This window comes from Abramis brama (genome assembly GCF_963993115.1).
Source record: "Abramis brama genome assembly, chromosome: 3".
Classification (NCBI taxonomy): domain Eukaryota; kingdom Metazoa; phylum Chordata; class Actinopteri; order Cypriniformes; family Leuciscidae; genus Abramis; species Abramis brama.
In genome coordinates this window covers 35073334-35143726 of record NC_139965.1, presented here as the reverse complement: position 1 = coordinate 35143726, position 70393 = coordinate 35073334, and the positions used below count along the sequence as shown (strand labels likewise).

At 40.2% G+C, this 70393-nt stretch overlaps 3 long non-coding RNA genes across 5 annotated transcripts; 1 reads left to right on the top strand and 2 right to left on the bottom strand.

The window, feature by feature from the left end:
- Positions 1-26190: 26190 nt before the first annotated feature.
- On the top strand, positions 26191-29124 carry LOC311079349. 3 transcript variants are annotated; one of them, XR_014605391.1, is made up of 6 exons: positions 26191-26505; positions 26831-26887; positions 27331-27403; positions 27562-27660; positions 27767-27927; positions 28878-29124. It is a non-coding gene; the product is annotated as an uncharacterized lncRNA (long non-coding RNA). The 3 variants fall into 3 exon arrangements; XR_014605390.1 differs by lacking the exon at positions 26831-26887; XR_014605392.1 differs by having other exon boundaries at positions 26831-27403.
- A 3747-nt stretch (positions 29125-32871) lies between these two features.
- On the bottom strand, positions 32872-34823 carry LOC311078784. The gene is made up of 3 exons (XR_014605270.1): positions 34347-34823; positions 34193-34255; positions 32872-33504 (listed from the first exon to the last, which is right to left on the bottom strand). It is a non-coding gene; the product is annotated as an uncharacterized lncRNA (long non-coding RNA).
- Positions 34824-48594: 13771 nt separating this feature from the next.
- Positions 48595-51264, bottom strand: LOC311078818. Its single transcript, XR_014605287.1, has 4 exons — positions 51214-51264; positions 51104-51146; positions 49400-49504; positions 48595-48799 (listed from the first exon to the last, which is right to left on the bottom strand). It is a non-coding gene; the product is annotated as an uncharacterized lncRNA (long non-coding RNA).
- Between the last annotated feature and the right edge of the window lie 19129 nt (positions 51265-70393).

Genomic DNA, 70393 nt, shown 5'->3' with positions numbered 1-70393 from the left:
ATTGTTAATACATGCAGACAGTCATGCAGTTGGAAAAACTTTCACCCAACTCCATGAAGCTTTTCAAACTGAGTCTACACTAATATATATATTTTTAGAAATGTCTGTAGGTCCAAAATACTCTTCAGAAGATTGATTGATTTTTGTCTGTAGTCCATCAACTTACAGCTGTATTGACATGCGCTGCCGTTGTTGACTGATTATCTCTCGAGCAGTGGCAGAGTAGAGCAGAGGCCTAATAGGAAAATAATCACAAATAATCTGTCATCTCTACAGGCCTGAGGAGGAGAAATATATAAATCAGTACAATCATCTCTTAATGGCAATGTTATGACTGAATTGCATATTTTGCATTTACACTTCATTTTTGTGTTATTAATTTTATTTCACATGTATTAATTTACTGTCAGTATCCTCCTAAAACCATCTGAGCCACCTACGTGCTAATCTGTGATCTGGTTTCCTGTCTTTGTATTCTCCTTGGTCAGGCGATGCACCTGACTGCCACCTAAAAGGTCAGGCATCCATGCCGTGTGCAGGGCAAAGCCACTCTCATCCCTCTGCTCCTCCCAATAACCCGCCCTTCCATCCCCTGGGTGACTTTCAGCTGTGTGCATGAAAGCCCCCCTATGTTGTGACTCTAGCCTGTGATCATATACTCTGAACCTCACAGAGAAACAAGAGAGTAATGCATACGTCATCTATATACATTTTACATATGTTGTACATCCAATCAGAAATGGTTTCCATCATGTACCATTGTTTTGCAGCAAAAGTATTTTTTTAATGAATTTACATGTTGGTCCCCACAATGTATACAGTATGGTTTACCAGGAACCTCCCCTCAAACAAACACGCACACATACACACACACTGTATGGTTCAAAAGTTTGAGGTCGGTAGGATTTTTGAAATGTAATTTATTCCTGTAACGGCAAAGCTGAATTTTCAGTGTCTTCAGTGTCACATGATTCTTCAGAAACCATCATGTTGATACATTTTATTTACATCTTACTGCCCCCATATATATATATATATATATATATATATATATATATATATATATATATATTAGTGTTGGGCGATATGCTCCATTTTCATATTGTCCTATCGTCAGCCTGTGAGATCGGTGATACACGATATTATCGTGAGGGGGGCGGGGCTTACTTATTTGATTATTAACTTGCTTATTTACTTGTTAATTTGTTTTATTAGTTCGTTTTATATATGAGAATTGTTTTCTATTTTGCTAGCAAAGGTGGAGTGTTTATTACAGTTTTTCTCAAATGCTAAAACACAAAAGCCAATCCTCTAAACCAAATGACCAGTTGTCTAAACACATTTACTAAATCTAGCCATCATTTTCCAATATCATAAACACATTTCACATGAAGACACAATTCACAATCCTCCGTTCTCATAAATCTTAACACATTTTTCCTTGCTAAAACACAAGTTGCAAAAGAACTCTGCTCATATTCTCAAATGAAAGCTCATGTGATGCAAAATGCTTGCCACAGTCAGCAATATTTGAACACAATGAACACACCTGGCGTCATTCATTACACACAACGACTCAAAATTGAAGACACTTGTTGCTAATGCTGTGACCACATGTATAAAAGCAAGTTCAGAGTGCACAGTTTGCTGAAGATTCCAAACAAACACAATGGATGAAGGCAGAGTCAGGGGAAGAGGAATTCGAGTCAGAGGAGGGAGAAGAGCTGGCCATGGAAGAAGAGGAGCAGGCCAACGAGGAAGAGGAGTTCAAATCAGAGGAGGAAGAGGAGCAGGCCAACGAGGAAGAGGAGGAGGCCAACAAGGGAGAGGAGGAGGCCAACAAGGGAGAGGAGAAGGTCCAGGAGGGAGAGCAAGACAACCTCGCACCATCATTACGGACGAGATGCGAGCAACAGTCATTGACCATGTCATTGTCCATGGCATGACAATGGCTGAAGCAGGACTAAGAGTCCGTCCAAACCTGAGTAGGTTCACCGTGGCCACCATTATCAGGGCATTCAGACAACACAACAGGTATTGTACTCTATTGCTTGCTTTGTCACAATACAATTTTACAAGCCTGTGAAAGTAGTCTATTGGTTTCAAATCAGTTGTTACTGTATTGTAAAACATGTCAATTGACAACACATGTTTCTTTCTTTAGAGTTGAAAGAATGCCACATAGAGGTGGGAGGGTTGCCATATTTACAGCGGCACAAGAAACCCTCATTGTGGATATGGTTCGTGAGAACAACCTCATCAGACTCCGGGAGATCAGAGACAAAGTCATTGCCGATAATGTCAACTTTGAGAGACAGAGTTCTCCGGCGCCAAAAGATGCGGATGAAACAGGTCTATAGGGTTCCCTTTGAGCACAACTCTGCGCGACACAAAGACCTACGTTACGAGTATGTGCAAGTAAGTATACATCCATGTTCACAGTACAGTTAGTGGACATACTGTGTTGCTCAGTGGCCTACATTACTTCTGGACAATACTGTGCTACCTGATTGACTGTTGTTCTGAACACCTGTGCACTTTCACATTTTCACAGAGGATATTACAGTTGGACGCAATGGCCAGACCTGATGAGTACCTCTTCCTGGATGAGGCTGGCTTCAACCTGCAGAAACGAAGGCAAAGAGGCCGTAACATCATTGGCCAAAGAGCCATCACTGAGGTTCCTGGCCAACGGGGGGTAATATTACTCTTTGTGCGGCCATGGGTTCGGAGGGGCTTGTCCACCGGCATGCTGTCCTTGGGTCTTACAACACCCAACGTCTCCTCACCTTCCTAGAGGAGCTAAAAGACATCCTCCTGGACCGCCAACAACACCATCCTGGGACCGCACATCACATTTATGTGATCATTTGGGACAATGTACGCTTCCACAGAACAAACCAAATCAGAGAGTGGTTCACCACCAACAGTAACCACTTTTTAAACGTCTGTCTGCCACCCTACTCCCCTTTCCTGAACCCTATAGAGGAGTTATTCTCATCGTGGAGATGGAAGGTTTATGACAGACAACCATACACTAGAGAGAACCTCCTAAGGGCAATGGAGCTGGCCTGTGTTGACATCCCAGTGGAGGCCTTCCAAGGATGGATTCGCCATTCCAGGGCGTTTTTCCCGCGGTGCCTGGCAAGAGACAATATAGCCTGCGACGTGGATGAGGTGATGTGGCCCGATGCAGCTCAGCGACATGATGCCGCACAGTGATTGTGGTGTGTGTGGTGTGAATAAAGTAAATTAAAAAAACTTCACACCCTGATCATGTTTTCAAGAGTACTGTTGTGTGCAATAGATTCTGTTTTTGCATTGAGTTGTGTTACAGTAGTGTACATGCAGAATTTACTATAGATTTATACTCTTCATATGAAACTCACAAATCTAAATGCCTAATCCTCTGCAGAGATCTAAGAAGATCATTACTGTAAAGTTTCTAAAAATATGCATTGGCAGTTATGAAACAAAGAACCTTCTCACAAATTGAGCATTGTGTTTTCAATTGTTTTGCTGTAGTGTGTAATGATGTGTATAGTGTTTACATTTTTGAAAGCTTCGAGCTGCTCTTTTGGTGTGAAAGTTTGAGTTTTGAAGTGAGAAGGTGTGGCTGTGTTTATGTAGCTTTAGAAAAGGGTGTTGTGTTTAGACATTGGGGAACATGGAGGAAACGTTTGTGAAATGTGTTTTAGAATTTGAGAAAAACTGTAATAGGCTAAATCAGGTTATTTCCCGGTATAGTGAGGTAAAAAAGATTCTATAATCATTCTTGTATCTGACTCAGAGTATTTCAACATGTCAGCGGGAAATTTACGGACACACATTATCCTCTCATGCCGTTACAGATGCAGCATTTTGACTGTACTTCTGCACGAGATGGGCGTTTTAATAATTTCTTAGGCCAAGAAAGAGTCAGAGTTTGTGATATATGTCCTCCTACCAGTTCTCTCTCTTGTCTGTATGCACTTCACATATCACACTTCAATAAGGCCAAAGAATGCGGGTTGTGTTTTAAATGCCGGGAGAAATCAAAGGCAAAAATCTAAAAGTCGATCGGTTTATAGCCTACTTAAACTTATGACTTGACTCCGATAAAGGAAAACGGGTTAATGTGTTTACATGACATGCATTGTCAGTTTATTCAGCATAATCAAGTTAATAACAGTTTATTCAGCATAATCAAGTTAATAACGTGCATGTAAACATGCTCATTCCCTGAAAGTGAAAGCAGAAACGGACTGAGCTTTCGCTGCATTAACGGCGCGTTCTCTTACGAGAGGTTCTCTCGTATTGCGTAAGTTGCTTACGCTACGGGTAAAGTCATCTTTTCTCGAGATCTGAAGCCAAAAATTATCCTTAATTTTGTATTTATTGTCAACGCAGTGCGGCAGCCAGCAGACCATAGCAGGCTGTATCAGCGTGCTCATTGGCTGACCTGCGGCAACTGCAGCAGCCTACCGGTGAGCCCTGCGTGACGTCACGCCCAATGAGGGCGATTTGCGCCCTCCACGCGTCACAGCCCGCCAGAATGGGTGCGACTTAGCGTATATAAGGAAGGGCTCAACAGGCTGAACTCTGATTTTCATTTCTTCAGCGAAGCTCTACGCATCGCTGGACTCTGAGAGAAGCCGCCACCATTGAAACGAGCGACCAGCAAGCTTAGGACAGCGTCTGAGGAAGCCGGTCGTCTTCGCCGCCTTCAGCCATCCGTGCCTGCTACGCTATCCGGCGTCATATATCCTTTTTCTGCTGTGTGTGTTCGCCGCTGCGACACACACTCTTCTTCTAAAAGAGAAATTTCCTATGAGACGTTGTTTCAAATGCCTCGCACCTCTCACGTCCCGCTCTCTCTCTCCCTCTGTTCGAGCCACACAAACTGTGCCGTTCGCAAGGGATGTCAGAAGCTGACAGTCACGGGGCTAGCTTCCTTTACGTTACAAGAAAGCTACCCCGCCCTCGCGCCCCGTTCGCGCGCGTCACTCACCGGCGAAGGAGAAAAGAGAGTGTTTTAGTCCCGCCGAGGCCGGACCAACCTCCATTTCTCACACTTTTCTCAGTCCCCTCTTAAGTTCAGGCGATTGGAAATATCAATGTTGCAGTAAACAAGCCTGTTATAATACATGCACGCCTGCAAACAAACGCCGACGCAAAGCATGATGACGCTCTCTCTTCCCGCTCTCTCTCCCTTTGCTTGTGCCGCGCAAACTGCGCCGTTCACAAGGGATGTCAGAAGCGGACGGTCACGGGGCTAGCTTTCTTTACGTTACAAGAAAGCTACCTCGCGCGTCGCTGAAAATATCAATATTGCAGTAAACGAGCCTGTTATATTACATGCACGCCTGCAAACAAATGCCGACGCAAAACATGATTCGCGTGCATCACTCACCGGCGAAAGGAGGAAAGAGAGTGTTAGTCCCGCCGAGGCCGGACCAACCTCCATTTCTCACACATTTCTCAGTCCCCTCTCAAGTTCAGGTGACTGGAAATATCAATATTGCAGTAAACGAGCCTGTTGTAATACATGCACGCCTGCAAACAAACGCCGACACAGAACATGACGCTCTCTTATATGCTCGCGCTAACTAAAAGCTTATGTGTTTTCCCCCTGTGGCTCAGTGGCGAAATCTTAGGCTTTCGCGCCAGAGACCCGTGTTCGAATCCTGGCTCTTGCGGCAGATAAAAATTCTGCTGTTTGCTTCTCCGAGCTCGCGGCCAGCTTCTTACATACAGGAAGCGAATCCACCTCTCGCACCCTCCCGCTCTCAGGATGGTGCTCGAGTATTTATGAGCGTCTGTGTGCCCACGTCTCAGTGTTCACCCCTACACACAAGCACGGTAACCCTCCCACAGAGCCCACTCTCATAAAGCTGGCAAATGCTGCTCGAGTGTTAAATGTAGGAAATGTGCCCACGAACCTGTGCCCACACCTACTCACTGCCCGCTCTGGTACACGGCCAAAGTTACCTCTTACCAGTCACGTTATGAATGTAAGTCCTGTGCCCGCTCACGAGCGCTCACACTTATTGACAAACACTTTACCCCCGGCGCTGCTCGCGCGTCCCGGTTTTCCCACAAAATGCTCCCCGTCCAAAGCAACCGGGACATCATGTGTAAAACGACCAGCCATCGCTGTCAGCGAGCTGCCGTATTCAAGCACCGAGAGCGCGCGCTCCGCGCCCATGCCTCTGATTCAGGTTCTCGACCCCACGAAGTGCGGCGATCGAAACCCGGAGGCCATTCTGCCCTTAGCTGTACATGCAGAAGCATGGGAAGCTATTCCAGGTGTGTCAGTATGGGTGTTGAGCACAGTAAAACAGGGCTATTCGCTGCAGTTCGCTCGTCGTCTCCCGCGCTTTCAAGCACGGACCGAGACGAGAGTGAATATGGAAGTAGCACACCTACTCCGCGCAGAAATAGCAAAACTGCTGTGCAAAGGGGCCATTGAACCGGTACCTCCTTCTCTGAGCGAGTCAGGCTTTTACAGCCGTTACTTCCTCGTGCCCAAGAAGGACGGAGCTCTCAGACCTATCTTAGGCCTGAGATATTTGAACAAAGCTCTCATGAGAAGACCGTTCAAAATGCTCACAACCAAATTGGCCCGAGGGACTGGTTTATTTCTCTCGATCTGAAAGACGCGTACTTTCAGATTCAGATAATACCCCGTCACAGGCCATTCTTGAGATTCGCCTTTGACGGTCAGGTATATCAATACACCGTCCTGCCGTTCGGCCTGTCTTTAGCACCCCGTACATTCACGAAGTGCATGGACACGGCTCTCGCTCCCCTGAGATGTCAGGGCATGCGGATTTTGAACTATTTGGACGATTGGCTGATTCTAGCACAGTCGGAGGAAGAACTACACGGTCAACTGGACCAAGAGCTCATTACTGCCCAGTCAGTCAGCCTCTTTTCTGGGTTTAGAACTGGACTCTGTGGCAATGACGGCCCGGCTGTCGACACAGCGCGTGCGCCGTGTTCAATGCCTGGCCGCGTCTTTCCAGATGGGCAGCGCCGCACCTCTAAAAACATTTCAGAGGATGCTGGGCTGTATGGCATCAGCTGCAGCAGTGCTTCAGCTGGGTCTACTGCGTATGCGCCCGCTGCAACGCTGGTTGAACGCTCGAGTGCCTCACCGAGCCTGGGCGTCCGGCGGCATACGAATCAGAGTGACTCAGAGCTGCGTTTCAGCACTGAGACCCTGGTTAGCGGCCGACTGGTACCAGCGGTAAGTGACAATGGGAGCCGTCTCGCACCGAAAAGTTATCTCGACAGACGCCTCCAACTTAGGTTGGGGTGCTCTTTTCGAGGGCAGACCGGTCTTTGGCCTGTGGTCAGACCAGGAGAAATGCCTCCATATAAACTGTTTGGAGATGATAGCGGTCGAGAACGCGCTCAAACACTTCCTCCCACACATACGGGGCCACCATGTTCTAGTCCGTTCGGACAACATGTCCGTGGTGTCCTACGTGAACCACCAGGGTGGTGTCAGATCCAGGAATCTCTGCAAACTGACAGAACGCTTTCTCGTGTGGGCTCATCACTCATTGCGCTCGCTGAGAGCCGCGCACGTACCGGGCCACAAGAATGTCGGCCCAGACAGACTGTCCAGAGACAACATTCCCCCGGGAGAATGGTCTCTGCACCCCCAGACAGTCCAGTCACTATGGCGCCTTTTCGGCAAAGCGGAAGTCGACCTTTTTGCGTCAAAAGACAACGCTCATTGCCCGAGATTCCTCTCGAAGAGCGAGGACGCGCTGGCCCAAACCTGGCCCAGCTGCCCGCTGTACGCTTTCCCTCCGATCTCACTGTTACCACAGGTAATCAGAAGATCAGGGAAACGCACCACTCAGTGCTCCTCATAGCCCCGCGATGGGAGAACCAAGCCTGGTTCCCAGAGCTGGTGAGGCTGTCGCACGTAGCCCCATGGCCGATCCCGGTGAGGAAAGACCTTCTCTCCCAAGCCGGTGGATCAATTTGGCATCCCCATCCAGAGCGCTGGTCTCTGCATGCATGGATAATCAACGGATACCTGTTGCTTTGCCAGAGGGGGTCGTGAACACGATCACGCAGTCTAGAGCTCCTTCTACGAGAAGACTCTACGCGTCTAAATGGTCAGTGTTCTCCAAATGAATCCACGCACGTGTGGGGTTTCGTGGGTGCTTTCCTTCCTTCAAGAGCTGTTGGACAAGGGCAGGTCCCCTTCTACGCTCAAAGTGTACGTTGCGGCTATTGCAGCGTTCGCAGAGTCGACGCGCAGCCGTGCGATAGGAAGGAACAAGCTCATCATCCGCTTCCTTAGAGGAGCCAGGAGGATGAACCCCCTGTGGCCCCCCTCGGTTCCTATTTGGAATCTTTCTTTGGTCCTAGAGGCCCTGAAAGCGTTTCCCTTTGAACCGTTAGAATCCGTGGATCTGAAATACCTCTCGCTCAAGACCGTTTTTCTGATAGCTCTGTCTTCAGTAAAATGTGTGGGAGATCTACACGTGCTACACGTATCTGTTACACATATTTGTTAGCCCCGCATGTCTCGAGTTCGGACCGAATTACTCTAAAGTCATCCTCAAACCGAGACACGGTTACGTCCCCAAGGCGATTGGCACTCCCTTTAGGGCGCAGATCATCTCCCTATCGGCTCTGCCAGCATCCGATAGCGAGGACAGTGATAACCTCCTATGCCCCGTCAGGGCGCTGAGAGTTTACATCACGCGCTCCGCCACCTTCAGGCGTTCTGAGCAGCTCTTTGTTTCGTTTGGCGGGCGCACCAAGGGTCTCGCCGCCTCGAAACATAGCCTATCCAGATGGATAGTGGACGCTATCGCAGCAGCTTATGTGTCCAAACACCTGCAGTGCCCTATGGGCATCAGAGCCCATTCCACGAGAGGCATGGCTTCATCGTGGGCTTGGTCTAGCGGGATTTCTATCCACGACATTTGTATGGCGGCAGGCTGGGCCTCCCCCTCTACATTCATGAGGTTTTATAACCTGGAAGTTCCCGCCTTGCAGGCTAGACTTTTATCAGTCTAAGTGATGTGTATGTTCTGCCCAGTTGTCATGTGCAGTCTACTTACACGTTCTACTAGCTCTTCTGGTTGAGCTGCACTAGGGATGAGATTCTCTATACATAGACCGGCGGAGCCGCTCTGTATTTCCCAGTCATATGCTTGTGCACTTGCGCTGGCCGCGTTGCTGGCCGCCTATTCTCCATACAGCTGCACGAGAGGGTGATACTCTCTATACATAGACCGGCGGAGCCGCTCTATCTTTTTTCCCTATGATGTGCTGATGTACTTGTGCTGGCCCGCGCTGCTGGCCTCCTTTCTCCACGTTTATACGTAGACCGGCAGAGCCGCTCTGTATTCCTATGAAGTGCTTATGACATGTGCTGGCCCGCGTTGCTGGCCGCCTGTTCTCGCATGTTGTGTTCCCCGGGCTTCCCCGGGACTCATGCAGTGGATGCTCGACGTGCACGGCGTTGAAAAGGGGTTCCCGTAGCGTAAGCAACTTGCGCAATACGAACCTCTCAAAAGAGAACATACTCGGTTACCTAACGTAACCTCGGTTCTCTCTAGAAGAGGGAACGAGTATTGCGTAACCTGCCGTGCTCGCGCCACGAGCTTATTCGCTTCAGTCAATGAAAACCAGAGTTCAGCCTGTTGAGCCCTTCCTTATATACGCTAAGCCGCACCCATTCTGGCGGGCTGTGACGCGTGGAGGGCGCAACGTCACACAGGGCTCACCAGTAGGCTGCTGCAGTTGCCGCAGGTCAGCCAATGAGCACGCTGATACAGCCTGCTATGGTCTGCTGGCTGCCGCACTGCGTTGACAATAAATACAAAATTAAGGATAATTTTTGGCTTCAGATCTCGAGAAAAAATGACTTTACCCGTAGCGTAAGCAACTTCTAGAGAGAACCGAGGTTATGTTAGGTAACCGAGTACGTTCTCTCAGAGACAACGGTGGATATAACGGTATAGCAACTATCTTAATTTACTGGCTTAATATTTCTCTTGTGGACTTACATTATTGACAGTGAAACAATTAGAAGAATATTACTTGTTAAACAAGTGTTTGAAGTTGGTTTTGATTTTCACAGATGGCAGAGTTGTGCTGCGTTCGTGAACTAAAGACTGTTATTAGGCCTATACAATTTTAGTGATATTATTATTATCATTAATATTTTGTAATTGTATTGTTTTTAGTGTTATTAGTGTCATTAAATGTTTTGTTAATGTGCTATGGAAACAAAATACTGACGAACAACGATGCCGTCTTCATCTTGGCTCTGAATGATGCGTCTGTTAAAACAAACACTCTTGACAATTTGTGAATGGATCTCATATGTGCGCGTCGGTGATGTCGCAAGTGTGGTTATGTGGTGATGTCGTTATGAATTTAGGCAAGGCAAATTAATTGTAGTTCCTAATTAATTTAATAACAATACTAGCTTCATAATAATAATAATGATTTAATACATTAATGGGAAAACGAGCTAATTATCGTATTGATATCGTCAAAGGCATCTGCCAGCAGCGATATCTCTGACTATCGTCGATACACGATCGGCACAACCCTAATATATATATTTAAAAGGACAAGCCCAAAATGGCTAAACAACAAGCTTTTAATTGTCTTAACCACAAATTATTGGTCAGGAAATTAGCTAAATTTAAGCATATGTATGTGTATATATATACACACATACACATACACATACACATATACACACACATACATTCACTCTGACCAAAGCTGGTGGACTTGTTCTCAAGCCACTTCTTGATTGTCTTTGCAATTTGGGCAGGAGCATTGTCTTGTTGAAAAATAACGTCAGTGATAATCTTTAGATCACTACTTTTTCAACTTTTTATTTGTGGGAAGCAAGCCGTTCTGCAATATTCTCCTGTACTCCAAAGCATTAAATTACTTTTCACAGTGTAGTAGCTCACCAATAGCAGCAGCTATTCAGAAAAAGGTTCCCCACACAATGACACCTCTTCCTCCATGCTTCACTGTGGTAGAGATGCATTTATAATTATATATTTCAGATTTTCGAAGACACCACTCTGGAGCATCACCATGCAACTCCTGCATTTGCTTAAATTTAGCTAATTTCCTGACCAAGGAGTGTGTATGATCTATAAAATGTGCACATACACATGCTCTCACATGCATAGCTTATCAACTTATACATGACAACATGCAGTGTGTGTACAAGTAAGTGCTGAAACTACATATGGGTGAAATATGTCGCTTTAGACTGGAAATGCATGTAATCCTACAGAACAAGCAGGTGACAGTCACCACGGGGCCACAACATCTCTTTGATGTAAGAGTTCAATAAGAGATAATTGCACCAACCTCGATGAGCTCACTGTTTCTGGTTTCCAGCGCTGCTCAGTCTCTGCTCATCGGCAGCCTGCATGCAGTGACAACAGCTTATCTGCTGGTGCTTTGAGTGGTGGTAGGGTAGAGGTTACAGTGAGGTTCAGTCTCTCAGCATTCTGCCCATCCTGTCACTTGAGACATGTCAGACAGGGCCAGATGTCAAGCTTAGATATCCTGCTCTGGGTTTGATGAATGGGAACGTAGGTGTGGCAGAGACAACAGACGGCTCTAAAAGAGCGTGAGGGTGAACTGAGCGAGTGAGGAGAAGAAGGACAGGTTGTGCTCGTTTCACTGAGAAAGCGTGGAGAGCTCGTTGAAAGCACTCCCACACACTTGCTTCCCTGCAGAGACTTGCTGCAATGAGAGGAAAGAAACAATCTGGAGTGAAGAAAGCTTTACCTGGCTGAGAGAGATAGAGAGACAGTGTATGTGTGTGTGTATATGCGTCTATACTTGTCTGCTTTCCATCAGTTACAGTGGGTGGATGGATTTATCCAATCTAATCATCGTGTAGGCTGCGAAAGATGTGCGTTGTTGTGTGGGTGCACAGTATGGATGCATGTTTGAAGAGTGCTTTCAATGTATACGCGACACACTCTGGCTCAGCACTTCCTCTGTATACCAAGGCTGTAACCACTATAGATAGTAGTAGTTCTATAGTAGTTCTTCTGCTGTTGTAGCCCATTCGCCTCAAGGTTGTGCGTGTTGTGGCTTCACAAATGCTTTGCTGCATACCTCGGTTGTAACGAGTGGTTATTTCAGTCAAAGTTGCTCTTCTATCAGCTTGAATCAGTCGGCCCATTCTCCTCTGACCTCTAGCATCAACAAGGCATTTTCGCCCACAGGACTGCCGCATACGGGATGTTTTTCCCTTTTCACACCATTTAAACCCATACTTTGTAAACCCTAGAAATGGTTGTGCGTGAAAATCCCAGTAACTGAGCAGATTGTGAAATACTCAGACCGGCCCGTCTGGCACCAACAACCATGCCACGCTCAAAATTGCTTAAATCACCTTTCTTTCCCATTCTGACATTCAGTTTGGAGTTTAGGAGATTGTCTTGACCAGGACCACACCCCTAAATGCATTGAAGCAACTGCCATGTGATTGGTTGATTAGATAATTGCATTAATGAGAAATTGAACAGGTGTTCCTAATAATCCTTTAGGTGAGTGATATATATATTACCACATGACATCCAAATGACCATTACAAAGTTTTTTTTTTGTTTGTTTGTTTTTTCTATTTGAGAGAATAACAAACCTGCTTGCTGCCTACATGGGTTCTTGGTAAATTGGTATATGATGATGTAACTTCCTGTGTTTGAGTAGTTTTCAACATTAAAGTCCCAAAATGGTAGTTACTTGATGGTCGCACCACATGATATTTCATAAAATGGACATCATCGGACAGTTTGTTTGTATATTTTGATGGAAATATAAATACAAATGCTTTAAATCTTTTTTTTACAGGATTACAAAACACTTTGGAAATCATGCCAAATAGTGCAGAAAATTTATTTTAATACATTTAGAGTAATTTCAAAGACGTTTTCAAAACGGTTATGGCCGGACAGTCGCATGTTTTTGACAAATTAAAGTGAGTACATACATGGGAGGGGTACTACAAATATACAGTAACTTTTTATGCATTTAAACCCGTTTTTACCTGAAAAAATGCAATCGGACAGAAAATGTAGGCGTCACGTGACCCATATACGAAAAGACTGAATGTGTGCAAATTTGTCATTAAACAGGAGAGGAGACTTGGAGGTAAAGGTAACAGTTCTTTATTAAAGGGTTGGTGGTGATCTAAAAGATCTTTAGACAGGTGAGTGATGAGCATACACAGTTCAAATGCTAGTCACATCTAACTGACGCGTCTTTCTAATTGCAGGTTGAAGACAAGCACGATGATGATAACTAGTCAGAGTAAACGCGTCTCTGGAAGAGGACGATGAAGGTAGGCATAGGAAGGTGAGTAGTCAGATAAGTTACTCTTGTGTAGAGACTGACAAGACCAGACAATGAGTGTGCGTGTGTGCTGGATGCTTAAATATGGTGCTTGATGAGGGTGTGACAGGTGTGGTGGATTAATATTCGGGTGACTGGGAATGAGTGGGTGGAGCTGAAGGACCTGGTGCTGATGGTGTGTTGTCATTTGGGAAAAGATGATTTCTCTTTATTTTTAGAAAACTGCTAGATGGAATAGGTAATACAGGTTTTTGTTATCAGTGGGTTATGGGACTGATGTATATATCAGTACCTGAGAGCAGGGAGGTTGTTTGCACAATATGCGGAAAAATACATAACACAAATAAATGACAGCAAATGTGATGCCCACAATATTTCTGAAATGCATTTAATTATCATTTATTTTAAATTGTATATACTCATTTATTTTAATCTGTTTACTCTAAATATTATATTCTCTGGGAGCTTTGTTTACTGCCTACTTAGGATGGATCAAGTTGCATTTCTGCATTTGTTAATTACTTTGAATAAATAGTGCTGTAAATTAATAAATGTGAATGTGTATAATTTACTAAATGAGAACAGTTAATTTCATATAAAAAATAGTGGAGATTCATTGCACTTAGAATTGGCATGAAACGGAAGTTGAGATATTTTTTTCTTTTTCATATTGTGACGGGACGGGACTTGATTTTGTCCATCGGGAATTGATTTGCTTGTTGGATCATTGTTGTTAATTGCTGCAATTTCATGTGAGTGACAGGTTGCTGAGAGTAGGTATTATTGTGCCAATGCACTTGTCATCAGAGAAGAGATGTCATTGTGAGGGGGAGGAGAAGTTAATGTTTCTAGTTCTGAGCATGATTTGTGTCAGACTGTAAGGAGAGTAAATGTTGAAATTAAAGTGTTATTTTATGTGTTTTTGTACAGGATAAATATAGGGGGAGATCTGTTAACTCTTTCCCCACCAGCGTTTTGTAAAAAAGTGGCCAGCCACCTCCAGCGTTTTTGATAATTTTCACAAAAATATCCTGGCCCCCAGAATATTTTGTTGTATGAATATCTGAACATGCCATATATCAAAATAAAAAAAAACAGACCCTCTGCTTTAAAAAAAATTAAATGCTTCATGAATTCTTTTTTTATCAACACTTGAATATGGGTAAGTTTGACATTATTGCCTGTGCCGCTGGCAACAAAACGGATCGGCTCGGAATCGGAAGGACGTGAGACTGACTAGCTGGTTACCAGTCCGGGCCAAACGTGGAAAATCACCTTACATATCACCACCCAAGACTTGTCACTGGACTCATCGTGCATATGACAGACAGTAGCCCCTCTCCCAGATGTCACAATTAAGTTGTCTTTCAATAGCTTTGAGATAGCCCCTCGCACAAGCACTCGTGCCCTGTCAGGCAGCTTATCTGCTCTGGTAGAGGTGTGTTTTCTTTCCACACTTTTGTCAAGCAGGAAAACAGCTATTTACAGGCCTGCCAACAACGATTTCCACAGCCATCCTGTGTGGTTAATCCAGTACATATCAACAGTCTGGCCACATCTTCCATCCATCTGTCCATCGTTCCATCCTCAGTCCATCTATCCGACCGACCGGCCAGCCAGTCAGCCATCCCATTTATTTTGTTTGCTTTTGGAGGAAATGGATGTGAGCAATCATTTTGTTGAGAGCTGAGACTGAAATAGCAATTCTGTCACCATAGTTGCCCAGATGGTTTATGTTGCCTTCAGTGTTGTACATGTAACATCATTGATTTATCTCATCTCATTGTAGCCACGTTTTTCTAATGTGATATGCAAGGGAAACGATCTCAGATGAAAAGTTCAAATAGTCTTTAACTACAGTTGCAGTGAATGTTGGAATGAAAAATCTGACATTTAAAAAAAACAAAAAAAACAAGAAAGATAGAAAAAGTATTTGTGGTGTTGGATAAAAAGAGTGAAAAGGTAAGAAAAGGATAAAAAATATCTTTTCCCAAGCCTTTGTAGAAATGATAAGTGCGGTATCATATTGGAGAAGTCAGTTCCATTCACTCACTATAGTGTGCCCATTGAGTACATGCAGCTGAATTAGACTTTCAAATCACACAGACTTTGTTATTTTCTTCAAGTCTTGCTGCGCACAAGGCTCTTCATCTCCCGACAATCAGCGTGCGAGGTCGATGGGGCAAGAGAAAGGAATCATAGAAGCAGAAGTGTGAATGTTTAAAATGCAGCTGTTCTTGTTCTTGGCTGCCATTAATGTTGGCTGCCAAAATGGCTGGAAGCCTCTAATGATGTGTGGAATAAGAGGACACGGTCTGTATCGTCACCAGCAGTCATGACGTCTTTAACTTTTCACCTGCCTGACAGCATTCTTGAAAATGCCAACTGTTCCTTTACTCCTTTACTTGGTTGGTTCGCATGAGCTCTGAAAGCTGAGACAGGCAGCTGATTAAAGGGAGTTCCTGATTAAAGCACATCTGACTTTCATCTCAATGACTCTGCTAAGAGTATGCGGCGAATGAGCCTTAAACACAATAAAAATGTAATTAGTCTTTCTTGCATTAATTAAATGTCAATCATAATGAATCCATTACATGTTATTGGGCTTTCTGAGAGTTGCACCAGATTGCTTGATTACTGCAAGAGCACACCTGTACCAAAAAATTGCCCCACAACAATTCTTGTAATGTGTATTATGCTGTTCAATACAAGCATCAGATTATTGTAGTGGTACACATAGCATGCTAATTCAAAACTAATTAAAGTGATATGCAATCTGTTAGTTTATCAGGAGGAAGATTGGAATGTAAAATACCCTCAAGCTAAACACCCAAATTTCTCAGGAGAAAGAAAGGCAGCTCGATTTCTGTGTACAAGCGGGTAGCAATTGGACTGTGGTCTTTCCATCTTTGCTGGAGATGGGAACTGCTTTTTTCTCATTTTCTCAGGTGGCATTGCTGCCTCAGTGCAAGTCACCTTTGTTTAAATCAATACTGCAGAAAGAGTGACTGAGAGAAGTAGGGAGTGTGGGGAGGCAAAGAGTTGTCACCGTTAAGAGAGACATTTAGTAATTTTTAAAAGTGCAAGAGACAAACAATATACATAAACTGTTTTAAAATTAATGTACTGTAAATAATCAGACATAAACTGGTAGACTTTGTAGCTTTATGGCCATTTTTATTTTATTTTTTATAACCAGCATCAGGTATGTTACAGAATAGTTGTTGGTTTGAACAAGAAAATGGGATCTGTACTTGTCTTGTGTGTGAACAGGCCTTTAGATCGGTCTCCATTCAGGTGTGGAGCTTGAGCAGAAATCAGTTCCCATTCTTCAACAAAGTCACCCATAATGTTTTCACGTAGCACTAGTCAGCAGCTGAGGGGCTGGGTTTCTGAAATCATTCGTCATTGTTCAGTGTTATATGTTTCATTCTACCTTGGTTTTCTTGCAAGGTCACCAAAAAGAGTTAATTTCACACTATGATGCTGTAGCGCTGCTAAGGGAGGGGTGGCAACAGTCAGCTCAGCCAATCAGGCTAAAGGTCTGATTGGGTGAGAGAGCCACCATTGAAACTCTAGGCTACAGAGAGGAGCATTGTGTGATGAATGTAAACATATGGGAGTTCCAATGGTCCCACCTCTGTTCCTTCTGACTTAACGTTGACAAAAGCTCTTAAGGGATGTTAGTGTAAATGCCGACTCTATTCTAACAAGCAGGAGTATATAGTGGAAAAAGTTGACATTGACCTTGCCAAAGTTTGTTCTTTTTAAATTATATTGCAGTTGTTTTTCTAGTTTCTAACCCTGTCACACTTACTTGTGTGCTTACAGTTTGGAGCCATATATTTTAAACCTGAGTAGCAATCACAACTAGTAAATTTCCACGTACTGTGTGCTGGACCTCTCATATAAGAAATGACGTGTTTGAGTGCCCCAAGTCAAGTGTAGATCATCATTATAGAGCCGAGTATACTGTACAAATCAATGACAACTGAGGTTTTCTATCCATACAAGTGCCCCATTTGTGTGAAGTCATTAAATAATCTGAGTCTTCTCAAATTTTACATGAAACTAAAATAACCATTTTCGACAAGGGATGTTTTCGCTGCCAAGGATGAATCAAGTAAGCCAATTGCAAACAACTCATACAACATGACTTGACACCAATTTCTAGCCTTTCCCTTCAAGTGCAGCCAGATCTATTCATATGATATTATGATAGAAGGCACTGAAATGACATTGAGCTAAATGACACCAGTGGCCAGCAAAGGAGGCAAAAGTGACATGCAATCTAGTATTGCTCCAGCAATGCATCAAGACAAATTTCAAAGAAAGTCTGTCAAAATGTGGCTTGTCTCCAATCGAGATGGCAATGATCTTGTATCACACTGAATGGGTTTATTTTGCGATAATTACTGGCTTATTATTTTTTTGAACTATTTACCAACTAATGTTTTATTGTCTTTCTATCAAAGATTTTATTCTATATCTATATTTAAGATTTATATATTAAAATGAATCCTCTCCTCTATTTGTGTTACAGTAGGTAGTCATGGTAACCATTTTCAGTCATAGGATAGCACCAATTAGCTGCTTGGGTTGATATGAGAACAGTGGCTGTTGGGTGATACTGAACGCCATGGTACTGTGCACATTTTGCCATGGGCAATGGTTAAATGTTATTTATATAAAATATTCATATTTTCAATATTTCATTTGACAGTTTATAATTAAATAATCCAGAGATTATTATTATAAAATGATCTTTTCACCATAACAAGTCTAGCTGCTTGTGTCATCACATGGTTAGAGGCTTTCTGGACTAGAGTTGTCCAAAAACCACATGCCCTCTTATAATCACTTGGTGCCTCTAGCAATGTCAAAGCCTGGTCTGTGAATGAAAGAAAGAAAATGTGGAGTAAAATCTTTCGAGAGGACAATATAAAATGACTCCTGTTGTGCTGTGTTCATTAGCTTTAATTCATTAATGTGCAAATTAACCCCAGACACACAAAGAGCAGCGGCGGCAACGTAGAGGGGTGTTAAGAGAGGGATCTAATATGGTCATCTAAAGGTTAGGAATGAATAATTCATTAAACGATTTATTTCCGGTTGTCACATATTACTGTGGCCCCTATGTCCCCTCGACTGGATTTCAACAGCGCTGCTAAGATGGCACGTTGGGAGAGAGTACAAAAATTAGAAAAGAGGGAATAGTTCAGGATCCAGAGACACAGCTGTGTGCTGATGGTTATGCTCTGTACTTTTGCATCTCCGCTAGTGCATCAGGAACAGATGGGTCTCGGTTAATTGAATTATTTATTAACCAAATCTCTGAGCATATGCTGGACATTGAGCATCCTGTCTTGTCTGGGCCGCCCAGCAGTCATCAAATTTCCGGCCTCCTCTGAAGAGCCTCCTCCCAACCACGTTCCACATCCTGAGGAGAAGAGAAAGAGGGTCAGTAAGAACAGGAAACACTAGTGGGAGAATTAGGACGTGCTAATGATTTACCTATTTGCCTTTGGCCATTTCGTAGCACCGGCAGTTTATTTTCCTCTTTCTTCCTCCACTCTAAGCATCGCTCCAGGCCTCCCTGTAGAAAACGATGCCGCTTAGCTATGAGCAGTTCTGGGAGCAATAACAGTAAGACTGGTGAGAAGTTTTTGCCCTCAAACTCTCCAGGGATAAGCAACACTCTGTGAAGATGCCCTCCCCTTTCCAAAAATGAAAAAAGGAGTAGGAAATCACCCTCCACAATGTGCTTATCCTGACAAATGGGCCGATGATGATCCCCGATTAGCTTCAGTAGAGGTCACAATGCTCTTTTCCTATCTGCTACAGAACACTGGCATTTAAAGACCTGGAACGTAATAAATGTGTAGCGATAAAAGGTTTAATACTAGGGTCAAAAACATACGGTGTCGAAATGCGCTCAATAAAGAAGGCCTCAAAAACAAACCGTGCAAAATCTAATTTAAAGGCGATGGTACGTTCTTATTTTAGAGTTAAACATACGTGTTATTTGAGCACGTTCAGAGCAGACAGACAGTTGCTCATTTTCACCACCACTGTCATCACGGCAGGCCCCCAAATCCTCTCCTCTCCTGTCTTGTCAAATAAAATGAAATGGCTTTGATCTTCTATCCTAACTCAGCTCTGTATAATTTCAACAGCTGCTAAGAAACCTGCTCTCTACCTGAGTGTTTGTCAGCCCAAGCAATTTGTCTTTGGATGGATTGCATTGGGTGATAGCTTTATGGAGTCACGGCCAAAGCTTGCAGCGCTGCCTGCAAAGAACAAATCTCTGATACTCACAATCATGCGAGACACGGGGAAGAATGAAAGGAAAAGAAAGGGGAAAGGAAGGGAGAGAGAAGTCAATCAAATGCAGCTATTGTGGGAACCATTGTAAGGGTATCAATTACTTTGTGTCAGTCTCTAAAGACCTTCCCCTGGTAATGCTGAACACAAATACAGAACGAGATGTGAGGTAAATTATAGAGACAGGGAGGTCTACAGATATACTGACACAAATACAGCAAAGAGACACTAGACTGACAGCCTGAAGGGTGAGCCCAGCATCAGACATCTGTGCGCACGTTTCACTACTGAGTGTGTGCGTTGTTAGTAGCGTCATGCTTGTTCTGAGAGGAACGTCGTCTTTGGAGGCTTCTGTTGTATTTAAAGTACACATCCTCTTGTGTTTCGAAGCTCGAGTGGATAGAATAAAATTTGCAAAACAGTTGGGGAACACTTGTACCTGCAACTCACACAGCTTGTAATTGCTCTGTGACTTCAGCTCAGCGGTGAGAGGAAAGGAACCAATTAAAAGCCAAATACGGCCTTTGAGGTGTCCACTAAAAATAGCCACTCAAGCAGTGTCTGCTGTGAGTTGTGACAGAAAATATGGCAGGAGGAATTTGGGGAATAGTATCCTACAGTTCTAAATAAGTGCACCACTGTGTTGCTTTCGCGGTGCGAAATGAAATGTTGCAAGCAGTGATTATAAGAAAGGTGTCTGCTGTTGTTTTCTCAAAGGATGAGATGTTTAAAGACCCAGGCTCTCTAGCAGCTGCATGCAACCGATGTCTTTGGAAAATTAGGCAAGCTGAGGCTTGTTATTGTGTTGTGGCTGATGAAGCAGTGGGCTTTTTCAGCCACCACTTACTTCTGTTCTTCATGTTAATTCAGTTAATCTTTTTGTGTATGAACTAAGATGAAGTATCTCACTGTGATAACCTTTACTGAATGCTGAAATTACATAATTTTACCAAGTTTTATGAAATTGGATATGTTAAATAGACTCTTTTGCCTTGAAGCCATTCATTAGGCTACATTTCAGTTTTATCAAATGTTTATTAAAATAAGTGTGTCATTTATTATTCAAAAAATTCCCAATTGATAAATTGTCTTGCCTTGTCCGCCATCAAGGATTTTTTTTCTGAGCCTATCGCTATGCATTATGGGATTGCCTCCTCCACAAAGTGTAGTGAAGCTGCCTTACATTTTATCACATATTTTGTAAAAGTATTTGCAAAGTATACATGTAAAGCTGTCTTTAAATTTCGCCACAGTGTGGTGTATTAGGTGTCTGCACCTATGATGCCATTATATGCTCCCTCTGTAGGCAGCTCACTAGGTTTTGGAACGGAGTGTTTGCATATGGTTTGTATTATTTTGTTGATGTGACGTTTTCAAGGGGTCAAATTATCTCTCCTGTTCCCCCATATTGTTACTCTTAATTATCTAATGGTCAGCTCCATCACAAGCGCCTTTTTAATAGGACAAGGTCAAAGTTGAATCCATCACCTTTAGTGACACGGCTGATTATGAGGTCAGAATGAGTCATAGGGATAGATAGCCTAAGGGGTAATTTTATAGGGCCAGAGGTCAAATTGAAATGTGATGTTGGATCTCTAAGGGTCACAGATTTGTTCCCCTTTCCTCTTCACCCCTAGTGCTACAAATGTCTTCAATCAGGACTGGAGGCTTATGGGAAAGCAGCTCAATCTTTTCAAGATTTTTCACAAGCCCTCTCCACTTTTCAGATCTAACCTCTCCAACCCAAATATTGTTTTAACCAGTCTTGCAAACCTTGTGCCACGCAAGAATCTCTGCTGTGTATGTGGGTGGCATATGAACGTAATTAAAATGCCGTTATTGTGCTCTATTTTCTCTGTGGTGGACACTTAATTTATAATTTAATGCTGATTTAACTCTTCTAGCATTTAAACATGTTTTTATAGGCTTTTGACTGCTGTCCACTTTTATTAGGCCATGAGTTGTTTCTCAACAGTATGTTTTCATTTCTCATCTCCACCAGTACTTCTGAAGATTGGATGTTTGAGTGCTCCATAATTGAGACTGAAACTTGGCCATGCATTATGGATCATAAGTACTAGGCCTCATTTGAATATGCATTGCACAGTCCACCAAAGTGGATTGCCTCTCTAAGAGTGCAGGAGCACTGAACTGAATTATGCAAAAGACCCAAACTGGATTGAGACTTGAATTGGAGACTGGAAAAATATTGATCTTCATCTGTTTGTGTGTCATAAATCTGGTGTACTGTGTATGTGTCTCATAAAAGCAGATTGTCTCCTTTTGCATTTCCACCATATCTCTGTTCAGTAGCACCGTGAGCTGTGTGTACAAGTGTGTGTCGATTGGACGAACGCACGAATTGAGCAAGTGAATGACTCACTCCTATCTGTTTAGTGCTGCATACATAGAGACGTGTTTCATCTACTGGCTTTGTGACAGGTCCAACCATGTGCCGCAGCTCATCAGTCCTTGTGCTTTGTATGATGATCTTCCTCTCTGGGGCCGTGAGCCGGAGATACGCTGAGGATGTGTTGGGACTAACAAGTATGTGAGTACAATGCAGTTGGGCGTTGACTCACCAGCTGGCTTTCTTTGTCAGATCCCCTCTCTCCCATTTGAGGGCATCCCAGTCACAGGCTCACCATGACCGAGACTGTCACAACCAAACCATTAACCTTCATTTTGAGCAACAATAATCCTGTTGTAATGGAGATGCCATTTTATTTACTCAGCATTGCTGTGCACACACCGGATCCAGGGTGAATTCTGTAAGTAAACAACTGCTGATTGATTCTGCAAATGTTCATAAACTGTGACTCACTTTCAGGAAGTCTTTGATTACCAGGGAATGGTGACCATTGCCATTTTTCTTCTTTTGTTACCATATACCTACATACATTTGTGCTACAGTATATAGTGTGTACGTAGTACACTGGCACAAAATTGTCACCAATGATTACAGCAAAGAACAATTTGTTTCCTTGACAAACAATCCTCAGGTGGTTCCCCCCTTGTTCTTAGAAAAATACATAGAAAAATACTTCAAAATGGTTGAAACCAGTTTGAAAGTCAGTTTGAAGTCACTATATAACGTCATCCTTACCTCACACTGTCTTATTCAAAGGCCCACGGTGCACAGCGCTTTGCATCTTTTCAGTGCAATTCCATTTGAAGTGCAGTAAAACAAAAACATCATTGGCTGGAGGTGTTTCTCTGGAGAAATGCTTTTTAATGTTGGATTGTTTGAAGCTTCATCTCTGTGAAATTCTCATTTTAAGAGGATGCACACTGTTTTCATAGGGTATGAGTGAGCAAAGTGAGGAACTGCGAGAGAAGTAAAGTTTGAATATAAATATTGGTGTCAACCATCTTGGTTAAGAACAACTGATTTCCGTTGTGATACACCCACAACACAGTCATGATGTACTGAGTAAAGGCTGCATTATTGCTCTATCGTTGAAACAATGATTCTGGTTGTCATTACTGTACACACATGAGCTTTAATGTGAACAATGACCATGGATCTAGAGAAAAACAGAAAAATATGGGGCAAATTCACAATTGCTACATTTGTGCCACTTTTTTTATTGTGCTTTTAACAATATAGATTGTTTCAAAGCAGCTTTACAGTGAAAATAGGAAATTAAAGTAACAAAGATTGTTTTGGATTTACAGCAGCTCTAGAATACAGCTAAAATTGTCCAGCTAACCAATGCAATCTACTTGATCCGATTGATTTATCTTTGTAAATTAAAAGGATAGTTTACCCAAAAATTCTGTCATCATTTACTCACCCTCATGTCATTAAAAATCTGTATGACATTGTTTCTTATGGAACACGAAAGAAGATATTTTTAAGACCCCAATATTTTTTAAAATATAGATTTTTCTAATAGTTTTAGTGCAAACATGTAATTTTTTATAGATTCTAAACTGAGCCCACTGATCTATATAGAATGACTGGATAGCTCATGACGTCATAAACAGTGAAGCCACCGCGCCGCCATATTGGTATTCCCTAGTGAGCTGACACGTTCTATTGAATCAATAGGAAATTTTATGATTTGACTGAGAAAACGTTGCCTAACAAGACACCGTTTTTAAATCTAAAGTCTCCCTGTACATTCTTACAACGCAAACATCCTAAGCATTTAAAAGGGTATTTGCTTAAAGTCGGAATTTTTTCTTGCTTATTAAAAACGGCAATTTCTGGCCACTCGAACACTTCCAGTGGCTTCACTGCCTGATGGCAGTTTAGAACATCATGAGCTATCCAGTCATTCTATATAGATCAGTGACTGAGCCATAGTCAAGAAATCCTGCCGTTTGCTTGCCATAATTAAAAGACTAAATTAATTTCCATGGATGGTAAACATAATTTTGATTAAGAGAGATGTTTGTGTACATTTTCTTGTGATCATGGCAGCAGTAATACATCAGATGGTGATCAGATGAGGGAGAAAAGCATTATAACCAGGCATAAGAGCAGACTTAAGGGCCGATCACACCTGACGCGTTTTTCAGGTTCGAAAACGCGAGGTGCACAGCACTTTACATTACACAGAACGAGCAGTGCGCTGCGTTTTTTTTATGTTGCTAGGCAACCAATGAAACAGCTGTCCTGTCAGTCAAGTAAACGTCAAATCAGACTTTTATTACCTTTATTTACTTTCTGTTAACATTGTGGTAGTTACGGTTCGTGAAGTCGTTAAGCTCCTAGTAACCCGCGAGAGCACCACAAGTTTATCCTCTATCATCGCACTTTCCTGGCGTTCAAGCAACTGTAACTTTCATCACTTAAACGGAAGGCCCGCCTCTCACTTCATTCGATTGGACAGTGGAAAAAAACGCGATGACGTCGGGCGGTTTTTCCGCTCGGAGTTGCTTTTTTTTCAACTTCAAAAACGCAAGGCGCAGCGGGCGGTAAAACGCGAGGCGCAGCAGGCGCATAAACAGCGCGCAGAACGCTCGCTGCCATAGGAAACCAATTGAAAATAGGCGCCTCTCACTGCAAAAAACGCGTCAGGTGTGATCGGCCCCTTAGAGTTTAGTGCTTTTAAAGAGACAATTCGGTTGCGTGGATCACAGTGCAGTAGTAGTGGGAAGTTCTGATCATTTTACTGACTCGGATCTTTGAATCTCGTTCAGCAAAATGAACAAATCTTTTTTCGAGTCATTTTGTTAATTTCAGCAGAATATAATTAAAATGTCATGGTAAAATAGCCCAACACATCTAGTACTTACGAAAATGTTGATTACATTTGAAAAAATACAAATAAACTTGCAGCCAAAGCCAAATTATAAGAAACTGAAATGTTTAATTAATTGATTAGTTGGGTCTTAAGTTCAGGCTAATGTAGTCTGTTAGTTCACCCCACCTCCTGATCCATGATGTTCTTTCTTTTGCAACTTCAAATTTATCACGTCTGTTCCCCGCCTCTCGTGTCTTCGGGTTCGAACTTCGAGACGTTACGTTAGTTCAGTCGACTCGTCAGTGTCTGATCTGGGCCGTGTGTGACAGCCCCATATATGCATTTGAATGCACTGCAGTACCGGTCCGGAAAGAGAAATGATTAGTTCATCTCTCTCTCGAGTCAGTCTTCGGGTTCGGCCAGGTCCGAGTCTTTTGTTCTTCCTGTCAGTCCCATAGAGACTATGCTGTCAGTACCGGAAAGACAAATGATTAGTTCATCTTTCGAGTCTTTTGGGTCAGAGTCCTTCGTTCTTTTGTCACGTGACCGTTGGTATCTCGCTACAAATACAACATTAGATTTGTATTATTGACTGCGTCTGAATGTATATTGTTTTATATAGGAATTAACATAATTAGAAAAGAAAAGAAAAAGAAAAGAAAAGACTCGAAAGATGAACTAATCATTTGTCTTTCCGGTACTGACAGCATCTCTATGGGACTGACAGGAAGAACGAAATACTCGGACCTGGCCGAACCTGAAGACTCGAAACTCGAGAGATGAACTAATCATTTTCTGTTTCATGTAGAGAACCTATGGGATGTTGCGCGCATGCACGGTCAACACAAAATTAACGAATCACTCTTTGAGACAAGTTGGTAGTCCCGAGTCATATTAAAGATTTGTTCAAAACGAATTGTTCATGAACGACACTAGGGCTGACTTCTAATAGTCGAGGATTCGACGATTCGATTCGGAGAGGTCTGATTCGACTATGAACCTCATAGTCAAATACATGGGCGTCAGTTTGGTTTGAAATGTGCTGGGGACAGAGACGCATTCGCATTTTCAGAAGGGCTGGGTACAAAAAAATATTTTCCGCTTTCGCGCAGGTCATGTTTTGAAAGATGATGTCCTGTAGCTTACTAATGTAAATAAATATTCAAAAATCTGCTTCACATTTTCAGCAGGGCTGCGGAGCGGCTGTGGGTTGACTCCACACGGTTCTCATGGGCTTTATATATAGGCTAAGTCCTAACGTGAAAAAAGCTTTACGTGGTTTAATGTACCTAAACAACACTGTAAAAAATGATTCCGCATTTTAGTTGTTTCAATGTAATTTTGTAAGTTGATACAACTTGTGGTTTCTGAATTTGTTAATTCAACTTAACATGTTAAGTTTTCACTGTCTCAACTAGTCTGCAAGTTGACATAACTAGAGTATTTGCCGCCTCAACTTAAAAACATATGCTGAACCAGTAAGGTTAGTTCTCATTTTTTATCGCGAGATGAGATCACGTGAAGCGCGAAACAAACAGGTCTCTCGCCTTGACTCCTTCATCGGCCATTGCTGGAGAGTTTATCGGCAGATGATTTAATTCTTCCACTATCATCAAATATGGTAAGTAAATATTCGTTAATATGATGTAATAACTTGTAAAATGACATATGAAGTAATCATCCATGTATTGTTCAATATCAACGTTTCTAGATCACATTGGACCGTTGCTAATCCAGTTTTACCAGTTTAACGTTACATAGGCTAATATATATATATATATATATATATATATATATATATATATATATATATATATATATATATATATATATATATTATGTGAGAGAGACTGATATATGGATGAATGCTAAAATAGCCTAGAGAGCGGGAAATGCATGTCGTGAAAAATAACGCATTTCTACCATTGTTCACTCTCATGTTCAAGTTATTTGCGCCAAAATCAGCAAGTCTAATCACCATTCAGGCAAAGCAGCGTCGACGCGTGAGTACGACAACAACGAGCTGACAAATAATGTAACGTTAATTTAATGTAAAACTGTGTGAGTGGTGCGGCAGGATTATCAGAATCCTCCGGTGTTCGAGATGGACGCTCCATAACTGAAAAGTTGTTGTACAACTGTCTAGTTTTACTTATTAAATGTCGAACTTAAAAGACTGTGGTCAGTTATGTTTAGTTTATTGTGGGAGATTATGTAACTATAGCAACCGCTTAACCATCGCAGTGTTTTCCCCAGAACTAGTGAAATGCTTAGCAGCTAATACTGTCCTAATAAGGTCTTAATAGTAATGTCAATAAATATATATCCACAAATTTGGTGATAAACTATTATTGATCTAGTCTTGATCTTGATTGTGTATGTGTACTCGGTTTATTAAATGTTAGTTGACTTAATTGTTCTTTTCTTTTGCCCTTGACCAATAAAGTGGAGCAGCAAGTTCTGTTTATTCAAGACAACCAATGAACGCATTGACAGAAGGCACTACACACTGCCATCATGTAAGTAACTGTCTGCTTCCCTGCATCTATAAAGACTGTGTGTGTTCATTTAGAACTGAATTTGCTCTAAAAAATACATTTGTCCAGGGACCATACACAATCTGTCCGGCTCTGTGCTGCAGCTTTTACGTTGAACTGTGATCTTTATGCTTTCTCAGAGACCTGTGGCATTACAGGCAGACAGGAGAGTTAAAAAAGGATCCTCCAGTATCTGATATGGAAAAAGAGGTGGCCGGTTCTTTTTTTGTGAGAGACAGGTAAAGTCCTACACTGCTGAAAATGGTGTTTAGATGAATATGTAGATATATTATTTTGCAGTGTTGTTTAACATGCTGCTGTTATGTTTGTGTCATTTAATATTAGTTTAGATCAGTGCAGAATTCAACATGCTAATTTCACTGGACCTGAGCAAGTCCTTTTATGAGGGTCTTGACTGGCATCTACCAAAACTGTTGTGTCTACCGTTCAAGCGCTTTGCTGACATTGCTGAAATGAGGACCATAATGGACAGCCTAGATAAAAATGTAAGTACATATATTTCTACTGTACTTTTTTCATAAACATTATGGGCACTTCCTTTCTTGCCATTTCTGTTGTCGTGCATATTTTTTATTAGTGCTGCAAAATATTGAAGAAAAAAGTAATATGTCATTTGTTAATGCGTATTTAAAATAAATTAAAATTAATCACCTTCTAGTCAATCATTTTATAATGACATATTAAAGGTGGTATCAGCGATTTCAGGCCCAAACATAAATGATCACATTCATCTAATATTTCCTAACAATCCGCTAGCTGCCCGCCCCATAAGCATGCTGTCAAAAAACCGCGTCTCTCTAGGTAGCCTAGGCTCTGAGATCTGCACACAAAAACAGTTGGTATCAACATCACTCAAAACCAAAATAAATAGTGTTCCAACCAATCATCGACAGGGGCGGGTGTTGTGAGGTTTTGCGCTCGTGCACGGCTGCCTATGACGAGACGCGGTTTTTTGACAGCATGCTTATGGGGCGGGCAGCTAGCGGATCGTTAGGAAATATTAGATGAATGTGATCATTTATGTTTGGGCCTGAAATCGCTGATACCACCTTTAAGTTTTATCTTTGATAATCAAAATTACATTTTGGAAGAAAAAAGTCCCGTGAAATCAATTTCTTTAGGCCTTAAAATATTGTAGCTTGATTGTAACATTTTATAATGCTTCATTTAGTGTACAGATGCAAAATGCCTCCGTTTATTCACAGTGTATAGTATTTGACCTAAGTCTCTCAGTTTAAAGGTTTTTTACAGGATAGTTAATTCAAAAATGAAAGTTCTCTCATCAATTACTCGCCCTCATATTGTTCCAAGCCTGTAAGACCTTTAATCTTCTTTGGAACACTAAATAAGACTTGGTGTACTCGTGTTTAAGTGGTTGAGCTTCAGTGTTGTATGTGTGAAAGCACATTTTGAAGTTTGTCATTTTTTAATACAGCACACAGATTCCGAAGAAGATATGATCGGGGCATGACTCTAGGAATCATCGCAGTGGTGGAAGATGTGATAGACCCAATTCCATGCAACTCTAGTGATGTGGCCCTTGTAATCGAGGAAGCAGTTGTTCTGCGAGGATTTGGTGACATACAAATGACATTGCTTTATGCTCTCAACATAAACTACCCCAGAAAACACCTCAGATACACTTTCGAGGTGATTCATGAACATTGGAGCTGATACCTGCAGTGCAAAAGTGCATTCTCTTAAAAATACATTGTTGAATTAAAGATGTTGTTGAGGTAAGGTATGTATTTCTACAAAGAGCCTGTGTTTTCATCTGTAATTTTTTGTTTACCCATGTTTTTACAAGTTCTCTGCATCAAGGGCCTGACATCATTTTCATTGTTTAACTTTGTTTAATTTTACTTGGCTAAAACATGTATTAAGATTTCATGTGGTTTAAAGTTATTTCACAGTTAAAGAGGTATTATTAATGTGAAAAATCTTAAAGTGTTAGTTTAACCTAAATTCAAATTATTTTGTTAGATGTTAGATCTCATGTTGCTCCAAACCTAAAAGACCTTTGTTTATCTTTGAAACATAAATTAAGATATTTTTTTAAATGAAATCTTTGATCTTTCTGTCCCTTCTTTGACATCCTATTCAACTAATACTTTCAAGGTCCAGAAAAGACATCCTTAAAGTAATCCAAGTGACGTCAGTGGTTTATATATTTGTTTACATGCAGCAGTGTCAGCTTTCGCGTCGACACAAGAATCATGTGCTGCTATGTTCTTGTAAACATTTGATGGAGAAAACTATTTAATAAATAAAATGGAATGAAACACTGACAATGCTTCATAAAACGTAGGTTAAACCACTGGAGTCACTTGGATTACTTTAAGGATGTCTTTTCTGGACCTTGAAAGTGCTAGTTGCTTAGGCTGTCAAAGGAGGGACAGAAAGCTCACCGATTTTATTAAAAAGATCTTCATTTGTCTACCAACAATGGAAAGTATTAACAGGTATTAACAGGTGAGCAACTTTTTTTGTGTGAACTGAGACTTTAAGATTTTTCACATAAATATACCCCCTTGTGAAATAACTTTAAAACACATGAAATCTTAATATATGTTTTAGCCAAGTAAAATTTAAAAAAATTAAGCAATGAGAATGCATGTCAGGTCATCAATGCTGAAAACTTGTACAAACATGAAAAAAATCCCACATGAATACACTTTCTATGCATTTTTCAAATACATTTTTATCTTTAAACTTCATGCAATTGTGATATAATTGTATTCCTTTGAATATGTTAACAGTTTGTTCTTAACATTTATTGATTTGTAAGGAACAATAAAACCATTTGTATGGAAAAATCTGTTATTTATTTGGTTGAGTGTGCTATATTGCAAGTTGAGAAAATATGCTAAATTAAGTTCAATGAACATACACTTTAGTACAGATAACTTGAAAATGTAAGTTATCGTATTTCAACTAATATTTAGAAGTCCAGGTAACTTGAACATGTAAGTTATTGTATTTCAACTAATCTTTACAAGTCCAGGTAACTTGAAAATGTAAGTTATCGTATTTCAACTAATCTTTACAAGTCCAGGTAACTTGAAAATGTAAGTTATCGTATTTCAACTAATCTTTACAAATCCAGGTAACTTGAAAATGTAAGTTATTGTATTTCAACTAATCTTTACAAGTCCAGGTAACTTGAAATAAGTTGTTGGCTCAACTATTTTAACTATGTCAACTAAACTTTTTAAGTTGAACATACTTAGTAGATTAAGTCAATAAAACTTAACTGAGTCAAAGCAAAAAAATAACTAAAAAATGTAAGTTGAGTGAACAAATTTTTTTTTACAGTGAATGATTATCAAATTTCCCTCTCATATTGCTCCTCATAACCACTGAAAATGGTCAAAAAATCGAACCCAGAGTCCAATTATTATGGACGTTATCTGATATTAAGCGTTTCTGCTTCACATTTTCAGCAGGGCAGCGGAGCGGCTGTGAGTTGACTCCACACGGTTCTCATGGGCGTGAAAAAGCTTTACGTGGTTTAATGTACCTAAACAACGATCACCAAATTTCCCTCTCATATTGCTCCTCATAACCACTGAAAATGGTCAAAAAATCGAACCCAGAGTCCAATTATTATGGACTTTATCTGATATTAAGCGTTTCTGCTTCACATTTTCAGCAGGGCAGCGGAGCGGCTGTGAGTTGACTCCACACGGTTCTCATGGGCGTGAAAAAGCTTTACGTGGTTTAATGTACCTAAACAACGATCACCAAATTTCTCTCTCATATTGCTCCTCATGTTTATGAAATGTTATGATATATGTGTGATATGTTTTGTTCATCTGGCTTTAAATGAATAAAAGGTATTTGTTACACACCATGTTTTTCTTTTAGTTTTTTTTTAGCTCTTTTGTTTGAAATGGAAAAAATCTAGCTGCTAAAAAAAAAAAAAAAAGGTTCGACTATCAGTCGACTACGGCAAAATCTAACGAATCAGATTCGACTATGAAAATCCTTAGTCGAAAACAGCCCTTAAGGACACATCACTACAGTGCAGGAGTGAGTCTGCAAGGTTCACTACCTAACAATTGAAAAATCTCCCAAGCGCTGTCACTGCCTTTCGCCATGTCTTCCCGTACAAAAAACAATGTTGCATGCTGCGCCTATGTAAGACTGATGCTGACTGGACAGGATTTAAGTAATTTCTGAGAAACACTGTTATTTGAAATCTATCCAAACAAACACACCCCTCCCTTAATTTCTCTGCACCCAAAATGTACAAACACACAATGCAAGAGTGGATGTCTCTGCATCATAGCTGAAGCAAAATAATGTTTCGCGGAAAAAAAATGAAGATAACGAACGAGGAGGAAGAACAAAAAAAAAAAAAAGATTCCTATAACCTTTTCTCTTTTGTAATGTCTCTCAGCCATCTCTCTTTCTACAGATTTTCTTCAAATCTCTCTCTTGCTCACTCTCTCTCCTCCCCCATCATGAGTGTATACGCCCCCTACTGCTGATTGGCTACAAGTGTGTTGTGCTGCTCGGTCCGATCCACTTTCAACAGCGTTTCTCAGAAATTGCTTACTGCACCTTTAATAGAAGGATTTGCATGATTTCATTCATACAGCTTAACAGAGGACAGCTAGAAACACTTTGACAGATGGAATATAAGTCCAGTAAATGGACAATTATGACAGTGTGATTTTTTTCAATATTCTCTATGTGGTCTCTTTTTTCTTTTCTTTTCTTTTTTTTTTTTTTGTAGAATAAAGAATGTTTATATTATAAGCAGTATAGCCTTTAACACAGCAATCTACAAATAGGATAATTTATGTTCTGCCTAAATGAAAAAGTCCACATATACAATGACAGATGCGATGTAACAGAAAGTAGCAACAGATATTTTTTTCTCCCATAAACTATAAAAAAAGGGACTTGGTCCAATCCATCAGTTGTTGATTGGATGGAAGCTGATCTGAACTTGCACTCTTAGAAGAAAAGGTTCTATATAGAACCTTAAAAGGTTCTATCAGGCGCTACGTATTTGGAACCCCTAAAAGGTTTTATATAGAACCCTTTTTAAGGGTTCAATCAAAAGAACCCTTTAGGGTTCTTTGTAACCAGGAAAAAGGTTCTATATGGAACCTTTTAGGGGTTCATTCATCATCATTTGTTTTGTCCTTTCCGGATTAAATATTTCATATTATTGACAAACATCAAGACCCTAAAATGTAAAAATGTAATTCACATAAAAAAGTCACCCATGAATACTGAAAAAAAGCACACCCAAAGTGCATAGAACTAGTAATTTATTTATATTAACAAAAATAATTACTATTACTGAAAGAATGCTACTGTAATTTCAAGTATTCAAGGCTTTAAATGTACAAATCAAAATTAAAACATCAACCATTTAAAAAATATCTCATAAATAATGAAAATAGAGTTTCACCTACATCTACATATTACAAAATAAGTCCATAAAATGTACAAAATTACATTAATCTATCACTAATAAATAATGCAAATATACAGATTCATCTAAATTCCCATCAGTGTTAGAACAACATCAAGTCACTCAAAACTACAAATCCATATTAATATAACTCACAATGGAAATATACAGATATAGAAGTACTTCAAATCTACAAATTCATATTAATATCACTCATAAAGAATGTGAATACATAGATTAAAATTCAGATCAGCATTTCAGAACATCTAGTACTTCAAATCTACAAATTTACATTAATATCACTCATAAAGAATTGTAATTACAGATTCAAATTCAGATCAGCATTTCAGAATAACATCAATCGCCTCATATTTACAAATTTACATTAGCACTATTCATGACATATCAAAGTATTATGATAATTGATTATACATTTTGAGCACTGGGACAGACAGTTTTTTTTTTTTTTAGCTGCTGGAGAGTTTAAACAGGTAGTGCTCAACAAAATTCATTGTGTGAGTGATGTGCTTGGGGTATTCCACACTGAATACGAAATAAGTAGCAAAGAGGCACTCCATTGCCTCCATCACTGGTTGATGGTTTGGAGCCATTTGCAGACATCATCTGTAATCTTGAAAAGGAAAACAGAAAGTTACTATTAATTTCACATCATGTACATGTCACTACTTTATTAACCTCTTAGTCTACCATGAAAAAAAGTAAAGTTGTATTCTGTAAATGTAAATATTAAACTATCCCTTTAAGCTGTGTGTGCTTTAGAAACAGCCGAACCCTGGCCTGCTTCCAGTTCCTTAGACACCACTTGACTTGAACATAAAATAATCATTCATAAAGTTTGAAAAGTTTGAAGGGAATCACAATAGTGTTCACATTGGGCTGTTTACAATTATCTAGCATCATAAAAGCATTCTGAGCCGAAGTGCGAGTACATTTAACCACTAGCTGCAGGGGCGGTTCTAGGATTTCACCTTTAGGGAGGTCGATCAGTAAACAAGAGAGAATGATAAACTTTACTGAAGAAGCAGCACTGGCCTGATCATTCAGATAGCTGATTATAGTTTTAGGGGGGCTGAGACAAAAAATATGGGGGTTGAAGCCCACCTAAAAAGGGTCTAGACCCACCCCTAAGCTGAACGCACAAGCGCTCTGTTCTGTTCTGTAGGGCTGTTCTTCATGACCATTTGAGTGTGCGGTCAAAAACTAGCTTAGAGCACTATCTGCAGTTAAAAACTAACTTAAAAGCTTAGGATCAGAAAACACAAAATGTAACAGTTTGCAACAAGCACAACACAACTTACCGATGTAAGGCAACTTGTGACACTGTCGCGGTTCAGGCTCTTTCGTGTTTTAGTGTAAATCCGCTGTAGAAACATTGACAACTTCATTACTAATGGGTTTAAAGCTTATAACAAGTAAATTACTTAAAAAAATCGATGTATTTCTCTGACTTACCACAACAATATTTCCGTCAGACCGTCAATTTAAATCAGCAGACGGGGATCAGTCTCTTCTCGACCGTTGGAATTCAAAAACGTGACGTGCACTGCACTGCACTCGCGAGACAGTGCTGCATGAAAATGCTCATGCAAATGCAAACAAATTGTTTACTTTGTAAAATTAATGAAAATAATGAGTTTATTACTTCTTTTTGTTTATGTTTGCTGTTCAACAGATAAAAAATGTAAATTCATAATGCAAAATTGTTTAGTTGTGGTACATAATTTCACATAAATGACAAAGAATGAAATGAAAGAGCAGCAAACAAGGCTAAGACAAGACAAAAGCCTATTCAGCTATAAATGGCTTAGAATGAGCCCTTATGTATGTTTTTGTACTGAGTAATTTCTTGTTATGATGATAATGCTGATGATGATGATGATGACGATAAGGTCAATATAGGGGTGTGCGATATAGCTAAATCGTCTGCGATAATATCGTATTTTTTGTTTTAACGATGTGCGCTTTAACATTATCAAGTATATTTCAAAAACTAAACAAATCGTGCCTACAGATTGCACGCATCTAGGCTAATGTAAAGTTACATGATGAAGTCTAGCTATACTAGTGCGCGTGTGCATTTTGAGAGCGTTCTTTCACTGCATTATTCAGTGTATTCAAATGCATTTATGAATGCATGTGAATGATCACAAAATTCAAGATATGGGGGTTAGAAAATATATATTTATATCATTTTATGTAGTTAATCAATATCACACGAAGAGTGCCATTTCAGTTTTTCTCCTCCAAAAATCAGCATGATTAAAATGTGATATTAAGTTACTACAACAGTTTAATAAACAATAATTTAATTACAACTACAAAATGTTGCAGAATAATGTAATATATGAATGAATAGCCTAAAGAACCTTTGTGCCAAAAGGGTTCTTTCTTGTCATTATAGAACCTTTTTAGCATAAAAGGTTCTTTGGAGTTGAGTAAAGAACCCTATGGTTCTATATAGAACCCCAATGAACCCTTTTTTCTAAGAGTGTGCAGTCGATTGTAAGAAAGGGATGGGGTTTATGTGGATAGAAAAAAATATATATATTTGTATTTATTTATTTGTCAGAGAATGGATCATTAATAAAAGTATGTTTTGTTTAACTGCACTGGCAGATTGTTTTTCACTTGATTGTAATGAATATTTTCTGAACTAACATATTTCCAAATATTGGAAAGGAATGTGTTGATGGAAGTTATCACCAAAATGCTTAACATCAAGCGAGATCTATCCAAGAATCAATGTGATTACCAGTCACTAGCAATTATAGCAAGCTGAAACCCCACATCCATGTCTCATTAGAGTAGCTGTTAGCACAGACAGACCTGTTTATTTTTAGCTGAGGGGCAAGTCCAGGCAAAGGTGCAGGGGGCAGCGTGTGGAGACTATTGATCAGAACCGTATGCTCATATGTCGGAGGGGCCGATCTGACCTTGGTTAATGACAGAGTAGAGGTGATGAGTGCTAGCACAGCTGTGGCTGCTGTCGGCTATCATCTCACCTTTCAGCGCACCTCCCTATAACATCACACAGACATAAAGAGTCAACAGGGCTGAGAGCTCAATGCAGCTCAATGTGCTTTGGATATTGTATAAAATGATAAAATATATGAAAATATATGGAAAAAAAAATAAAAATGAAAAAAAAATATGCATAAAGCTTTGAATTTAATCCTCCAGATTTTGACCTTGCTTTGCAAAAGACAATGCAACACGACAAATAGACTTGGGTCCACAAGCTTTAGTGAGAAAGCATCTGTAACGAGGTATGCTGGTCGGAACCAGCGCACGTTTCACAAACTTTAATAATAAAACAAACGTAAAACAAAAATAAAAGTGGCAGCCCCTCGCAAACGACTGCTGCAAACACATAAACAAAATAACATAAATAGTCATAAATAGCCAACCCTGGGTTTTAGGAACCATGAAAGTGATTTAGATATTATTTATGTAGGCTAATTATTATACCCTTAATTGATCACACATGTACAATTTTAGTTTATCAATTATTATTACACGCAGTTTAAATGAATACATATATAAAGGTAATATAAATACGCTTAATGGTGCGTTTAATAATGCGAATTGAGCGAATTGAGCGTCTGGCGCGTTAAGCGCGAATGATTTTATAGTGCTATTTGTGCATTCACGCGTTTGACGCGAATTCGCGTCTGCCGCCCGAGTTGAAAAATCTGAACTTCTGCGTCAATTTGTGCCGCGTTAACCAATCAGGAGCCTGCTTGCATGCTGCTGTCACGTGGTGAAGTGACAGTTTGTAATGTTATTTTATGTTTGGCCTCAATAAATTATTTTGTAATATGACTAAAATGCACAACAAAGCAAATCTTTCACATAAAAACTCGATTTCAATATAGAGATACTCATTTTGTATTGAATGCTATTTATTCCATATCTATTCTAGATTATATGAAACATTATTAATCTAATGTAAAGACAACAAACACAATTTAGTGTATGAAAACTTTTAAAAAAAATCACAGGAGAGGTTTCACTTTTGGAGGCTGGCTCCATTTATTATCAAAACAAAAATAAATGACAGATTAGGTGCGGGAGAGGGTGAACCTCGAGCCGGGCTGTACAGCGCGGGCTCGTCATGCAGCGACCACTCGAGGCCGAGGCTTTATACGGCCTACGCTGTCCTCGTCAGCGTCCTCACCGTTAGGTCCACCAAACCAGGGACGTGCGGTCAGGGTAGGCAGGGTAGGCAGTGCCTCACCAAAGGAAATGTTGACATTACATTTATTAATTCCAAGAACTTTATTAATTCACCACATTATTAACTGCATTTATTTTATTCCAAATATTAATTTTTGTAACAAAAATTTTCAGGAATACACATATAATATACTCATTTTGCCATTGTTTACTCCTAAAACCATTGTTTCATGCAGGAAATTCAAGGCCATGGCCATTGAGGCAGAGGTTAGCAGTGCCTCTTTGGTCCATAGAACGTAGTTTACGTAGGTTTGCGCATGCGCAGGCAGTTCTCATGCTGTCTTGAATTATCAACATTGAGGCAGAGACCGAGCTTGCTTCATGTCACGTGATCCACTCGCTCTCACTCAATCCGCGCTTCCCGATCTAGCGGCGCCTAGCGTTGGCTGTCAACAGGCCCGGGGTGGGTAATCGGGAGAATTCCCGGTGGGCCGCTTCACTTTTGGGCCGGTCGAGGATTTTTGTTTTTCCACATTTGTCACGTTAGTTACATTAGGCTACACACGTTCCGCATTCTGACACCGCAGCGCGCAGCCTCTGCATAGGTTGAACCATGTGAGGGAGTTCTCCCCTCCCCTCCTATAGAGTTGGTTGGGTCCATAGCCCGTCTTTTCCAAAACGTTTTCTCTGGTAACTACCGCGGCACCGCCGGCTCCTACCGATAGCTGGGCCGGCCCGGTAGCTACGCATCAGGGAGGATAGATGGGAGGAAGAGGTCAAGGAGGTATGGAAGCTTGTTTCCGCCACAGAATAAAACATTTTAAAAGATAATTGCGACTTTTTATCTCACAATTGCGAGTTTACATCTCGCAATTCTGTCATTATTTCTCAGAATTGCGTGAAATAAAGTCGCAATTGCGTGTTATAAAGTCAGAATTGCGAGATATAAAGTCAGAATTGCGTGAAATAAAGTCGCAATTGCATGTTATAAAGTCAGAATTGCAAGATATAAAGTCAGAATTGTGTGAAATAAAGTCGCAATTGCTTCTTATAAAGTCTAAGTGAATTATTATTTAACCTTTACATTATTTTTTGAACCATGGCATTAATACAAACTACACAATAGTGACTAGGCTGCTTGTCGGTTCGCTGACACCGCGCCGCCTCCCTCTCTTACTGTGTCCCGCACAAAACATTTGTTTGTTGTATAATATATATCTATCATAAGATAGATGTGTCCATTAATTTGATTATTAGATTTGATTGTGCATTAGCCTCACATATGACTTTGCTGTATGCAGGCAGCGATGTGATGATGCCTGTTATGAACTTGGGTTGCTACATAAATTGAATGAATATATGAACATATGCCACATTGATAGGTCACAGCCTACCCATGACAAGATTTCACCGCACGTTACTGCACCAAACCTACCTCCTGGAGCAAATTGTGAAACTCCTGAAACCCTCCGGAGGGTGTAGTGGACCCGAGTACAGCGACGATGTCCCCTACGCAGCTGTTTCTGCTCTCCAGAGCATATACGAGCGGTGACTCTCTCGATTAATGCTAATGCTCATGCTCGATAAACATCTAAAAAAGATGTCCGCCAACAGGTTTCGAAACTTTCACCCCTCTGACGCGCGTAAATTTCGCTTCAAACTTTTGATTTTACGCGCGTATGCACACAAAGTGGTCAAGCGTATATCTAGACGCGGCAGGCGCGAATTTGACGCGCTATTCGCGTCCGGTGTGAACGCACCATTAGAATCAATAGTTAAAGCTATAAAATGACTACATGTGAGATTAAAAGTTAAATTCTCTCAATAACTTTATCAACTTCACAACTTTTACTTGCACTGATATAGCAATACTTTTTCTTTTAGTTGTCCTCTTTCATAGACGGCTATTTTCTTCTTGCTGTGTAAATTTGCAAGTTTAAATTCTTAATATTTTTTTTTAATCTCGTAATATTCTGCAGAAGAGAGAAGTGAATCGTGCTGCTTCTCTCGCGAGAAATGAATCGCAGTTTCACTCTTCCTCAGCATGTGATTTGGCTGTTCGCTACTGATGTCACACCTACTGTAAACTCAGGATCAAAGCCTGAGTTGACAGAGAAAGTTGATGATCAGCATCAAGGTACCAACAAAGCCTGGTTGGATTGGTTTGGTTTTGTCATCTCGTAAATAATCCTGTAACCCTGAGTTTTAACTACCATCATGGGACAGGCCCCTGGTCCTCTCTCGTCCTTTACTGTCGTCGCTCCTTTTTTTATGCTTCCGAAACTCCTCTGTGAGAAGGTTCATTATCAGTCACGCCACTGACTTCGCCCTGTTCTCATGGCCCTCAGCCTCGTCCTGCTTGCCACATACCCACGAGACTGTGCTCTACTCCCCCCCGGAGAGCACCTGGGGGTAAGGACAGACGAAGCGAGAGAAAAGGAGACGGAAGCATGAGGAGCGACAGACGAGAGAGGAATTTTTTTTAACAAATCTTGGTCCGGTTCCTGGAGACTCTCACTCGTGGTGCCATGCGATGGTAATGGACATCCTTTGGTGGATGGCTCCTCCGGTTGAGGGCAGCCAGCAGCGAGTCCCCAGCTCCCCAAACATGGCGGACGGCAGCAGGCTCCACCCTCCTTGCAAATGGTGCCGACTCCTCCGCTCCCTCTCGGACGGCAGCCACCTCTCTTTAGCCCAGGAGCACGACAGTGGGCTCTCCATTCCAACCGATCTGTCGCTCCAGCACCACCGCCTCGGGCAGCCACTCGTGGTCTCCGCTCCTCCGTGCTGCCCGACCTCCTCAGCACCGCAGTTTGTCTCAGCAGCGACGGCTCTACGTCAGCGCGTCCCTCCTTTATTCCCGGGTTTCGGCACCAATGTAACAAGGTATGTTGTTCAGGAAAGAAGGAGGCGAGAACCGGCGAACAATTCACTTTAATAATAAAACAAACACAAAATGAAAAATGACGAAAGTAAAAGCGGCAGCCCCTCACGGAAGACTGCTGCACACACATAAACAAAACACAACACAAATAGTCCAGGCCTGATCCTCTCTCGTCCTTCTCTGTCGTCGCTCCTCCTTAAATGCTCCCGAAGCTCCTTCATGAGGAACTAGTAGAGATCGATGCGGCACGCAGGTGTCGCTCATTGTCAGTCACGCCACCGGCCTCGTCCCGTTCTCACAGCCCTCAGCCTCGCCCTGCTTGCCACAGAATTCCAAAAGCCAACACTTGCAATTAGATTGCAAATTAGATCATCACATGGAGCAAATGTCTAGAATGTCTAATTTTACATACTATTTTTTAGCAATAACAGCAGTTATAGCCTTGCATACTGCATTCACCATGTGACTGAACAGCTACATTAGCGGTGTTGCTAATAACCATCCATCCATTTAACAGTGAGTTGTAAATAAAGCTGTTAAGTATAAAAAGGCAAAGAGATTAAACAAATACCCTGGTGATAGATGGTTAAAAGCCTTCAGGAATAACCTTCAGGGAGTTCGGATAGGGAGAGGATATGTACATAAACGCACACACAGACAGACACAGACACAGACACATTTAGTGAACACATACCAAAACATCATCATCATTATCTTTTCCATTTAGTTTTGGCAAGTATTCTTGTGACCCTCATCTTCAAATATTCGAATGTGAGAATATTTTCATAGCTCCCCCTGAAAAGTAAGAATGGTCAGGCCAAGATCAACAGGACACAAGCATATCACATTTAGCTTGTGAGGGGAGATGGTGGGAGAACTCAGTTTGTTTTCCTCCTCCCTCTCTAAATTTATATCTGCCTTGAAAATGAATCTGTATAAGGTCACACTCCAATCAGGATTCCCACAGCATTCCTGTCTAAATGTAAACTGAGAAAGCTATCAGCCTGAGCCAATGTGTGCCTTATTGAAATAAATGAGACTTCATTAGGAGAGCAAAATAGATGGCATTGCACATTGAAATTGTCTCACTGATTTCTCACCAGCACATGCCAAGATGGGGGTTGCTGTATGTTCTCCTGATCCTCATAAAAGACGAGGCAGATGTTGTGTTGAAAATTTCCTTTTACAATAAATGATTGCTTCCTCCGCTTTGACTTAATAGAGGGGTAAATTCCTCCCAAAATTCAAAACAGAGGGTCTGTTCTACCGGATTCTGTCGGAAGTCTGCAGATAGATGCGCACGCGTCCAGATGCCTCCTGCTTGAAGCTAGTGTGGCGAAATCCCAAAAAGAAATGTGTTAGCAATTGAAGCCAATGCCTCATATCTTCTGTACTGACATTTTTATTCATTTTAGCACGTGTGAAAGGAGATGAGATGGTTAAAGAGATTGACCCTGAAGCAATGGGCAAACTACAGTCAAACAGGGTTGTTTTGAATTATAGGTGTGCATGAAGTGAAAAAATGAGGCGTGCAACTACGATAGAATGAAAGAGGTTTAAATGGGAGCCAAATAAAAGACAGAAAGCCTGCCTGCACACATCTGGACAGAGCAGCGTGCATTGGTTTAAGCGGAACCTCATACATCAATGAGCCATTTCAGCACATTGACTTTAAGGTTATTGGCTTTGGATGTTATAGTGAGGGCAATCATTTTCAGGAGAAGACATCTGCTTGGCTTTGGCTGCGGTGTGAAGCTGGGATGTTCACCAAGGACGATAACTATAACTATAACATTTTAATAATAATTTTAATATAATGATAACGACATTTGAAATCACTTTCAGAACGATTTTTTCCAGCTGATGAACGATACAAAACATTGAAAGCAATTCAGATTCCTCTTGACTTTAAGGAGCTTAAGCATATAAAGCAGCAGGCAACATGTAAACAATGATTATAATAAACAGAATGTTATTGTATGTTAGTGTAGACCTAGTGTGTCCAATCCTGCTCCTGGAGGGCCACTGTTCTGCAGAGTTTAGCTTCAACCCCAATTAAACACACCTGAACCAGCTAATCACAGTCTTACTAGGCATACTAGAAACTTCCAGGCAGGTGTGTTGAGGCAAATTGGAGCTAATCTCTACAGTGGCCCTCCAGGAGAAGGTTTGGAAAATATTTTTATAGTTTTCCTTTTAGTTATATTCAGGTCATAATTCTACTGGAGGAGGGGACCCCTGATCATACTTATGAGTCAGGGTGTCAAGGTTACAACAAAAGACTGCAATTACCTCCTCAGATTATAGATCCCAAGCACAGAGACGACGTGTGGATTTTCAGTCTGTATGCAAGCTCTTTTGTGTTTGGCCTTCGCTGCTGTTGTCATGGAGCCTTGAGAGTGTGCGTGTCTAAAGGAACCGTTTTTGTGTCTGGCATGCATCTGGCATGATTGAGCATTATGAAACGGCTTTCTCACATGACAAAAAAGCGACTGTTTTTAGCTTGTTAGGCGAATGTGCTCGCAATATCTGTGTGCGTGAGCCAAAAAAGACTTTGAGACCTTTTCAAAAGAGCACAAGCAGAGCCGTGCAAAGGAAAGGATAACAGAGTGTGCAGTCATCGATTCCCATTTTTAGAAGTGGCTGTGCTCTTTCCGAACTGAATGGCTGCGAAAACACATACTTCTCGTAGTCAGCGTGTGACTCTGTGTCCGTTTGACTCATAAAGCTCATCTTTTACTTGCAGAGTCTTTAGAAAAAGTTCACGTCTGGAGTAATTTCGTCAATGATCCGCAAAGACCTGTCTGGCTAGCAGAGGGGTCAGGTAGTGTGATGTATCATGCAGTACTGAACAGCACCTGTATTCAGTATTCAGGGCACTCTGCAAACTCTAACTGAATGTACAAAAAGAGAGAAAATACACTTTGATCCTAAGGACATGATGATGTATGAAACAGATGCATATGAAAAATAATGCAATCATCAACAATAAACAGCATATAAATCAAAGCGGCCTAATGTTACTGAATGAAATGTCGACTTCGGAAGTGGTTAGGACTGTGAAGCTTTGGGGGTGTTGATGGACTCGATGTTTGATTTTCAAAGCTAATATGATATGAACATTATTTGCCTCTTAAAACAAGAGGCAAACATTTTACTCTGATAGGCAAATCATTTGCATACAAAAGTTGTAGTGAGATGCACATACACCTCAACACATCAATAATTTCAAACATGGTGATGATCAACAAATGTTAATTCAGTAAAAATATGAACTCTGGACCATATGACAGCTAAATAAAGAGACAACAGCCGCAGCATAAATTTAGCCAGTAAATGCAAAGCAATGATAAGTTTTTAATAATAGTTACCACATAATTTTTTCAAGCTGCAATGCATGCTGGGAACTGGCACAACATTGTTAAACATAAAAAAGTTTGTTCAGATAACTCAATTTGGAAAGTTGGGATCTAAATAAGGTCAACAAAACAACTTTTGTTAGCAATGTGTTTAGAGTATTCTTGTTTAGTTCACTCAAGATAATAAACTGACTTATCCTACTAAATACTTTGTTCAAGCTACTTTTTTTTTCTTTTTCTTTTTTACATTTGTTAGACTGTTTTGCAAGTTGGATTTTCTACAGTGTGTTTTTGTAGAGCATTCATCACATGGCAAAATAATTTGACCCCCTGTGTCTGTGTGGGAGAAGACATCCCACCTGCAGATGGCGATGTGACATGAGATACCATATACTTAGTGTGCCCAAGAGGTCAAAGTTTGGCTGGTCAGCATGGCCTCATTAGTTCCCTCCTGGTAGATGTCATAACAGCACCATCTGGACCTAAAAGCATCTTTCTTCATTCACAGCCAATCAGAATTATTCTAGTATTCTGACTTTTTTTTTTTTAAGCAACATATATAAGGATAGACAGATATTATATCTTAAGAGGCTCTAGAGAGATTAGTCACGTGGCATTTTGTTATGTGATTCCTCTTGCTTTTTTGTATTTAAAAGTTCTGATTCTGATGCGACTTGTTTTTGGTTTGAAATGCTAAAATAAAATCCATCTAAAACTTTGCCACACTCATGACAAGTCAGTGACTTGTTCCCTTTCGAGAACGGTCTCTCATATTGCGTAGCTATACGCAATGGGAAAACTCCTTTTCTCGAGAATATTGAAGCCTTTATTTTAAAATGCAGTGCAGCTGCACAGCGAGCACAGAGCAGAGCTGACTAACATGCTCATTGGCTGTGCTGCTGTGCTTAATCTCCTTCAGCGAACTCTTCACTTCACTTCAACGAGCCCCAGCAGCGGAACGAGCGATCTGCAGCAAGCAGCTCAGCGGACGGCAGCCTCCCGATCTACACACTAGAACTCGACGCCGCCTCTTCTGATTTGCCGTTCACCTGCGGCCATCTGGCGAGAAGCCTATATCCTTTGAAAACGTTTTACAGTGTGTTCGCTGCTGCGACACGCTGTTAAAAGAGCAAATTTCAAAACACCGGCGTTGTTTCAAATGCCGTGTCCAGACTTCGCTTCATGCAGAGACCCTCTACATGACGTGGATGGACACAGCGAGTGTGCTTCGTGCCTGGGACCTGGCCATGCAGAAGCTGCACTCACCACGAGTGGCTGCTCTAGAGCGCAGAGAAGAGCCCTCTCCATGACTCAGACAGACACAATGAGTGCGTTTGCATGCTTGGGATCCAGCCACGCTGAAACTACTCTCACTCACGACGGCTGTTCTCACTGCGAGAACATGCTGCTCTTCTCTTGGCGCGCCCTCCCGTTTCGCTCTGAAACTGCACTCGCTCACCTTGCGCCCTCCCATTTCACAACAGCGGGGTCAGAGCATTATTGAACGTTCAGACACGAGTGAGCCCACGCCAGCCCCGCCCCCACGTGACTCACTCTCTCCAGAGAAAGACTTTCTCCGGCATTAGTCAACACCCTCAAAGAGAGCTCGCTCACTCCTCACAGTTCCCTCTTTAGCTCAGGTGACTGTAGATGCTTGAACTGCAGTAAATGGGCCTGTCACAAAGCATGCACCCCTGCAAACAAACGTTGTGGTAACAGCAAACCAAAAAGAGCACTTTTTTGTCAATACCCCTATAAAGTCAGCCAGTATGCACCACTGCAGATAAACGCGGTCACCACAGTGGCTCGAACAGAGCGAGAAAATTGTATCTTTCTAGCAGCCCCCATTACAACTCAGGCGGCTGGAAATACTCAAACATTAGTCACCAGGCACGTTACAAAACGCGCCACTGACATCAAAAGTGTGCCCACTGTAAGCGCACACCACTGCAGATAAACGTTATCATCAAACACTGCCCTAACAGCGACTCTAACAGAGCCACAAACAAGTGTCTTTCTATCAGGCGGCTAGATATACTCAAACATCAGTCACCAAGCCCGTTACAAAACGTGCACCACTGATATCAAGCACTGCCTCAAAGGCGACTCAAGCAGTCAACGGGTCCACTGTAAGGCGCGCACCACTGTAGATGAACGCTGTTTTAAAAGAGGCTCAAACAGAGCGAGAAATGAATGTTTCCCCAACAGCCCCCCTCACACAGGCGGCTGGAAATGTTCTAAAATCAGTCTCCAGGCCCGCTACAAAGTACACGTCAACCTGGGCTCACTGAGAGCGGCACATGTGCCAGGCGTTCTGAACCAGGGTGCGGGTATGCTATCCAGAGACAACGTTCCCTCGGGGGAATGGTCTCTTCACCCCCTGATGGTTCAGCTGATCTGGAGTGTTTTCTGCGAGGCAGAGGGCAACTCTCAATGCCCAATCTTCTTTTCCAAAGACAGGGACATGCTGGCCCATGACTGGCCCAGCTGCCCTCTTTATGCATTCCCTCCGGTCTCAGTGCTCCCTCAGGTCATCGAACGGATCAGGAAAAGCAAGAGTGCTGTCCTCCTAATAGCCCCTCTCTGGAAGACCCAGGTCTGGTTCCCCGAGTTGGCGCAGCTGCTACTAGACGCCTCTATGCCCTGAAATGGTCAGTGTTCACCGACTGGTGCACAGCCCGGGACCTTGACCCTTATTCAAGTGAAGGACCACCGGTATTTTCTTTTCTCTAAGAGCTGCTGGACGCAGGTCGAACCCCCTCCATGCTCAAAGTATATGTGGCGGCCATAGCAGCCTTCCACACTCCTGTGACCAGCCAGTCACTGGGGAGGAACGGCCTCGTCGTGTGTTTCCTCAAAGGGGCCAGGAGGCTGAACCCACCTCGACCCCCTTTTATACCGGCCTGGGACCTTTCCACGGTCCTCAGGGCCCTGAAGGACCCCCTTTCCAACCACTTCAGTCGGCTGATCTAAAGCCTCTTTCACTGAAGACCGCACTTCTGCTAGCCCTAGCATCGGTCAAGCGAGTGAGTGATTTACAGGCGCTCTCTGTGAGTGCTTCCTGCCTTGAGTTCGGGCCCAACTACTCCAAAGTTGTCTTCAGGCCCAGGCATGGCTATGTTCCCAAAGTTCTCTTTACTCTTGGCTCGTTCAGAGCTCAGGTCATTTCTCTATCAGCTCTTCCCGCTTTGGAAGAAGATGGAGATGTGTCTCTACTCTGCCCTGTTAGGGCCCTGAGAGTCTATTTAGAGCGTTCTGCCCCGTTCAGGCAGTCAGAACAGCTCTTCATATGCTTCAGTGGCTGCACCAAAGGGCTTCCGATCACCAAGCAGAGACCATCACGATGGATAGTAGACGCTATTGCTTTAGTCTACGCTTCTATGGGCCTTCCTTGTCCCATTGGCGTTAGAGCTCATTCCACGAGAGGCATGGCCTTATCTTGGGCCTGGTCCAGTGGTATACCAATTGAAGACATCTGTACGTTTTCTGTGCACACAAATCTGTGTGTATCTATCACACAGATGTGATAGATACAGTACACTGTGATTCTTGTGAAAATACAAACTTCTTTCCACACAGATCTTGTTTGTTTTATATGTACATCTAAACTCTATCTTTTGTTTTGTTGATTGAGAAACTGATTCTTTAACTGTTATAACTACAACTAACACACTGAAGCCAACATTTTTTTTTTAAACTAAACAAACATGTCTTCATAAAATAAAGGCTAAGCTGTAAATAACTAAATTATTACTGAAACTAACTAAAACTATTAGCACAGAATTATACAAAGTACTATTTTCTTTTTCCTGAAACACATCTCTGTTGATATGCAGCCAATAATCCATCTTCCACAGAATTAAAATGAAAAATCTTTACATTCTCTGCATATAAATATGTATATCAAATGTAAAATCTTGATGTTGTCCTTGATTTACTCTGCAGTGCAGCATTCCAAATCTCAGAATTTAGGCAAAGCCATCAAAAAGATCATCATAGCATAACTGCTGTATGTATGCTGAAGATGGCTAGACCCAGACCACTTAAGCTTTGCTGTGCCATGAATGAGTGCAGGTATGAAAGAGCCCTCTTCTTCAGTGGAGTAAAATAATTTTTGGTAAGACTTTGCAATACGGGTGCACTAATATGCAAATTGTATAATAAACTATAAATCATATTTAGATCAAACTAATTTTTTATATTATTTTATTATTATTTTTAATACTTTTTATACAAGCACCCTAGGGCCCCCTACTGAGTTCTGCATTTACGGAGCAGAATAATTTCCTGCTGATAATTATCCACATCCTGAGAATATCTTAAATTCAGCAAGATTTCCCTTGTTTTTCATGTGTATGTGTGCACACAATGTTGGTCGCTTGCTGTAAATCTATCAATCTATCAATCTATCAATCTCTCTCTCTCTCTCTCTCTCTCTCTCTCTCTCTCTCTCTCTCTCTCTCTCTCTCTCTATCTCTCTCTCTCTCTCTCTCTCTCTCTCTCTCTCTCTCTAGACTGGGGAGTGTTGAAACATGGGATGATTTGTTAAAAATTAGGAATTATATACATGAGTGAAAGCATCTCCTGAGGTTACCGTATACGCTATGTATCTGTGTGGAAAAATAAAGGATTTATAGGACTAAAAAAAATTGGTAATAAAGTCTCTTTTTTTTTGCGATTGTGTTCATGAATGTGAAATGACAGGTGTGAAACTGGTGTCATCAGATCTGAATCAGCAGATTCAAAATGTGTAAATTAGTGTCGGGTACAAAAACTGCTGTTGTTACAGTCTACCTTACTATAATTGAGTGAGTTGTAACAACAATAGAACAAAGACACTAATAGAAAAATAGGAAAAGTTTAACATAGTGCAGAAAACACAGACATTGAACCAGATGTGGTTTCCCCTACAGTCAATAATTGTTATTTTTATACGCTCTGTAGAAATAAATGTGACTTGACTTGAAACAGTAGGCTAAATACATTTGGTGGTTTCAGTAAGATTGGTCAGCTGAGGGATGTAGGAAGGTGAGTGGCTGTGTATGATGTATGAGAGTGAAAGAAAGAGACAGAAGTGTGTAAGGGAGTAATATCTGCCTCTACTCACTAACCTCAGTGCCTTTTGAACCCATTTCTCCACTAGAGAGGTCAGCGCACATGCTGAAGAATCCAGTGATGACAGCATAAAGTGACAGCAATGAAATTGGAAAGAGTGGTTGACCTTTCAATGGCACACAGAAAAAAGTACAGGGATGGCAGACTGATAAGGCTTGATTTTTCTCAAGATGGGCTGCTGGGTCTGTTTCAATGTCCTCTGCCAAAAAAAAATAAAAAAAAAAATGGTCCAATAGAGAATTCTTCGCCGTCCCATTTCAACTGCAACAGTAGATTGCATTTGCAGGCACACTTTTACTTTGGTCTGCAGTGGAAAGGCCGTCAAAGGAATTTGTTGTCTAAGGATTGTTTGTAGCGCTTGGTGCTCTCACCTGTCAAAATGAGTTGAGGTGAAAACTGTAAATATTAGTTTGCTGTGTCTGACAGCTCAAAACATGCATTTCAATAGCCAAGCAACCAGGCCATGTTTCTCTCACTCCAACCTTTGCATTCAAGCCCACTGATAGACAGCTGCACAATGTAGAAGCTCTTATACCACAGATGTAAGTGTACCTTTACCTGCCATACAGCAATGGTGTAATATCACATTAGGTGGACCTGTCAGTGCTTGAGCAGGCCATTCATATGATGCCTTTATGATAAAAATAACCCTACAGACACTGCTGCCACCATGGATGTTTCCTACACTTTAGGAATACTTAAAAAAAAAAAATGGCTGACTGTCCTCAAGGATACTGATAGTTAAGCATTGGATACAGCCACAGTAACATGAGATTTTTGAGAATGAGTACAAAATGGTGAGACCGGAGGAATCACGGTGGGAGTGGAATGGTTGACAGTTTAAAAAAGTGGGTTTCTTCCAGAAAGCCAGAAGTGCCCACAGGGAGGATTAATGGGAACAAAATGAAAGGCTCCTCTGTGCCAGACTCTCTGAAACCAAACTCTTCAAAACCAGACGCTGCACCACCCACCTGATTCTGAGCAGTTGTGCTGTTATTTTTGGAGAGAAGTGCCTGCCTTTATTTTGGTTGAACCAGCTGAGCAATTTTAGAAGGCACAGGAAATGTATTTTGGCCCTAGAGAAGAGAGAGTAAGGGATAATGTACAGTCAGGCCATTATTGCGAAATAAACCCCTTTAGGACAATACGAGGCCCCGTCTGGGTCTATTATGTGTTAATGACTGGCTGACTGTACATTATCCAGATAATTACATGACTGCTTAACAAATAAATGAATACATCAACATAAAATATTGATTTGAAATTGATGGATATTCTGTCATCATTTACTTACCCTTATGTCCTTCAAAACTGTACGACTTTCTGTCTATTTTTTTAATTGGTCAGTTGTAACCAAAAGTGTTTTGGTTACCAACATTCTACAAAATATCTTTATTTGTGTTCTGCAGAAGAAAGAAAGTCATTCAACAATATGAGGGTGAGTAAATAATGACAGGATTTTCATTTTTGGGTGAACTTTTAAGTTGCAATTATTTTATTACCTTATTTGTAGAGACTGTGTAAAGACAGAACTTAAGTACAAATATGTACAAAATGTATAAATTATTTTCCACCATCAGGCCTAACTGTTCTTATTTTGAAACCATGCTGATCCAAACTATTTTCAAGGCACATTTATGTTTGTTTGTTTGTTTGTTTGTTTGTTTGTTTTGTTCTCCACTGTGGTACTACACAATCATGAATGTAGTAAACTGTACTGAATTAGGTGCACCATTGAGGATCATCACATCAAATATAGAAAGTATTCAGACTAGCAAAAAATGACATTTACTGACCTAATATTATAATATGAGCAGCGCTCAAAGTGGGCCGGTACCCACCGGTACGCAGTACCCGCACTTCTATATATTAAGCTGTAGCATACCCTCACTTTTTCTTGCGTACTAGTGCCAAACTGTAACTCCCTGCCAAATTATTATACCCGTTGAGTACGCTACCTGGTTGCCTAATCCTAATCACCCCCACACCTAATCCTAAACCTACTGAGAACTCAGGGGGGTATTATTCTGGCAGGGGTCAGAATTCTGCACAACACCGGCACTTCTCACTTGTTGCTGGTACGGACCAATTGTTTACTTTTGCATGGGTGGCGTTGTCCAGCACGCTCCAAAAGTGTGATAAGATTTGCGCGAGCTGTTCTTATCACTGATGATAAAATGTGCAACCCATTTTAATTATTTTGAGAATTTACCCCTTCAAGACACTATGGAGAAAGTCAAACATGATCTAAAACAGCCACATAAACTAAAAAAAGACTGATGAAAAGAGGGTAAAACATCATCCTACTCCAACATAAATTAGAAAGCTTTTTAAACTATTCATGACCACCTTTACTAGAATGTATCATATTCTATTGTACTTTTCTATTTATTGTGGTAAATTTTGATTAACGTGTAGAATTTATAATAGATCTGTTAAGGGAATAGATTATTCACTAAAGATTTATATTACAACTGTGGCATGTTGTTGTCACGATTCACCTGTCACCTCTGCACTACACTTCCCATCATCCTCCCTGGCTCCTACTTGCACTCACTCCATAATCACCCACACAATCAATCACCCTCATCAGCTCCACTCCTTAAGCCTGCACCACACACACTATCATTGTCTGGTCTTAACTAGGATGTACCCAAGTTGTGGTTATTTCTTACCTGAAATACCGACTTCTGTGTTATCCTGCCAGTCTCCAACTCCCTGAAAGAGGAAACGTCATCAAGTCAGTACTCTGCAATATACTAGTGTGTAGGGTGGTGCAATGTACCTGTGCTCCATTGCTTCATCATCATGTCTTCATGGTTGTTTTCTGCCTGCAATACGCTTCCCATCTACCTGTTTAAATAAAGACTGTTTATTGTTGCTCACTACTTCTTTGAGTCTGTTTCCTGACAGTTGTAGCTATAGTTTTTAAATGTGTAGGTAGCTATTTTTCATAACAAATGCTATTGATAAAACAAAGAACGGCCAATGTTAATTTTTTTTCTCTCTCTCTAAGCATGGTAATGAGGAGCCATCAATGGTCTTACCTTATATCCTTATAAAGAATGCTACAGTTAAACAATTTCAAGAACTGTTACTTTTTCATAAGGCCAGGTACAAGTCAGAATCAAGAGCTTTAATGTACGGACCTTCTTGAATTATTGACTAAACAATTGGTTTTCCCCATGTGTAAAATGTGTTCTGCTAATAATGACAGATATTAGAAGAAACCTGGCTTTCAGATATTTATTTTTAGTATATGAACATTTTAAGAAAAGTTGGTTTGATTTACCTTGGCATGTTGCAAATAAGTGATTGTAGGCTATTATTACTTTATTGCCCCCCCACCCCGGGAGTACTGGCACTTTTTTTCCATTTAAAGTACTGAGCGAGTAATACTGATATATTTGTGTTAATAAATTAGCTAGTGTAATGTAACTTTCTGGGGATAAGCATGTAGAAAAATACTGAAATACTAGAAAATCATCACATCACTAGGCGTTTCAACAGCAGTTAGCTAACAGTGCAGAGAAATCAAGGCTGGGAATGGTTTGTAATTGTTATGTGCTGAATCGTGCTCAAGTGGAAATGTACCTAGAACCATTTGGCCCATGGTGGAAAAGTGCTGACAGTACATGTTTTCCCTAAAATGGTTAGTTACAGCACTGCAATGGTCATCGGTCATTATTTGGTAATGATGCAACTGACCAATCAGAATCAAGTGTTCCTGAAAACCATGTGATATGGTTTTATCTACAAACTCATTTTGCAAGAGTCATGAACAGGTTTAAGGGTGGAAATGTGTGAATAACCACATCCTTTAACCTGAAGACACAAGGTAAATGACAGCATTCTCCAGCTTTTTAAAGAGATGCAGTAAACTAATGAAATTCCTCATCTGCCAAATAGAAACAAGCATGAAGTTCAACCTGACTGTGAATTCAGCATGAATCAGAGACTGTTTTGCAATTTGAATAACCCATGAGCCAAAGTTAAGCAGGGCTATTTCACCACAGCCAATCTTTACAAGTCTGATTTATGTAAATTGCTTTATTGTGGTGCCACTGCAACACATTGGAATATGAAAAAGGAATATTAAGCATGTATATTTGTTCCATAAAATACTCACATTTCAGTTCACTGCTTGAGTTTTGCCCTGTAATATTTTTAAGGAATATCCTCATTACAGTAATAGGACTGTTACATCATTTTCCTTTGTGTTTTAAGGAATCGTTCCGTCCAACTACTTCATTTTGCCCAAACAAACTAGGAAAACGCATAGTCCCATTTCCTTTGAGATCTCCTCAGGCGTCAACAAATCTGATCAAGTTTTCCAAATTCACCAAGAACAGGGGGAGGAAGATAAAATATGCTTTCACTTTTCACAGCTCTAGTTGCATAATCCTATTCTGTCTCTTCCTATTCATTTTATATTTAACATTGTGCCTTGGTCAGGGCACCGTTCAATGTGTGGGAGAAAAGAAGTGGCTACCTGGAAGCCTCTGGCATAAATGTGACAGAATGTCAACTTTAGACATACAATAAAACTAGTTAAAACAAATTAATTCTTCTCTTTTGAATGTAAGCCAGCAAACTGATTTAATGTACTGACTGGAGAGAGAGAGATTAAGGGTCTGAAGAGAGTGGTGGACAAATCTCATTTAAAAATGGCAGTAAGGACATGTATAATTCAAACCCATTACATGGTGTGGCTCTATTGCTCAACGTTAATTGAGACCTTCACATCTGATCCAGAAAGAGTTCCTGTTTAAATTCACAAAAGAAAGAACTCGTCTTGTATGCTAACATATTATAATTTATATATCTTCTATTAATATATTATTGTTCATTCATGGCAGGGTGCAATGTAATTTTGAATATATTTAATGTTTGTCAAAATACTCATCAGATACTTAATGGATGGTGCATTGCTTCACTAGATTTTCAAAAACCATTTGATGAATCTGTCTCTTTTCTCTATTTTGTTTCTCTGTCAGAAATTGACTTTTTCATTCTGACAGACATTGGCTGAGTACTTGTTTACAGCGTTTCTGTCCTTGCGTGGCGGTCTGCTTGTGGTTGCATTGTCAGTAGGAGTTTTTCTTTAGCAGGTGTATTCAGCTGTGAAGAACATCTCTCTGAATAAGACTTTGAGTGAATTTCGACTTGTTTGGCGTTCTCTTCTCTTGCTCTGTGTTTTCATTCTGATAAATATTTACTATGATAAATCAGCTTGAACTCTGAAGTATTGTATTGATGCTCCCAATCAAAAGTTTTGACATACCTAATATTAAGTCATTATGAATTATGCATTTATTATGATTTTTGACTTCCTCTTTACATCATGAGGTGTATCCTGGATACTTTTTAAACAATACTGAAGGAGTTACTATCCAGTCGTCAACCATTTTAATACCACATTTTGAATTAATATTTTATTTTGTACTGAAATGTATGCAGACTGTCACCATTATGTTCAGTTTTATTCAGTGCAAGGACTTTTAGTTTTTCAGTTGTAAGTTTTCACAGCAGAGATGATGGCGATTATTGTAGGGTTACAGTGGGTGGAAGAAGTAAAACCAGAGAGTGGTTTGCTGTGTTGACTCTATAGCAGCCCTATACAGTATTAAAAATATGAAATCTAACAGAGAAGATTTAATGTTAGAAATTCATCAAAGTTTATTTAGATTGTGAATGCTTCGGATAGATGTGAGATTCTGTTGGGTACCTGCTCATGTAAACATAAAAGGGAATGAGAGGGCAGATAAAATAGCAAAAAAAATCAACAAGAACAATGTTAATGTTATAAACATTCCATATGGTAAAGGAGAAGCTATGGCAATAATTAAAAAAGAAATGATGAAGAAATGGCAGGATAGGTGGGACAAGGATAATAGTGGAAGGAAATATTATAGTATACAAAAATCTATCAATACACAGGGTGTGATCAGAAGGAACAGAAGGGAGGAAATAGTTTTAACCAGACTGAGGTTTGACCACACAGGGTTAAATAAAACATTGGCTATGTTAGGTAAAAGTCAATCAGATGAATGTTTGGAGTGTCAAATTACAGAAAATGCAGAGCATCTAATATGACATCGTAAGAAATATAGAGAAGAGATGATTAAATTAAAACAAAAAATAAGTCAGGCAGGAAGAAAATGGAACCTTGAGGGTGTATTGGGAACAACAGGAGAAGGATACACAGAATGATGTTGTGGAATATCTGAAGAGTACAGGGGTATATTATAAAATATAATTTTTTTTTTAAAGTTAAATAGACCATTGAATCATTACCCATATTGCATACTCTGGTACAGTAGGTGGCGGTATGCACCTGATAAGTCGTGGATGCAACCCGCCAATAAACTAAAAGAAGAAGAAGAAGAACTCTTTGTCTGATCTCGTTCACATTTAGTGGTGTTTTTTCTAATGCCCGTTTGCCTGTCTTGTGGATTATTAGATTTAACTTTGTTGGAACTTTATTCTTCTGCCTTTGTCTGTATTCCTGAATACACCCTGTGACACAGACACAATGTTTTATTTGTTTATTTTGCTCTGACAATTGTTCTCTAGCTGAATGTGGATTATGTAGTCAGATTTAACATCCACCAGTCATTTATTCCAAGTCATTACAGCTGTTTTTCAAACAAACTTTAGGGCAATGCAACTATAATGTAACTCTGCTGAAATCTTTCCACTGAGGGAAAATCCAAGTTTTTGCACACAGTTCCAGATACAATAGCACTTGTCTTTCATCATTTGTTAAAACGCCACAGTAATGTGTTTTTCTGCTGTCTAACAGTATAATAGAACTTGTCTACTCTGCTTTAATGGTGCCCTCTATCCATAATCAAGCTGATCTTCCCAGTGCTCCTGATGAACATTTAGATTTTAATTAGCTGCACTGCAATGATTTGTTCAGCTGATTAAAGTATCTTGCCTTCTCTTTGTGTAATAATCGCTGTTCTATCTCTAAATGCCTCCCAAACATTAGGCCACTCTCGTTTTCTGTGTAGTAGACCTGAAAGAGTGCGTGAGGCCTGATTGATTTTCCATTGCGTCTAAAATGCAGGGCAGGAAAAAGGAAAGTTACCCTCGACCTCAATGGCGTCATTCTCATTTTGGAGGTTAAATCCTGCCGAACGGCACCTGGATCCAGCATGTTTTATTTAGACATAAGCCATGATCTCTGGCAAAATTAATAGTCATGTACGCACATGCATACACATCACCCTAACTTTCTCATTTACAGTCTGTACACCTCTGATTCTGGCAGTTCAAATCCATTTTAACCCTAGCTTATTAAGCCTCACATACTCTTCTTTCCCAGAATTCAGAGTCAGGAAGCATAGCACAGCTGGTATGTAAAAGTAAAGGGTACATTTATCATTGGTAATATACTTAAAAGATGAATCAGATGGGTTATTTTGTCAAGAAAGGTGTCTTTGTTAACAGTCACAGTGTAAAGCTATAATACTATGTGCAGTGTGAACCTAGGAAATATAGTCATTGCACTGACATAGGAAAATGTGCAAGATATTGAATGATAACTGAAATGAACTACAACCATATGCTTTGTTAACAAACACAGGGACAGACTTTCAAGGATTTAAAAATGCTAGTTGTCATTCATTCCGTTCATATTCATGGCTGTGATTTTTTTTTTTTTTTTTTTTTTTAGTTTATTTTTTTACCAAGAAGGACCATGGAAGATTGCTTGTTTTGTCGGATAAGTCCTTGATGGGAAGGAAAGCATCACCTTCCTCTAGAGAGCAGCACATTGGCTTTTTCAGAATTTTTAATCAAGGTTAAATAAGATGATTGTGATGATGTGCATTTTGATGAGATCCCCCCATGGCGCACTCTGACATGACCTTGATCTCCAAAGGACGGACTCCTCCTCGCTGGCACCACTAATCGCAATGCTGGAGAGCATCCAGGTGTGTTTTATAAAGTGACTATGATATATCTGTCATACTTACCCACACTCCGTGCCCTCAGATCAGTGTGTGGGAGATAGACGAATGCAAACTCTGATGGATGGAGGAGACCAGGCTGGTTAAATGGCTGAGGGAGTGTGTAAATATTTCAAATGTGGACTAAAGACAACAGCTGTCAAAAAAAGTTGAAGGAAGACGAGAGGTGGTGATCAATGAGCAAAGTCAAATAACCAAACAATATGAAGTGCATCGTAATTCACGGTTCTCAGTCAGACTATGCGTGTTCTCAGGGAAACTCGAGCGGCGGGCCAAAATCCCGAAAACCAAATACAAAGGATATTGGACCCCGAGGTCCCATTTGAAAGAAAACTGCATTCTCTGTGAATGCTTGCAAACTCTCCGTTCCTTCGTGTCAACAGTCGGGCAACTGGAGGTTCGGTCTGGTCAGCCTCCAATCAGGAAGTGGATGATATATGACTGCGAATTCCAGTGGTTTAAGTTAACACATTAATAACAGCCCGAACACTGCGGCTGGAAAAGAGAGAGAGGAAAATAACCCTAACCAAAGACATATGGAAAATATTTTCTTTCCCCTTTAAATTATATGTCTCAGGGCTTCAGAGTCCAATTACTCTACATATTTAAACTGCTGTTTATATTTTAAACAAAAATAAAGCCCTAAAACTCTTGCCAAAGCCCTTTTCCTCTCGCATTTGTAAACTCCTCATTGTAGAAGAGCCAGCAGATGGAGACGGTGACATTTCTGCGTGAGACTTTGCGAGGCAGCTTTCAAAGTTTAATTATCAGTTCTAAAACATGCTCCAAGAATAGAGAATAAAAGAACTGAGTGCGCATAATTTGGCAAGACAGGAAACCTCTAAATGCAAAGCACATATTGTAACATGTAATGCTCAGCAACCGTCCATAACAAGACTTTTTTGCATTTCTGATAGAACCCGAATATGTTTTTAATCAGTGTAACTAATGTGTTAATTTCCAAAGTGACGAGCTGATTGTGACAGTTAAATATTTTGGCTTGTCCGTGCTTTAGTCTTCTTGACTTTCCTAGAGAATAGAAGATATTCAATAAGGGGTCTCCTCAATGTTTAATTTCATGCTCGAAGACTTCCAAATGTCTCTCCAACAGGATGGGGAGACAAGGGACAGACTGCAGCACGTTCTGACCTGTCCATGTTTAATTAATTTGGTGGCATTTTGTCCCCCCATAAAAGGATTTATTCATTCTCATTTGAAAAGGACTGCTCTTCTCTTCTCTGATGATTACTGTCGGCAAGTTAAGTACTATTTAGGCTATTTGCTCATGTGAAATGATTGCTTTACATTTCCAACAATATTTTGGAGACCTTTTTTTTTTTTTTTTTTTTACATTATATTATTAAAATGAGTCATTTTGAATAATTTAGTGCACATGCAAGATGATGTTATGCAAGATTGTCAAGGGCAGCACTTTCAAATGAATGTGAAATGGAGCAAATTAAGAGAAAAAAGAAGCTGAAATTAACTGTCATTTTTTAAGCTTCAGCAGCACAAATGCCATTGTTTTGTTGTTAGATACTATCAAAATACTATCAAAATAACCTACAAAGCACCATACGTCTGTGGTGTTTTTTATCTCTCACCTTTTCTTGACCTTTTCCAACGTATCCAACAGTTAAAATTACAAGACAATATAAAGCATAATCTGTTGACCTGTTTTTTTTTTTTTTCAGGTTTCTTTCTTTGAAGCATTCTTAATTAAGATTATGTATGTTGACATATCTAAATTTGGTCACACTTTAGATTAGGGTACAGTTCTTACCATTAACTAACTATTAACTATGAATTTTGCCTCAAATAAACACTCCTAATTACTACTTATTAATAGACAGCCAAATATGCATATGCATGCTATTTAATAGTAAGAAAAGTGTTAAAAGTGTATTATAAAGTGTTAAAAGTGTAAAAATGCATATATATATATATATATATATATATATATTGTTTGAAAAAATAAACTGCTCCTTATAAAAGCAATATTTTACCATTTAGTTTGACCGCTTGAGGTTGAGAATCAGCATTCTCTGAAGGTTAAGCACCTACTTTCAATGGTCATATACATAATAAAGAAAGAAAGAATGCTCTATTGTCTGTTTGTGCAAAATGGCTAACAAATCTATGATTTCCTGCTTGTTATGCAGGGTGAGCATGAAAGATTAGTTGGACCTGAAATACTCAGCACTTTTAGATTCGTTTTACATATTCTTGTTGAAAGAAATGGACCAAAGCAAAGATCTGACTCATATATTAAAATAGGATCAGTGACTCAAATGTTCTCTACAATAGTCCTGTTCCCTCTTAACTTCTCAATGTTTGTTTTTATTCCCATATGTTCCCATCATCCCATATGCTCTCTTATTTCAAAAACAAATGTTTTTTTTCTCAGTACTCACTTAAATAGTGATTAATAGACTTAAATATTTATGTGAACTGTACAGAGGGTCAAAAAAATCTGTGGTGGTCTGAGAAGCCATTTGTTGCCACAGTGATTTCATGCCCACAGCTGATGCCATGTTATTCAAAAGTTGTATCAAAGAAATGGCATATATAACACAGAGCGGGCAGCATTCTTAAAATGCATAACGTTAACTTGAAATATGTGGGTAATAAATACACTACAGTTCATCAATTGTTAACACAAAATACAATATTCAGTTATTTAGCTTATTTTCTGTCTTTTCCACATCTCATCTGTTTCAGATGATCTAAACCTCACTTAGTTTTTCCTTGACCAAAATCAGCTTGATTTATTATTATTATTATTTTGTGGGCTACTAAATAAACAGCTCTACAACAAGGTCTATGAGTTGAAGAGAAGTGAGTCCCTGAGAAGGGAGCACCAGATTCCAAGGCACCTGTCCAGGATTGATTTGGGGAATGAAAAATGACAGGGGAACTGGGAGTCCCATTCCTGCTTGCTTTCCCACAAGAGCCTGTGTCACTTCAAGTGACCTTCATGTTACCAAGAAAGAGCAATAATCTTCAGGACGTCTCTGAGGTGTTTCATGGGCGATGGGGCACATTTCAAGATTCAAGGCACTACTGTCAAAAGGAGTTGGTGCAGGACAGGTCAAGGGCATCAGGTCTGCTATAGGGCCCCTCTGCACCAGGGGACAGAACCATTGGTCCCAACTCTGAAAAAAATAATTTGACTGTTTTTCACCTTGTTATTAGGGAGGTTGAGGATTCAACACCCTCATGAGGGTGAGAGTGAACAGGAGCCACAGTACAGTGTCAGTAAAAAAAAAAAAAAAGGTACAAAAGCTTTCACTGGGGCGGTACCTTTTCAAAAGGTACACTTTTGTACCTAAAGGGTGCATATTAGTACCTAAAAGGAACAAAAGTGTACCATTTGAAAAGGAACGTCTCATATAGGAACCATCACAACTAAACATGTACTAAGTGGGACGGTTTAATATTTGCTAAACCTTGTTGTACCCACGTGCTTGTAGAATACACAGTTCCGTTCAAAATTTTAGGGATTTTTTTTTTCTTTGAAGATTTTTTTTTATTTTTTTAAGAAATTTATACTTTTAATTAAGCAGTGATGCACTGAATTGATCAAAAGTGGCAGTAAAGGCATTTGTAATGTTACAAAATATTTCTATTTCAAATAAATGAAATTTTGAAATTTCTATTCATCTATTCACTAAAAAATTCACGTTACCATAAAAATGTTTCTGTCATCAACTCTCAGTGTTCTACATGGTAGTAGATATGACAATGGGGAAAATACTAACCAAGTATTTGAAGGTTGAGCAGCGAGCTCATTGGCTACTGATACAGCAGGAACCAATAGGCTGTGCCCTATAGAGAATGATGCCTGTACCAGCTAGAGTTTTATGACAGGACTTTGTATTAAGACGCACAACCTTTTTTTAACATTTATAATAATAAGAAATGTTTCTGGAAAGACCGTGTGACGCTGAAGACTGGAGTACTGGCTGCTGAAAATTCAGCTTTGCCATAAATTACATGTTGAAATATATTAAATAAGAAAATTATTTATTTCAAATTGTAATAATATTTCACAAAATTAGTTTTGAATGTATTTTTGATCAAATAAATGCAGCCTTGGTCAGCTTCTTTCAAAAAGTCTTACCAACCCCAAAATTAATGAACGTTAATATGCTCTAGAATTTTTTCATTTATTTCTGCCAAAGATTTTAGCGCTTTAAGATGCGAGCTATGCAGCACAACAAATAAAAGCAATGACACAATGGTGAGTGAATGGTGTAATTTCTGTATTTATTAACATTTACTGTAACTGATACACAATGCAAAACTTTTTTTTTTTCCTGATGAAAAGGTGTGGGGAATGTATTTTATTTTTATTAGAGGGAAACATATCCCATTTATTTTACACACATACTGTAGCATATACGTAGATTAGTACACAATTACTGTTTTATTTTTTTGATAATGATTATGTCCACATTGCAATTCTGTATCCGGTTGATAGACTTTCTCTAGAGGTGTGCCTAGCTCATTTTTAAGTCCCATTATTCTCAGCCCTGCATATTCCCTGGTTGTGTTTAAACATGTGACCTTGTCACAGCGAGAAGACCGTCTGGCAGCTGACCTCACACTAGACCGAAGAAACGCGCAGATTCCATTGCTGTTTTCCTTTCGCTCAGTTGAGCTCACATCAGGCGAATACGGACGTTCAAACGCTCTGCTCGCCACAGCAGGGGGGTGGAAGGGGAATAGTCCCTCAGCTACACATTAAGCATGCAAATAAACACACACACACACACACACACACACTTATTAGAATCAGCTCAACACCGACATCTCATTCTTTCACACCCATCAGCCATCTCTGACCTGCCCATGCTATCAAGAGAGCTTGAGAAAACAGCTTTTTCGAATGGAAAGCGCAGACAGATGGAACAGTTTTCAGAGTCTCACACCACGCTTTTACGCAACAATACTTTGTCCTCTAAAAACCCTCTTAAATCAAACGATTCCCTCAAACAAACGTTCCTCCCCCACACTCCCCGTGCTGTGTCTTCTTAAGGCATCCTAGCAGCCATATCAGTGTGGGAAGAATTAACACTCTCTCTGGGCTTTTCTGGCTGCTAAGCGGAGGCCGTGGGTTGCGCGGAGAGGGGCTGCCGTATCTGCCACACATGCAGAAGCCAGATGTTTTCAAAAAGCTTGCTCTTCCCAACCTCCAGCCGGAGAGCTTGGCCTGCTCCCCCACAAATACGAAGCTCCCTCTGTTTTTCTCCCTTTGTCTTTGTCTCTGTCCATGGAATGTGCTCATATGTACTGCTCCCTTGTGTGCTCCAAAATGCTTTACTGCTGACACGGCCCCCAAAACAGCCCTAGTAACTTTTTATTGACCTGGAGCACCATGCACACTTTGTGGATCGCTTTGGGATCTCTTGGGATCCTTTTTTCTTTTTCTTCCTTCCTTCCTTTTTTTTTAATAGTATTTTTTGAGTACAAAAGCTATTTGTCTGTGCTTTACTTGTGGTTCTCAGCAGCTATCTATCTATCTATCTATCTATCTATCTATCTATCTATCTATCTATCTATCTATCTATCTATCTATCTATCTATCTATCTATCTATCTATCTGTCTATCTGTCTGTCTGTCTGTCTGTCTGTCTATCTATCTATCTATCTGTCTGTCTGTCTTGATGTCTGTCTGTCTGACTTGATGTCTGTCTGTCTGTCTGTCTGTCTTGATGTCTGTCTGTCTGACTTGATGTCTCTCTGTCTGTCTTGATGTATGTCTTGATGTCTGTCTGACTGTCTGTCTGTCTTGATGTATGTCTGACTGTCTGTCTGACTTGATGTCTCTCTGTCTGTCTGACTTGATGTCTGTCTGTCTGTCTGACTTGATGTCTCTCTGTCTGACTTGATGTCTATCTGTCTGTCTGACTTGATGTCTCTCTGTCTGTCTGTCTGTCTGTCTGACTTGATGTCTTGCTGTCTGTCTTGATGTCTCTCTGTCTGTCTTGATGTCTCTATGTCTGTCTGTCTGACTGACTTGATGTATCTCTGTCTGTCTGTCTTGATGTCTCTCTGTCTGTCTGTCTGACTTGATGTCTCTCTGTCTGTCTTGATGTCTCTCTGTCTGACTTGATGTCTCTATGTCTGTCTGTCTGTCTGACTGACTTGATATATCTCTGTCTGTCTGTCTTGATGTCTCTCTGTCTGTCTGTCTGTCTGTCTGACTTGATGTCTCTCTGTCTGTCTTGATGTCTCTCTGTCTGTCTGTCTGTCTGTCTTGATTGCAGTTCTGAATTGCTTAATTTAAATTCATATATTGATCTGGAGTTCATAAGACATTCTCTATTAAGTTTTAAATGACACACATTCCTAATTCAGTGCAAACTGGATGTTAGGCAAGTGTGATATTGCTGTTATACAAAAGTTCAATAAAAACATTAAGTTAAAAAATTTTAATATTGAGAAATTAACGTTTCAGAAAAAAAATGGGCAATTAGTTAGTTTGTACAGTACAATTATTCTGAGCCAAAGAAATAGTTCCAAAATGAAGTGAAGATATCAAGTTTTCAGGGTAGGGTTGCACCAGCCGTTCGTAAGTTCTTTCTTAAATTGGAACGTAAAGTCCACACTAGAGGCTTAGTAACTACTAGCTAGTTTGTAACTAACTCTGAACTTTATTCCGTTGCACCATTTGTTCGTAAGGCAGAACGTAGCTAGTAGGTCGTAAGCTCTCCGTAAAGTAATGCGTAGTCGCATAATATGACGTTTAGCCTCGATGATCCAATAGCAGCCTTCAAATACGTGAGCAGATGTTGTGTTGAAATGCCATGAATTTCAGTTTATCCTTCATTCTTTTGCCTCACGTTACTAACGGTAAAAATAAGTTTCCATTAAATACGATACTTGACCCTTACAAAAAAGAAGTATACTTCAAGTTCATTTTATGAAGTATACTTGAGTAATGTTCAAGTATATTTTTAAGTATACTTTATGTAGTAAGTATACTAATGTCAATATGTACTAGTAGTAAACTTGTAAGTGTACTATTTTAATACCGCTTGGGACTAAATTGGCCCACTTGAAGTATATAAAAGTGTATGTTTAAGTGTACTATAAGTGTAACAGTAGTAAACTTTAAGTGCACTGCAAGTGAACTACTAGTTTAGTAGTTTTATACTACAAGTTTTCTTTAAGTGAACTTAACATTATACTTATAGTTTACTATTTATATATAATTTTTGCACTTGCAGTAGGCCTATACTACTATGTTCTAATGTTATGTTTTATACTTGAAAAATACCTTTGTTCTGTACTTTAATTTGAAAAAAAAAATTATTAGCTTCATGCATCCTTTTTTATCAACACTTGAATGTTCGTAAGTTTCATAAATAAAGGCAACATTTTAAACAAAAAAGATGAGAAAAATCTCATTTTTGTCAAAGACTACGCCTTGATCAGATTCAGAACGATGATCAAAACACAGAGTAGATCGAGTCCAACACCAACAAAGCTTCACAGTCGTTTTCTCTTCATGGGTTACGCTTCCTTTCATTTGGAAACATTTTGATTTACAAGCTGTTTAATGTTTGATGATCACATTATTTTACATTTGAGTGAGCAATCTTCTCTCGCTTGTTTCAGCTTCTTCTTCTCCTGTGTTTTGATCCGGAGATTCTGTACTAGAAGATGTGTCATAGCGCCGCCTACCGTATAACAGTGAAAACATGGATAGCTGGAAAATTCAGTCAATGGTGGGGAAAGAGTAAAGTAGAATAAAAGTAAATTCCTATGTGCACTACCAGTGGACTAGCCTACCCAAAAATTCAGATACGCAGAATTAGAAACATATCTGTTTTATATCAATATTTTAATCAATATTTTTCAAACAATGTAAGTTTCATAAGACTGTATATGAAAAACTATGTAAAAAAAGTATATTTAATAGGCTACTCGATCAAAAGAGTTAACACAACTACAAGCCAATTATATTTTGAATAACTAAACTTTTAAGTATATCTCAATCAAAAGACTGAGTACAAGTAGAGGCCAAATATACTTGGACTTTTCTCTCAGTATAAGTCAAGTACACTTAAGTATATTTCTGAGAAGTACATAAAGTATATTTTTGAGAAGTATATAAAATGTAGACTGATAGTATGCTTTCTTTTTAGTTGATAAGAAGTATACTAATAGCACACTTGAATAAACTTCTTTTTCGTAAGGGTGATCATGAATAGCATACGTGTTTTTATATGTAAATAACATTCAGAAACTGTATTTGAAATAAAATGAATAAGGATCAATAAATATTGATACAAAAAACATAAGAAATGATGTTTATTGATTATGACTGATATTTGACATGCACAACATGGACCGATGCACACAGGTGTGCTGTTTAGGATGGGTTCGTGTTAAAGATAGCCGCTAACAAAGTAATCTTTTCACATAATGTTCTCTCTCTTAAAATGTAAGCGAGTGTAAATGTCAGCATAATCATATATGTCTAAAGAATTGAAGTCTGTCAGGTAAAAGAAGAGCTTATTGATGCAGTTCAGTCTGTCTGATATTTTATTCCACCCGTTACTCCTGATCGGAGGCTGCCCTAAATATTTAGTTTATACGTAGAGTTACGCTTCAACTAAGTTTAATGGTGCAATGCAAACATATTTAGAAGTGCGCAAGTCGTAACTTAGTGTCCATTTACGTCAAAACTAGGCTAAGTTATAACTTACGCACAGCTGGTGCAACCGGCCCCAGGACCTAAACTAAATGTTGTATAAACACAGTTTTAAACACAGAGATTCAGTTACAAACAATACTGAGATGAAATGTACAGTATATCCGCATATTAAGTTAACTGAACCACAGCTACAGTAGTGTTCCAGCCAAGATGGACACTTTTCTGTAATTTGACGCGTCAAACCTGTTTTTCACTCTCTCCACTCTCTGCTAGTTTCTACTGTAACTCGTCTCCACGTAACAGCTTGTATTCAGCTTTTGTTGTTGTCTTGTGGCTAAATGTTACATATTAGAAATGAAAAGACTCAACTGACCAAAGTATTCAGATGATGAGCCCTGACCTCATTAACATTTCCAGGAAGACTAGCGCAATGACCTTGTTAACATTTCTGGTGTAATTAATTAATCCACACGAGTGCTGAATCTTTGCCGATTCCTGCCAGCATATAGTCCACTCGGCCACAGAGTGAGTGATGTATTGAGAGTGGAGGAGAGGCAGACCGCTGTCAAATTCTCAGGTCACCCGCATGGGGCATGGGTGACAGCAGTTGGCTAAAAGCTTAATGGAGGAGATTTTATCTGTTCACATTTATTATAATATTTATTTATTTCACAATGATTCATTTTGAAAGGCTGGAAAAAGCTTCCACTAAATTCGGATCCTGCAGACATAAAATGGCTTTCGGTAGCTGTGTGTCATTGTTCTTTGCGACAAAGGTTATATTACACATGTGCGCTAGATAGTGTGCACCACGCATCATTCTCTTAGTATTCAGGGTTAAAGAGTCTATGAGTGCTGAATATGATGAATCGTTATGTCTTCAGCATGCCACAGTGGTCAAGTTGTTTGTTCAATACTTTTTTTCGTTTTTTTCTCCAGAGCTAATACCAGCAGTCTACAAAGAGCAGAGGATAGAGAGAGACCTAAGGCTGTCGGGCTATCACGGTCTTACACATTGCTGGTCTCATGCACTGAATGCAAATTGGATCAGGTAATTGGGAGGCAGCTTGAGAGGACTGCTTCAGATCTCCCTAGCGACAAGCTCTGCTCACAATCATGATTGGGCCCAGATGGACTGTGAAGCACTTACTATGCTTCCCACTTCACATAACTGTCTATACGACCGAACAGAGGCCAGCCCCACATAGTTATTTTAATGTCACGTCCCGTACATGTACATGATCACCAGGGGTCTCGTGTGTAAATACTGTGTGCATGCAAAACAGACTGTGAGAAGTGCAGCAGTTCATATATTAGTGCAGTTATTGTTAACTAAGATTAAAACTATTGAAATTGTTTTCATTAATTGAAAAAAATCTGAAATGAACTATAAAATGTTTAACTTTAAGTACTGAAATTACTAAAAAACCAAAATAAAATAAAATAAAAGCTAAATATAAATATTTGAAAAATAATCAAATAAAAAATACTAAGACTTAAATGAAAAGTGAAAATATATAAAAAAGTTCATTCAAAATATTTATACATAATATAATATTATATAAATACACCTAAATTCACACAAACATACTGAGATTTATAAGACACAAAGATACATGATAACTTTCTCATTATGCATATCTACTTCTTATTAGTGCTGGCATTTTCCAAACTAGGCATTTGAAATATGTTAAAAAAGTGTTCTAATTTTTATGAGCAAAAAGCTAATTACAGCAAGTGCCAATATTTAGACTCATCCAACAAGCACATGGATAAAGCTTGGGTGTTCGGTTCTTACAATTGATTGGTTGGGTCCTTACGTGCGCTTCGTGAGGCACACTAGCACACACACGCAAGGTCTCTCGCTCCCTCTCTCTACACGTTCTTCCCCCGGTAGACGTAGAATCCACAGCTAGATCTAAACCCTATGATTACAACGACCATCATTTGAAGTGTCACACAGTTCTGAAATTATCGTACATTATAGGATTTTTTCCATTATTGATCGTACATCGTACAGAGGTCAAAATTATCGTACAAATACGATAATTATCGTACATCTGGCAACACTGATGAGAAGTGTAGATGCAAATTATATTAGCATAACATATTCATAATGTAAGCTTAAAATATATTTCATACCAAAAATCAAGCATTACAATTAGATATAGGAGAGTACTGTAGATGTAGTCCCTTGAACTGTTACTTTAGCGGCTCACCTAAAATGTTTTTCACTTGCTACATCACTCATGTGTCTTCATTTGACTAAACGGCTGCAAATTGCATTCTGGGGTAAACAGCACTGATAAATTGAAGTCATTGTATAAACAGCTGCGGCTATAATGCAAGTTGTTGTGCTGAGCAGAACCTCATATGGTGATCGATTTAGACAAAGACAATTCAATATACATAAAACCATTGAGTGAGGCGCTATGATTTATGCTTATGAAATTTTATAGCACACATTTTACAGACGGCTGTCTGTGTTTCCAATCAGCTGGGCTACAATGTCTTTCACACTATAAACAGAGCAAATCTTGATAGTAGGAAAAGTCTAGTAATCTGCGGCTAGAGGGTTGAAAAGGGAAGCATGTGTGGTTGAGGGATTATCACATTTATTACTCGTTCTTTGTGTGTAGGTAACAATGTTGAAGTATCACTGTTGATCTTACAGCTGGATTGTTGCCAGCTGATCAAACACTCTAGTAACTCAAGTATAGCAGGAGTTGGGATTTCACTGCCGGAGATAAAATATAATTGCCAAGGATGAAGAGATGCTGGTAAATGAACAAGACATCTGTGCCTAACATTCAGCAGGTGGTATTAATCTGACAAGTTGACTGTCATCTCAAATTATCATAGCGATAAGAGGCAAAAATACATGCTATATCACACAATCTCTTTTTCTCAATTCACCATTGATTTTAGTTTGGCCACAATATAAAATGTACCAATGTTAATATGAATTAATTCCAATTAATAATGTAAATAGTAAGTAATAAAAAAAAAAAAAAAAGTGTATCAAGTAAAATAAAAATCTTCACTCTCACCCTCATGAGGGTGTTAAAAATATTTTCCCTCTGAAGGGAGGGAAAGGTGCCCTGATGGCCCCCTGGTGTGCCCCGTCACCGCTTCAGTGGAGTCAGCAGAATAGTTGGTGATTTGAGAGTGAATGTCAGGATGATGGGATGGTTTTCATCAAGGGTCTGAAGGCCACTCTTATCCATCCAGATAGACTTACTGAAACTGCAAGATCAGCTGCATTTCCCAGTGCTTCATCTCAACCCAAAACACAGGGAAGCCACTGAAATAAATCACACACACACACATGCACGCACGCATACACACACAGACTTTATTGATTAGGTTAGTTAAGTCATTGAACATGTATTCTTGTAAAAACTGCATCTATGATCATAATCTTGTTAATTTAACCACATTATATAAGCATGCTGTGTATAAACGTATCCAGAGATGGTAACGTTACATTGCCTTTACAGTATCCATTTTCAACGTGATCTCATGTACGTGTGTATTTGTACGTAAAGTGTAATTCTACCATAGGCCTACGTACATTTACTTACGTTTTATACACACAGACACGTATAATACTGACGTATTTACAGCACTAAAACGTAAAATATTTACGTATTAACAGCAGAAAAACATAAATTATTTACGTATGAACAACTCTACCGACGTACATATTTGTATACGTATTCTTATTTATGCATATTAAAATAGTGGCATTAATGTTTTGACTCTATTGCATTCAAATGTCTTATCAATTATGTTTTCAGTCGCATTTATTAAATGCAGTTTACTCAAGAAATAGGCTAATAACATTTCGCTCTGTTCGTGCCTTCTGCTGCAAACTCGTTTCGGAGGATTAGCCTACATGCAGTTAAACAAGAATACACTTTAAAACCTTAAAAATACCTTATTTAATCGTTTAACCATTTTATAATATTTAGTTTATTTACAGTGAGACACAAAATGCGTTTTCTCCAATAGAACAATAATACACCAAAACCCAACATAAATTCACAAAAGACATAAATTTTATTAGCTTGATATAATCCAAATCTTTAGAATCCATACGTTTGCAAGAAAGTGATCCAAATTCAGCCCTTTATCCAGTGAGTGATCTTCATCTCCATTTCACGGGCTATCACAGCAGCGCAGTCCATAACTGCCAAATCCCGCGCTCATGATGAATTCAAATTCAAAAATTGCGCCCTCAAGAAGCGTTACAACCAAGCGGCAACATTCTGATCTGAAAAATGAAGCCTACCCGGAAGTGCGAAAAACTGCAATACATCGAAAATCCGCTAGGGCGAGGTCCCAAAAGAGAGCAAATGTCCATAGCCCCCATGTTAAAATTTCCGTTCCCTTTCGAGGGAACTCGCGATGCGTCGATAACGCTTTGGGAACGCCCCCGGCGTGAATGCGTCTGAAGCATCTATGTCAACTAGTCCAATGGAATGAATGAAATGCGCGTCACGGGCGGGTGACGTCATGACCAGGAAGCTATAAAAGCGCATCCGGTGAAACCGGCTTTAGCTTCTGTTGCCTCAGCAAGCGATCTGTGTAACTCTGTCTGGGGGCAGCCCGAGGCCATGAGGGCAGCCCCACCCGGGATGGAGCGGATCACACCTCAGCATACGGTGTCCGCTCCACCTCGGTGTCCTCAGGGAGCCATTCTGCTAACCCCGCACCCTTGGTCTCGGGGTGCAGTGGTTCCCAGCGATCGTCCGGTGCAATGTCAACTCGACATTGCGTCAGATATGAACCTTCTGAGGGGGGTTCAAAAACATTCAGTTCGGGTGGTTCCTGCCGATATGTTTCAGGCCCCCGGGCCGAGTGTCTCAATTACACCAGAGGCCAGCCTCGAGAGGCTGGTTCCCTTAGTAGATTTTCTGACAGAGTGGAAGAAACTGCCGAATATTTCTCTATGGGTCCTGCATATAGTAGAGAAAGGATACAGAATCCAGTTTGGTTCTCGTCCTCCACGCTACAACGGGGTGTTGCCCACGTTGGTGCATCCTGAGCAGGCTCTGGTGATGGAGCAAGAGGTGAAAGCTCTTTTGGCAAAAGAAGCGATAGAGCAGGTGTTTCTACCCGACAGAGAATCGGGTTTTTACAGCCGTTATTTCATCGTTCCAAAAAAGGATGGGGGGTTGCGTCCCATTTTAGATCTTCGTCTGTTGAATCGTACAGTTCAAAAACTCAAGTTCAAGATGCTGACACTCAAACAGATCGAGACTCAAATCAGATCCGAGGACTGGTTTGTCACAATAGATATGAAAGACGCTTAC